Source organism: Zingiber officinale, chromosome 11B, assembly GCF_018446385.1.
Source record: "Zingiber officinale cultivar Zhangliang chromosome 11B, Zo_v1.1, whole genome shotgun sequence".
Classification (NCBI taxonomy): domain Eukaryota; kingdom Viridiplantae; phylum Streptophyta; class Magnoliopsida; order Zingiberales; family Zingiberaceae; genus Zingiber; species Zingiber officinale.
The window spans coordinates 69,493,900-69,565,988 of NC_056007.1; the positions used below are offsets into that span (position 1 = coordinate 69,493,900).

The following is a 72,089-nucleotide window of genomic DNA, read 5'->3' on the forward strand; positions in this document are numbered from 1 at the left end:
GATACAAAACGTATAATGTCTTGTTTCATACCCGACCGCCAATATAGTAACTGTAGGTCTTTGTAGATCTTCGTACTCCCCGGATGAATAGAGTAAGGAGTATTATGAGCTTCAGTCATGATTTCAACTCTAAGCGAATTCCCACCAGGAACCCACAGTCAACCACTGTATTTGACAATATCGTCCTCAACTAAATATAACATCTGACCCTTAGATTCATCCCTCTACCTCCACTTCTGTAACTACTCATTAGTAGTTTGTCCTACTCGAATTCGATCTCTCAAGGTAGATTGCACTATCAGAGAAGATATATTAGGAGCCTTGCCACTAGAATACATCTCAAGATTGGACTTTTGAATTTCTGTCTGTAGAGGTTTCTGCACTGACAGTTGGGCAATGATTGATGTCTTCCTGCTCAAGGCATCTACAACTACAAATTCCCGGGATGATAGTTAATATCACAGTCATAATCTTTCACAAGCTCTAACCATCTCCGCTGTCTCATATTCAACTCTTTCTGCGTGAAGAAATATTGAGGCTCTTATGATCAGTAAAAATTTTGAACTTTTTGTCGTATAAGTAATGTCTCCAAATCTTCAGGGCAAAGACCACTGCTGCTAGCTCAAGGTCATGAGTTGAATAATTCTTCTCATGCACCTTTAACTGTCTCGACGCATATGTGATAACTCGCCCATATTGCATCAGTACTACACCCAAACCTAGCTTCGAGGCAACCATATACAACACATACTCTCCTTGCCCTTATGGCATAGCTAGTACTGGCGATGTAGTAAGAGCTTGCTTCAACTTCTCAAAACTTTCCTAACAATCTGATCCCCAAATAAATTTGGCATTCTTCTTCGTCAGGGATGTCAAGGGTACTGCAATGGAAGAGAAACCCTGGATATTGATAGTAGCTAGCCAGCTAAGCCTAAGAAACTACGTATCTCGGTTGCACTCTTAGGCACTAACCATTCTCTGACAGCTTCGACTTTAGAGGGATCGACCTCTACCCTATTCCTCGAAATAACATGGCCTAAGGACGCCACCTTCTCTAGCCAGAACTCGCACTTGTTGAATTTTGCAAACAACTTCCGGTCCTGTAATATCTGTAAAGCAATTCTCAAGTGTTGACTATGCTCCTCTTTGTTCTTCGAATAGACCAGGATATCATCTATGAATATGATAATGAACTGGTCAAGATATGGCTGAAATATGCGATTCATGAGATTCATAAAGATTGTTGGGGCATTTGTCAACCCGAATGACATCACCATAAACTCATAATGCCCATATTGAGTCCTGAAGGCCGTCTTATGAACGTCTGCCTCCTTTACTTTCAACTGATGGTATCCGGATCGAAGATCTATCTTTGAGAAAATTGACGCTCCTTGCAACTGATCGAATAAATCTTCAATCCTCGGCAACGGATACTTATTCTTCACTCTGACTCTGTTCAGCTCTCGATAATCAATGCAGAGTCCCATACTCCCATCCTTTTTCTTCACAAACAATACTGATACGCCCCATGGAGAGAAACTAGGGTGAATGAATCCTTTATCTAGCAATTCTTGAATTTGATCCTTTAGCTCTTTCATTTCTGCAGGTGCCAGTCGATATGGTGCCTTAGAAATCGGCACTGTACCAGGCATTAGTTCAATAGAAAACTCCACCTCTCTCTCGGGTGAAATGCCAACAACATCATCAGGGAATACGTCAGAAAACTCCCTAACAATCTCAACATCCTCAATCTTTTGATTGATTGAAACAGCGCCGAGACAATACTAGCTAGATATCCTTGGCAGCCGCATTTCAAAAGCTTCCTTGCACCAACACTAGAGATAATGGGCGGTATCTGTTTGTTCGGAGCTGCCTCAAAGATAAAAGGCTTCTCGTTGGGTGGTCGAATAGATATTGACCTTTGTCGGAAATCTATCGAAACTCCATTCTGAGTTAACCAATCCATGCCAAGAATGATGTCAAATTCGAGTATCGGAAGCACGATGAGGTCTGCCTGAACCACATTCTTCTGCAAATGAAGCTCCAGATTCTTCACTATCTTGGTAGAGATCATCTGATCACCCGAAGGAATCATAACTTTAAAACCCGAATCCATAACCTTCGATAAAATCTTTAGTCGCTTCAAGAAAGTCTCAGATACGAAAGAGTGTGTAGCTCCTGAATCTAGTAATGCGTAGGTAGCTACACCTACAATAAATATCCTTCCTGTGATAAGCGTAGTGTCTGGCTCTGCCTCCTCGGCATGCATCACGTAAGCTCGGCCTATCTTAGGTTGTCGCTTCTTTGGGCACTCCTTAGCTTTATGCCCATCTTCTCCACAGATAAAGAACTTGTAAGTACCCCCACATGCATTCACCATAGTGTTGGCGGTTACAGTTTTGCCATAATGGCTTCCCCTCGATATTTGGGGCAGCTGCTTTATGTTGTGGCCTCGGTTGCCCCTGAGGCCTCTGTTGTCCTTTCTATGGCCCTGAGTACGACTTCTTATTCTGTTGTTATTGCTGTTGTGGTGGTGGCCTCTTCCTCTGCATCTCCCATGCTATATCTTTTAGAGACTGCTCTGCTCGATAGGCTCTAGTAACTGCATCATTATAATCAGTAGGATCAGCCAGTAGAACGTCTCGTCGAATGGCAGGCCTGAGTCCATCTAGAAAATGTATCATCTTCTCAACAACATTATTGGCAATTAGGGGCACGGAGTGGCACCCCCTATCGTACTTCTTGATGAACTCAGCAACTGACATGTCTCCCTGTCGGAGACTCATGAACTCTCTCTTCAGTCTTGACCTCACATCAATTGTGAAATACTTCTCATAGAAGATCCTCTTGAAGTCTTCCCAAGTCAAGGTATTCAGGTTAACCCCTCTTTCAGCTCCCTCCCACCATAAGGAGACATCATCCTTTAGCAGAAAAATGGCACAACTAATCCTGTCAGCATTCGCCATGTTCATATACCAAAAGATCGCTTCCAACGATCGGATCCATCCTTCAGCGACGAATGGATCGGTAGTACCAGGGAAGTCTTTTGGGCCCATCCTCCTAAACTGTACGTAGACATCCTGTGGTTGCCCCCTGTTAGCATTATTCGCATGTTGCTGCAAAAACTAAGCCATTCCCTCAAGAACTCGAGTAGCAGCATCCGGAGGCAGCGGAAAATCTCGCATGTCTCTCTCACCTTTATTTCTATCCTGATCGTCCTCTTGATGGCCTTCTGGCTCACACCTCTGCATAATACGTTTTGGTGGCATATCTGCATATGACGTCTCAATCCAGTATGTAACTAACATGCAATTATATTCCTACAGGTCATGTCATAAAGCATTTAAATCTAGCATTTATCCATCTATCATCTGAATTGTTATAAACATACGTGTTTTAACATAAATATCATTTACCTTCTAAAATCATATAGATACACAATTAAAGCATACAGTGTGTATAAGCATGCAGCGATATCATGAAATCGATTAAAGCATCCCACTTACAGACCTGAGGCATGATGACTTGAGCTTTCTATAACTGACAGTAGGCACAACCCTTTACAAGAAACTTGGCTCTGATACCAACTAAAACATCCTAGTATTTTTTTTTGCTTATTTATATATATATATATATACTTAAAAAAAAACTCATGCATGCATACTCATAATTAACAAAACGTTTAACATCCTTGATTAGAATCCACTAGTCAAAGGTCGTGAATAATTATAAATTCCAATTTAAACCTAGCATCCTAAAACAAGTAGCATACTAAAAAAAAACTCTTAACCCCTCGGAAACAACTCAGAGTATAAATATCTTAAAATCTTTTAACTTTAGTCATAAATGTTTATCATTATATTGCAGAAAGCTCGCAAGGTCCTTGGGTGTGTACTGCCTGCTCAGTCCAATCAAGTACCAAGTCCTTCAGATTCATCATTATTCTCACCTGCATCATTCAAATCCAATGAGTCTAATGACTCAGCATGCTCTAACCATTATGTCAAATATTATATAAGCATACACATGCAACAGTAGGAATACCTGTAATGAATACCTTTAACAAGAAAAAGTGCAGCTTCCTTAAGTCATGAGCATCGAATAGCTTAACCATAAGTCTTTTAAAATCATGAGCATATGCCTATACCCTTAATAATTAGAAATTGTGAATATCATAATCTTTGCTGTAAATCATTATCATATCGTAATCATCATCATAGCTTAATCATCATCTTTGCATCATCATCATCATGAATCATCTATCATAAAATCATTGCAATTTAGGTGAAGTTTGATCCTTGTTTGTGACCAGCTTATATCATTAGTCGATTAATCAATCTAGCATTAAGAAACCGTAGTACTCGGCGGCGGAGACATCAGCAACCCTTTTGTCACTGAGCCCTGACCTATCATAAATCTAGTATTGAGGTCTCTTTGGGGCCTTGTCCCGTAAACGGGGTCCCTCTGGGGCCTTGACCCTCACAGTATCATTATTTGTCACAAACAATTCACATTCCTCAAAATAAATTTTAGCTTATCATCACTACGAAATTATCATACTCCATAATATTTTTTTTTTCCTTAAGACCATGCATGTAATTTACATCATTAAATTTTCATAAATTAACATATTATTCATGCATGCATAATATTACGTAAATTCCATGCAACATGTATTCTATAAAATTACATGCATGAAATAATTAGATTCCCTAAATTATCATTAAATAACCATTTTTATTTTTATCATATATTAATGTTATTAGGACGCTGCTGGGACTTCTAAAATACTAAGGTACAAAATGACTATTTCTTCTTTGAAACCCTAACCTTCCCACTTAATCCTTTGACCATAAAACTTTGATGCAAACGTAATCAAACTGATCATAAGACCCTAAAATAGATCTCTAATCATTCCTTAAACATGAACCCGAGCCCCTCGACTATGTTTCGTAATTCTTTTAAAATTTGAACTGGAGTCCCGATTTTAATCTGAATCGACCCGAAACTTAACTGAATTTTTTTTCCCAAACCCAACCATAATTTATCATAACATATTTAAACCATTTATCACCTAATTACAATAACTCCCAAAATTTCAGAATACTCCAAAAAAATCCCTTGCAATACTCCATAGTTAAGACTCAAACCTTAGATTCTTGGTTACTCCTTAGAGAATCTAAACCCATTTTCACAAATTGACTTAAAACTCAAACCAAGATCCTGTATTAAATCTAACTGGACTCGGAACTTAACAAAACTTCTCCCAAATTTAAAACATGACTTACCAAGGCCTATCTAACCCATTTAAATCAGGACCCATGCCCATATGAACTCCTTAAAACATCCTGAATACTTGCGGCTCTCTAAACTAATCTCTCACCTAACATGGGTCTCACAGCCATGGACCATATTTGGTTCACTCCATGCCTAGCCCTAGCGAGCCTCGACCCCAACAGTCCTAGCCTACTTAGGGATCCCTTTAGGACCCTTAAATGTCAACCCATGAATCTAGACGAAGCCATGCTCAGTCTCCCTTAGAACTAGCCCCTATGCACCCTAGAACCTTCAAGAACCCCGAAACCAGTCGACCCTCACCCATACTTGTTCCAGATCTGTTTCAAGCACTTGTAGAACTCCCAAACATCATGTAGATCATGTCCATGAAATCCTTAACCCAGCAACCCCCTTATAACCATAGAGAATGTGAGGTTTTATGACCAAACAACAAAAAAAAAATAATCAAGTTTTCCATGCTATAAGCCATAAAAACGTGAATAAAATCCTATTATCATATTTTTCATGCATAAACATACAATCACACGTAATATGGCTTGAATGATGAGAAAAAGATGGTTTAGAGCATGCCTTTGTGTATTACACGCACAAAACTTGATTCTAGACGCGAGGGGGTAACACCAGAGGGACAAGGAACAATTTTAACTTGAAAAACTCCTTAAAGACCTTGATAAACTTTCTATAGCTGTTGGGGAAGGGGTGCCGCTGGAGAGGGTAGGATTTAGAGACTTTAGGCGTGAGATTTTGTTAAGATCGAATTAGGGATAAAGCCTCTAAGTTTAATATATATAGATGTTATAAGTTAGGTCAAGCCCTAACAGGCCTATTAGGCCCTTTAGCATGTGAGCAAAATAGCTCATTTAGATAAGTTCTCAAAATAGTAACCAGGCCCTCAAAAAGGTCTTCATCTTTGACCAAAACTTGAATGCCGGTTTAAAATAGACCTCGACATGTATAATAACCATAAAATATCATATACATATATATCATTTCATTTTATTTTATTTTTATCGAACTTTCATTTAAATTTATCACATATTAAATAATTAAGGACAATTATTTAATAAAAAAAATACTTTCCCATTAAATCTTGTTGATAGTATACCACTAATGCTTTTAAAATCAATTAATTATCATGTTTTATTATTTCTTAAATTTACATACATGTGGTTTACGCTAGTGTATTTTATTTTATTTATTTATTTATTTTTTTTAGATGTTACATCACCGGTATAACCTCTTTTCATTTGGTATATGGCGGAGAAGCAGTTGTATCAGTGGAGGTTGCCATAGAGTCTGATCAAAGGCAGTTCTACGATAAGAATAATTCTGATCGGTGCCTTATAGAGCTTGATCTCATAGATGAAATTAGAGATAAAGCAATCGCTCGACTGATGGCGTATCAGCAACGAATGAAGCAAAACTATAATAAAAGAGTCATCCCCATATTTTTTAGGTTAGTGATTTTGTCTGGAAGCAGATCAAGCCAGTCGGTGATATCAGCAAATTGGAGCCACTGTGGGGCGGGTCATTCAAGGTGGTACGAAAGATCACCTCAAGTTATTATTATCTCCAAGGCTCGGAAGGAAAGAACTTGGATCGACCATGTAACGTGCATCATCTACCATCGTATCTGGCTTGAGAATACGCATGTAATAAATTGATGTAAATTTTGAGAATTTATACTTAATGAATGCAGATAAATTCAACTAAGAAAGTTTAAGTCCCAGACTCTCAAGTTGTTAGACTGAGATATAAGTGAGCTTACATTCACGACCAAGTCTCAGACTCTCGAGCCTCTCGGTCGAGTTATAAGTGAGATATTCTCATGACCAAGTCTCATACTCTTGAATCGTTCGACCAAGTTATAAGTAAGCTTGCTCTCACGACCAAGTCCTAGACTTCATGCCGAGTGGTCAATTTATAAGTGAGTTTGCCCTCACGACCAATTCCCAGACTCTTGAGACGTTTGGCCAAGTTATAAGTGAGCTTGCTCTCACGACCAAGTCCCAAACTTTCGAGCCGTTCGGTCGAGTTATAAGTGAGCTTGCTCTCATGACTAAGTCTCAAAACTCTCAAGTCATTTAGCAGAGTTATAAGTGAGTTTGCTCTCACGATCAAGTCTTAAACTCTCATGTCCAGCAGCCGAGTTATAAATGAGCTTGCTCCTCTTATGCCTAAGTCTCAAACACCATTTCCCCCACATCAAGTTGTAGATTCAAACTAGTAAAATGATCCTTACCTGAGTGGGCACTTGTTCAAATACCACTTGCGCAAGTTCAAACAAGTAATGCTAATCTAAAGAAAAGAAAAGGCATAGCTAAATGTTAAGAGACATAAAATGTCCAAGGCATGAAAGCTATTACTTTAAAGAGAAGTGAGGCGTAAGTTTTTCAAAAAGATTTATAAAACCTAGCGAAGGAAATTTCTGAGGAAATTTTTTAGGAAAAATCAGGGAAGGCATCCTCTAGAATATTCTCCAAGATTTTCTGGCGCCGAATGAAGTTTCTAGGAAGGTCCACCGTCAGATGACCGACCTCCCTCAAGGTACATCTCATTCATCTCCCTGCCATTGAAGTCAGAGGCGGTAGAGGTGTACCAAAGCCCATGGATATCGATAGGGGGAGCAGAAGCTATAGGAAAAAGGAGAAAGATGAACAGAGGAAGGAAAGAAACGAAACTTACAAAGAGAACAAAGGGTTCGAACAATCGCCAACCATAGCAAGCAAAAATTGGAGTGGGAGAAGATGGAGAGAAGAACACGAGAAGGATGAAGTGGTATCAACATGTGAATTTTAAAAACCTTACTTAGGGTCCTTAAAAGTGGTCTGATCAAGGGTACGAAAGAGAGAGATTTAATCTGGATCATTGAATTTGAACCACCAGCGATCATATTAAATCTTAATAGACGCCTATCACATCAAATATTCTTTTCACTGGCATTCGACATGTGGTAGCAAATTATAGGAAGCATTTATGAGGGATGAGAGTCAATACGCAGACGTATGATAAAAAAGTGTGCTCATCATGTTCAACATTATTAATGATAAACGGCATGCCTTGTTTTCAAGGCGCCAGAGTGATGTCAGCTCGTGATGAGTGACAGTTCAGAGAATGAACGTCTGGTCAGAAAACAAGGAACTCCAAAAGCGTCAGTAGCAAGTTACTACATTCAAATGAGCTGAAAGGAGGAACGAAAATTGAACGTCCGATCGGAAGAAGTACAAACGACACAGATGTCCAGTCAATCGGACTTATAACCTCCTTTGACTGAACTTGAAGGGGAGGCTTATCATAAGGTGAATAAGCTTGGCCCTCGAGTCGGGTCAAAGTCTAGGAGGTCGGCTAACATAGTGGTAAAAGTTATCGAAGGGTCAACACTCAGGGACAACTTAGACAATCATATCGATCGAGAGGTTGGTCCGGTCGAATGTCGAACCCCTCAATATTGATAAAACTCTAAGTCGAGTTAGTGCCATCCAGAGTAAGGTCCACTTCATCACTTGGGGCTAGCACGGTTAACTATTTAGGCTAAGTGATCTAGCCGATCAGACCTATGATCTGATCGAACAAACTGGACACTTGGTTCGACCAAATTCCGGTACCAAACAGAGAGGTCGAGCGAAGGACGGGCCCCTGGCAATATTCTTCAAATCTGATCAGGTCGCTCTCATAATTGACAACCAATTGGACAACAAGAGATGCTCGGTCGGTTGGCCAGTTACGCATATTAAGGGTCCCTCAACTCAACGACCTCACATTCTTTTTTGATGTTTTGTGCTACATATGACAGAGAATATTCTATATGCTAGCTGTACATTAGAAGCTTCCACCCTATCAAACACAGGGATTGCGAGTCTATTTTGAGAAAGGTGACAGAGTATCTTTATAGTCTGTCCTTTTTTGGAAGCGCTTTAAGATTCATGCATAGACAAATGATAACACTATTAAAAGGGGTCTCCATCTACATATATAGATACATGCTATAACATTACACAACTTTACATATTCATAATCACTGTTTATCCTATTATTTATTTACTATTTATCATCTTCAATTAGATCATTGATTTAAACATATCTATGTCTGAACGCAGGACCATTTAAAATCATATTTTCTAATTTAAAGTATTCGCATGATCAGTACGTCACCTCCACCTAAGACGTATTTTGTAATACAAACTATATCCCAATTCACTATATTGAATTGGACTTGGATTTGATTGACTATCCAGGCGAAGTCCATTGACCAAATCAACTAGACAAAATTGAAAAGCGTGGTTGGACCCACAGGGAAGGTGCGTGACAGTAGGCATCATCTGGCCACTGCCCTCGCGCGCTTGGCCCCCTTCAAACCAAAGAGACAATTTCGTAATCAAATGCATGCGTGCACCCACAAACTCATGCATACATAATCACCAACCTTTTATATTATTATTATTATTATTATTATTATTATTATTATTATTATTATTATTATTATTATTATTGATGATTGATGAATGTTACATTATTGAATCACATGTACCTTACAGTAGCCTAGCTCGTTTGCTTCTTTGAATTCTCTTTTGCAATTTGCATGCCCTGGTTTGTTCCAGAGTTTAATTTCCTTCGTTTTGCCCATTATTATTATTATTTATACTGATTCTTCCGTTGATGACGGTGATGGCGACGACATCATGACCAGTGGATAGATATATTACACATGTGGTTAACTAATGTATATGCGGATAGTCGTAGTTTATTTTGTAGTCCCAGATATGATTGTTGGCTAAAGTATATGTTTCAGTTTTGTACCCATGCGTGCTAGAGCCGTAAATGTACCGTTGCTGTCCCGGGCAATGAGAGGCAGAGAAGGGTATTTTTAGTTTTCCATACATTTAATTAGGATCGAGTTTCAGTATTAAAGAATTAATTGAAAATTTTTTTTAATGGATGATTGATGTAATAATTGGATCGATAGATCACCTGTTATAAATATTGTTTGATTTATTTTGATAAATAGAAAAAAAATTTCATAGGACCTAATGATCATCTCAAAATTAATCAACATATATTAGATAGTTGGTATCAATAAAATAAAATAATAAATAAATAAACAGATGCTAAGGCAAGTAGGGATCTGTTCTTATTTATTTAATTTTATTTTAATTAAAAATAATTATATGCAATAATATGATAAACATTCCTCTTAATATATTTTTTTACATCCATCTTTTAATCCTTCAGTGGAATCACTTGAGTTAGTTCGAGCTTGCGTTTCAATATTTGATAATATATAAAAGAGAAGTTAAGTCCTAACGGAAGGTTACTAATAGAAAGTCCTAATTATATCAAGGGAGAACCAGACACTTGACTGAGAATACCCTAACTATAGATTAAACAATGGAAAGTTCTAATGGAAGGTTAGTAACAGAAAGTTTTAACAAGGCTAGGAAGTGAAGTTCTAATTAGGAACTAGGCAGTAGAAGTCCTAACGGGGCTAAATAGTAAAGAGCTAGCTGAGAACTAGACAATGAAAGTCTTAGCAAGGCTAAGCAGTGGAAGTCCTAGTTGGAAACTAGATAGCAGAAGTCTTAGCAGGGTTAGGTAGTGGATGACCTAGTTGGAAACTAGGCAACGAAAGTTCAACGAAAAGTTGACAAAGGAAAATTCAAGTTGGTCAAAGGAGGATTGAACACTTGGGATGAGATGGAAAGTCTAAGTTGATCAAATGTTGACCATGCACTCGGTAAAGAAGTCTTGATAAGTTAAGATTGACTTGATGCTAGGTAACATGAAGTCTCAACAGGTCATAGATGATTAGATGTTGAGTAGAGGAAGTCCTAGTAGATTGAAGTCAACTGGATACTAGGTAAGAAGCGAATTCAGCCTTGAAAAGATTAAAGTTAGGGTTACTAATCGATTGTGGTGATGTGTCAATCGATTGACAAACTCTAAACCTGAAGTTTTAGGTTTTGTTGCTTAGATCGATTGATCTAATTGATTGAAGCAACACCAATCAATTGGTGGTAATCACCAATCAATTGGGAGGTTGATTTGCGAAAAATAAAAGAGCTGGAATCGATTAAGGCAATCAATCCCAACAATGTCAATTGATTAAGGCAATCGATTGGACACTGTTGTCTCCACAAACAGAAAGGGTGGAATTGATTGGGTAATCAATTCGGCATAGTTAATCAATTAGGGCAATTGATTGAAGGTGTTTTCTCGAGCGAACATATAGATGAGGAATCGATTGATTCACTTATTGTAATTGATTAGGGTAATTGATTAACCATGTTTTCTCGAGAGAATAGAAAGTTTCAGAATCGATTGGGCAATTGATTAGAAGCAGCTGAGTTGAATTGTGATATGGCAATCAATTGGTAAATAAGGATAATCTATTACTAGGCTGAAATCTCTTCGAACAACAACCATATAAAGGGGGATTCGTGAAGATTTTCATACACCAGTTCTTGAGGGTTTGGAAAAAAGTACTGTTGTATTTTCAACCACCAAGAGATAATCCAAAGTGACAAACAAACATCCAAAGCAAAGAGTTAATTGTAAAGTATTGTGCTTTTATTTTCCATTTGTTGTTGATGATACTTGTATTTTATTCTTGTGAGAAAAGTTTATACAAGGCTTCTCCGCGTTTGAAAAGTTTCTAAAAAGGAGAGATATCATAGTGGATGAGATTGTGAGAGTCGACCCCATAGATTAGTCATCTCAAGGAGGTGGAGACCAAGTAAATAAAAGATGTTACCTTTGTGAAGTCTTCATTTCAAGTTTCCACTGCAAATCATTTTAAAAGAAGTGAATGAAGCTATTCAACCCCCTCTAGCTCCCTACATGTTCTAACAAGTGGTATCAGAGTGAGGTCATTTTTTATTAAACTAATCATCGGAAGAAGCAAAGTGCTGGAGGAAGAAGAAAAAGGTGAAGTCATGGAGCCCTAAATTTCAACAAGTCAAAGGACAAATAATTGAAGGAGCTTAACTTCACAATAGAACCCCAAGATGGATTCAGATATGACATTCGAGCACTTCTGTTGTTTAGATTGGGAAGCTTCATCTTTAGAAATCAAGGGTTGAGAACTTATTTATGCTGAACATAGAGCAATGATTTGGTCTAATAAAGGGATTTCAAGCTCCTATGGATAGCAAAGGGAAGCTTCTCAAGGAGAAGAAATGGACCAAGGAGCAAGTAAAGAGATTCGAGGTCAATAATAAGGTAATCAAAATTTTGGTTAATTTATTTCCTAACAACATCTTGTGTAAGATAGGTAATTTCAAGGATACAAGTGAATTATGGAGTAAATTGGCTAAGCTCCATGAAGATCCATCCTCTATGGAAAGTAACAAAAAAGGCAAAAAGGAAAAAATCTTTGTTTCAAGTACCTGATGAGTCAGAAGTTGAGAGATGCTCAACATCCGAGGGTAAAATCAAAGAAGCATCCATCTCAATGATTGAAGGGGAGCATAGTTCATTAACATCGAAACAAAAAGAAGTTTCTACATCAAGAATAAATAAAGAAGCATGTGTCATCTCTACAAGCAAAGGTATAACTATTTCCATTTGTAAAAAAAAAAAATCACATAATATGCTTTGAATGTAAGAAGAATGAGCACTACAAGAGTAAATATCCTAAATTGGAGAAGAAAATGGTCCAAGTGGCACCTAAGATGATGGAGAAATCAAAAGAGGTTGATCTCGTGATATGAAAGGGCAAGGAGTACATTAAGTGATTCTCTTGCAATCAAAAGGGACACTATCAAAATCAATATCCAAGAGGAGGAATCTGATCAATAACAAAAGAAGAAACTCAAGTCAAGGGGAGCTTCTAAGAACAAAATTAAGGTACTATTAGTTAATGATATTTTTTAAAAAATCATGATAAAAAGAATGTTAGAAATAAGTTTCATGATTTTGGTGTTATTTATCATGAAAATAGGAAGCATGGTAATTCTAAGAAAAATTATAAATCATATCATGCAAGAACTACCTTACCTAAGGATAAGAAGGTAGAAAATAATCTAAGTAAGAACCACAAGGAAGTTAGACCCATGCCTAGAAAAAAAAATGTCCAAAAGAAAAATGAAAATCAAAATTTGAGGACTTAAGGTTTGAAAATCAACTCTTGAAGTCAAGATTTGAAAAATTAGAAAAGACTCTTGAGAAATTGACAAATAATGTTAAATGGTCTAAAAAGCAAAACCTAGGTTTAGGAAGACAAGAGACATTCAATGCCAAGAAAGGTTTGGGATAAAAAACCTAAAGGCAAGGAGAATGTGGTGTCACATCATAGAGTTCCATATAACTATGGAATTTAACCTTAGATCTAGAAGTTAAGTCAAGGTTATAAGGAAAGTTATCCCTAGTGTTGACCTTGAGGAGACTAGCATGACTAAGGCTTCTAAGAAGCCTAGGAAGGTCTATAGGAAGATATCTAGGGAAGTTATCCCTAATGAGTATCTACTACATCCAAAGAGCACTAATAGGTATTGGATTTCTAAGAGTGTGATTTCTTCATATTAAATTTATTTAAAGTGTATTAACTCTAATTGGAAGGGTAGTTAATCCAACCATGATAAAGTTGACACATTAGCGCATTTTAAGGTATTGTAACCCCTTGAAAATTAGTAGTTGATGTTTACTCTTGAAGAGTAAAAATATGCCAATAAAATTTTAGGTATTGAAACTAATCAAATTGGCACAAATATAATAGAATTCAAAGGAATGTCAAGTTGAGATTTTTGGTATTTTCTAGGGAGATGTGGCAACTTATGCTTATTTTGGCATAATAGGTTAAGGATGACACTTAGATAGAAAATCTAGATTTTTTTTTTTGTACTTCAACTACCATGATTGTATGTTCTATCACATGTCATGATATCATATCATATATTCATATCATGAATAATGTTACATGTTATGTCATACATGCATCATTAAGCTATGGTAGTTTTCTTTTAAAAAATATACATTATAATGTATGTTATATTCATTGTCATGTATTATTTTTTAATTCCTTACAATTAAGGACAATGACATTAATTGACATTCTAGGTAGAATGATCAAAATTAAAATACTTAGTTAGAGATGCATGATCCCTTAGCTTAAGAAAAACCTATTTTACATCTCACAAAGACCATAGAGTTGACTTGTATATGTATTGAGATACATTAAATATAAGTGAGATGTTAGGATGATGAACAAAACTTAAGATGTTGATTTAATATATCTATTTGAGTTTTAATTTCATCAAAATACATGAATTTTGTAAAGTCCAATCATGGAGAAAGTTAATGTGTATGTCATGTGCATTTAGCTTAAAGATCATGGTTGAAATTTGTTTTAAAAATGATTTCATAAATGATTTGAAAAATATTAGTAAAGTTTATTTGTTGATAGACATTACCATTGATTAGTTAGATATAAAGTTAGAGTAAAACATTAAAATTTTCAATAATTTCTAACTTTGTATCATTCTTTGAAAATGAGATATATTTTCATAGAAAATTATTTTTCCATGATAGTATATGACATAAATAATATCTACATGAAATTTTATGATTTTTTTAAAAATTATAGAATTGTTTATGGGTTTCTAAAATTGAGTATGAAATTGATTTCGAAAATTAGAAACCCCAATCGATTAGGCACTATTGCCAATCGATTATCACATGTGGTAATAAATTGGTAGTAGGTGCCAATCTATTCACACGAGCTATAATCAATTGGTAGATGAAATAAATTGATTAGTATGATTGTGTTTTAGTTAAAATGGTTTGATTTCATTCTATTAAGACACATTTAGTCAATTTAACTATCCCTAACTCTACGAAGTGCTTGAGTAAGTATTTAAGGGTAATTTTCTTGATGAAAATGAGAAACGAATGGTTAAAGAGGACTAATGTGAAGTTAAGGAGGAATTTTATATTCAAGGGTGAATTTTTAACCTTATAACTTCAAATTTTGAAACTTTATAAAGGTTTAGAAACTCGAAATTATTGTTGGTGCAATGATAGAAGCTCGAGTTTTGCTTTGAAGGGAGGTTCTCCTTAAAGACATGGTGATGGATGGATGCTCAAGGTTGAGCATTAGAGATAATAGAAGGGTATGAGACATGCATTGTGAAGTTTAAATGGCAAAAGGATGAATCTTGAAGAGAAGATTTTTTTATGTGTTAAAGGAGCAAAAAAATATAGGATTCAAGTTAGGAAACTCTGATTTATGCTTTAGCATGAGATGAAAAAGGGAGTTGGGCTAATATGAGTTAATCTAACTTAAACATATTATCAAACATAAAAGGAAGAGATTATTCGTGCAATCATCCTCGGATCAAGATTGACCAATTTGATTAAGTTTGAGTTGGCTCGAGCTTGAGTTTCAATATTTAACAATATATGAAAGAGAAGTCAAGTAGGTTAAGGGAGGACCATATACTTGACTGGGAAATCCCTAACTGGAGATTAGACAATGAAAAATCCTAACTGGAGGTTAGATGATGGGAAGTCCTAGCAGGGCTAGACAACGAAGACCTAGTTGAGAACTAAGCAGTCAAAGTCCTAGTAGAGCACTAGATAGTGGAAGTCCTAGTAGAGCACTAGATAGTGGAAGTCCTAGCGAGGCTAGAAAGTGAAGACCTAGTTGGGAATTAGGCAATTAAAGTCCTAGCAGGCATAGACAATAGAAAACCTATTTGAAAACTAGGCAACAGAAGTCCTAGTGCCGCTAGACAGAGAAAGACTTAGTTGAGAACTAGGCAACGGAAGTCCAACAAAAAGTTGGCATGGGAAAGTCCAAGTGGATCAAAGGAGTGTTAGGGTCGAAATATGCTAGAGGAGGAGGAAGGGGGTGAATAGCTCTTCGGCTTGTTGATGTGCTTCTTTGATGATGTGCAGCGGAATAAACAACAAGAAACACACTCACAACGCTAACACTAAGGATTTACTTGGTATTCACCTCAAGAAGAGGTGACTAATCCAAGGATCCGACCCTCACTCACTCATCCACTATGAAAACACTCCTTTACGGTAACTACCGAAGGCAGAGAAGTCTTGTACAAGCTCACGTACAAAGATATACAAGAAGAACAAAATACAGTTAATACAATATCAAATCTTACAACATTTGCACTGTAGAAACCCTAGCTTGCTTTTCTTCTTGCTTGAATACACCTCTTAACTTGCTTGGAAGTGCAACAACACTTCTCGCTAAGCCTCCAAGATCTGGTGTGTGTCGGTGAGCTTAGTGGAGAACAGATCGTGAAGATCTGGGAAGAAGTGCTCGAAGTCGCGTCGAAGAAATTGCTTGCAACAACTTTAAATCTGCGCAACGGTCGGATCCCAATCGATTGAATAGCTCTCAATCGATCGGAGAGGCTTTGAATCGATCAGCTGATTGATTTAGAGTGCCTCTGTGCTCCCAATCGATCCATCCTTTCTCACGTCTGCGCGCGAGAAATCCAGTCTCCAATCGATTGGTCGATAGATTGGAGATGCCCAATCAATCGACCAATCGATTGGAGATGCTCAATCGATCGACTAATCGATTGGGAAAGGTTCTGTGCTCGCGACAATTGCTCCCAATCGATTGACCGATTGATTGGGCCAAACCTTCTTTGTGGCACACATCCAATCGGTCCAATCGATCAGTTGATCGATTGACCCACCTTTTACTTGCCTAAATCAAGTCCAAGGTTCCCAAACCCAACATCCGGTCAATCGTGATCTGTTGGAATCTCATGCCTAGTATCTGATCAACCTTGATCTACTAGGACTCTTTCACCAAGTGTCTGGTCAATCCTTTTGACCCACATGGATTTTTCTCCTCGTGCTAAGTATTCGGTCAACCTTCACCCACTTGGACTTACCGTCTCGTGCCAAGTGTCCTGCCCTCCATGACCCACTTGGACTTACATGAGATGTTCGGTCACCCTTGACTCATCTGGATTTCTTCGTGCCAAGTATCCAGTCAATCCTTTGACCTACTTAGACTTTCCAACACCAGGTGTTCGGTCAACCTTGACTCACCTGGATTTTCACGTGTTTGGCTTCACTCACCAGGACATTCCATCTGCCTAGTTTCACTCACTAGGACTTTCCATCTGCCTAGCTTCACTCACCAGGACTTTTACCTAGTTTCACTCACTAGGGTTTTCACATCTGCCTGACTTCACTCACCAAGACTTTCACACTGCCCATCTTCACTCATCAGGACTTTCACCTGCCTGGTTTTACTCACCAGGACTTTCACCTAACTTCATTCACTAGGATTTTCCAACTGCCTAGCTTCACTCACTAGGTCTTTCACCGGGTTTCACTCACCAGGATTTCCAAACTGTCTGGCTTCACTCACCAGGACTTTCAACTGCCTAACCTCCAGTTAGGACTTTCACCTACCTAACTTCACTCACCAAGACTTTTATAGTCAAGTATCCGGTCAATCCTTTGATCTACTTAACTCTTCTTCACATCTAATTGGTCAACCTTGACCAGAGGATAATTGTATCAATAATCTCCCCAATCGGACGATTGCATCTGCAATCTCCATGTATTGTCTAACATCGAAACCTAAAATATCAAGACTCAGGCTTGAGCCAACTGAAGCCTAGTCAACTTGGTCAACCTTGACCCGGGGGATATTGCACCAACAATCTCTCCGTTTTTGATGTTTGACAATACCTTTAAGTTAGGCTAATCTCATAGCCTCAACTTTCTTTCATGCCAAAGTATGAATGAGGGTTTCCTTCATTCTCCCCCTTTCCTAGAGGGCACACTCTCTCTCTCAAGATAATGAAGGTCTAACTTAAACCCTACATTCTCTCCCTATTGGCACACATCAAAAGAACTCTTCTCCTGAAGAGTTACTCACCGTTGTTTACAGCTTCACTCGTTGTTCACAACACCACAATGAAGGTCCCATACGCTTCATTATCTCCAATACTCACCCTTGAGCATTACACAACGAAACAATGGATATATCCACTCGCCATTATGTTTAAATGCTCAACCTTGAGCATTTACGCTAAGGAAAGTTAACCCCCTTCCAAGGTGTATGAAAAATTAGTTTTCATGTCCCTAAAGAGTAACTCCCCCTAAAGACATGCTAGTAACTTCTGTCATTGCATCAACAATGACTTGGAATCCCTAAACCTTTAGGAAATCCAAAATTTGAAGTTTTGAGGTTCAAAAATCAATATAAAAACCAAACCTCAACCTAAACTTCAACTTAGTCGTCCCAAACCAATCCATCATTGTTTTCATCATAAAAACTCCCCCTAAATGTATAAAAATATGTCAAGGGGTTAGGAATGATTACCTAGACTAAAAATGATTTAAAATGCTGAAATCAACCTTTTCCAGTCAAAATCAGCATTCCCAATCGATTGAAGTTGGGTCTCAATCGATTGAGACCATTTCAATCGATTGCCTGATCGATTTCGCGAGCTTCTATTCATGAAAATTACCTTTGAATTGATCCACTGATCGATCTAGGCAGGTTGAATCGATCGGCTGATCGATCCAGTGAGGCTCTACTCGCGAAGAAACATAGTTCAATCGATTGGCTGATCGATTGAGGCTCCCCAATCGATCGGCTGATCGATTAGGTTTCTGAAATTCTGAAATTCAATTTCAATCGAATTTCAGAAATGCCCCAAAAATTCTATAAAATTCTAAAAATCATGAAAACTCTTGTAGACACTATTTAGGAGATATACTATCATGAAAAAAATAGTTTTCTAAGAAAATACATCTTATTTTCAAAGATTGACACAAAATTAGAAACTTGTAAAAACTTCAATGTTTCTTCTAAGTTTGTGTCTAACTCTTCAATGATGATTACTATCAACAGATAGTCTTCACCAAGGTTTTCCAAAGTATATTTAGAATATTTTTCTAAACCAATTTCCAACTATGTTCCTTGGGCTCAATGCACATGACTTGTATATTAGCTTTCCCAATGATTGGAGTACACATAACTATGTGTTTTGATGAACTCAAGACTAAAAAAAATGCATTAAATCAACATCTTGAGTCTTGCTCATCATCCCAACATCTCACTTGTATTTAATGTGTACTAAAACATAAACAAGTTACCTTATAGTTTTTGTGAGATGTAGATTTTCGTTTTGCCCTAAACTAGGGATCATGTATATCTGTCTAGGCATTTTAAGAGTTATGATCATCCACCTAGGATGTCACTTGTTAGGATCCTACTTGTTAGGGGATTCACCACTCGTTAGTAGATGTCATTTGTCCTTAATTACAAGGAAATTAAAATAATGTATGATGATTTATGACATACATCAAAATAAAAATAATTTTCAAAGGAAAATATACTATAGCTACCTGATGTATGATATGACATGGTATTTTTGTTATTTTTTATGATAAAAATGAATGAAAAATATGATGTCATGATATATAATAGGCAAATAATCATGACAAATTTTAGTATAAATAAAATATACCTAGATTATCTATCTAAGTATCCTTAATCCTTAGCTAAACCTAAAATTAAGCCTAAATTACCCCTATTTCCTTCAAGAAAATGTCAAACCCTAACTTGACATTTCTTTTAGTATTGATTGATTGTGTCAATTTAAACTAAGTTCTGTTAGGATCCTTCGTACGGAGGCTAGAGAGGGCGGTGTGAATAGCCGACCCCAAATCGTCGTTTCTTTCTACAAAACGTGTTAGCGCAGCGGAAAATAAACACAGAAACGAAAGGGAAAGAAGACAAACCTCAAACAAACCGATGTAACGAGGTTCGGAGATAAACTCCTACTCCTCGGCGTGTCCGTAAGGTGGACGAAGCCTATCAATCCGTCGGTGGATGAGTCCCCGGAGAACCGGCTAATAAATGCTCCTTGTGGGTGGAGAAACCTCGCCACAATACTTGTAACAACAAGAAAGGAGTACAAGGAAAGCAAGAAGCAAATACAAACAACAATATGAATGCAACACTCGCTTGCCTTCTCTGTCGACCGGAGGCGATGAAGCAGCAACTTCACAACCCAACTGCAGCAGCTGATCGACGACTGGAAGCTCACGCGAAGCTTCAGAAGCGAGCTCAACAAAGCTCAAAACCTCAGAGCACAGAAGCAGAAGCTTCAATCCAAAAAAGAAGAAGAAGGAAAAAGTGTAGAAGCTCTCAGCCTCCTTTTATACCTGCGGAGAAAGAAGCACAGAAGAAATCTAGCCGTTGCGTCGCAACGGCTAGTGCCCTGATCGGTCTGTGGACCGATCAGGGAACCTACTGATCGGTCCACAGACCGATCAGGGAACTTCCTGATCGGTCTGGGGACCGATCAGGCTTTGTGCTGATTGGTCCCCAGACCGATCAGCCCCTCTTGCGCTCCCGATCGGTCACCAGACCGATCAGTTATCACACAGTATGCTACTGATGTGTTACTGATCGGTCACCAGACCGATCAGAATATTCGCGGTATCACTGGATCGATCACCAGATCGATCCAGCTCATGGTTTTCGCCCAAACCAAGTCCAAACCAACATCCGGTCAATCTTGACCTGTTGGTACATTGCGCCTAGCATCCAGTCACTCCCTTGACCTGCTAGGACTCCTCGCTAAGTGTCCGGTCAATCCCTTTGACCCACTTAGACTTTTCTCTCCGTACCAAGTATCCGGTCACTCCTATGACCTACTTGGACTTCCCATCACCAGATGTCCGATCACCCTTGATCCATCTGGATTTTCCCTTGCCCGGCTTCACTCACCTACTTCACCTTCTCTCACTAGGGTTTCACCCTTCACCCACTGGATTTCCTTGCCGGCTTCACTCACCAGGACTTCCCAACTGCCTGGCTTCACTCACCAGGACTTTTCCAACTGCCTGGCTTCACTCACCAGGACTTTCTAACTGTCTGGCTTCACTCACCAGGACTTTCACCTAGCTTCACGCACTAGGGTTTTCACTTGGCTTCACTCACCAGGATTTCCAATCTGCCTGGCTTCACTCACCAGGACTTCCCAACTGCCTGGCTTCACTCACCAGGACTTTTCCAACTGCTTGGCTTCACTCACCAGGACTTTCTAACTGTCTGGCTTCACTCACCAGGACTTTCACTTTCACCTAGCTTCACTCGCTAGGATTTTCACATGACTTCACTCACCAGGACTTTCCACATCCGGTCCAGAGAACGAGCTACCGAGCCCTCTCTGACCACAGTCCGGAGAACGAGCTACCGAGCTCTCTCCGTCTTTCCATGTGCCAAGCTTCCATACTTGGACTTCTCCGTGCAAAGTCTCCATACTTGGACTTTCTCCCGTGCCAAGCTCCCTGCTTGGACTTTTCCGAGTCAGGTCAACTCACCTCGGGTCAACTAGGTCAAACCTTGACCACGAGTTGCACCCACAATCTCCCAAGCTTGTATCCTTGTTAAACATCAAGATACAACTTTTCTGTTCACGTCAAACATCGTCAAACATAACTCGTCAAACATCAAAACATAACTCGAGTCAAGTCAACTCGAGTCTGGTCAACCAGGTCAACTTTGACCTAAGGTTGCACCAACAAGTTCAATTTATCAAATTTTAGCACATTATACTCTTCCAAAGAGTAAACAATTAATCCTTTACATTTTCAAAGGTTAACAACAACCTTTAAAATACCTCCAAGTGTCAACTTTATTAAAGTTGGGTTAACCACCATTCTAAATAGAGTTGACACTCTCTAACCCATCTAGGGGGTAGAGAAAATGCTCCTAGGAACCCAAAAACCTATTTGTGCTCCTTGGATATTCAATGTATTTACTAGGGATAACTTCCCTAGATACCTTCCTAATGACCTTTCTAGGATTCTTAGAAGCTTTGGTCACTTCTTCTAGGTCAACTCTAGGGATAACTTCCCTTGTGACATTCTTAGTGACTTTTTTAGACTTCTTAGAAGTCTTAGACATTTGTTGTTGCAAAGATACTCCTAGGGATAACTTTCCTTGTATCCTTGACTTGACCTTTAGACCTAGGGTTGGTCCCATAACTATATGGAACCCTATGATAAGAAGGGACATCCTTCTTGGCTTTGGATTTGTATTTCAAACCTCTATGGCCATAGGATGACTTTTGTGTTCCTATCCTTAGGTTATTCTCATTTTGCCCCTTAAGAATATTTTCCATTCTTTTTAGGGTCTTTTTAATTTTATCAAGTCTTGACCTCAAGGATTGGTTTTCCAACCTTATGTCCTTAGATTTGGATTTTTCTTTAAATCCTGGAGCATTTATATTCTTGAGCTTGTATCTACTATCCTTAGTATTTTTGCCCAAGTAGTTATCTATCTTTCTAACCTTAGGTGAGGTAGTTTTAGCATGAAGAGCTACATATTTTTCCTTAATGCTATCATGCTTTCTATTTTTATGGTAAATGACATTAAAATGATATAAACTAGAATTAGCATGCTCTTTACCATTTTTAAGAGGAATTGCATCAACAAATGTTACCTTGGGTTTGCTCTTGAGAGCTCCCCCTTGACTTGTGCTTTCTCTTTTGGGCTTGACTGACTTCTTCCCCTTTGGACATTAGCTCCGGTAATGTGCTTTTTTATTACACAAGAAATACACAATATGTTCCTTGCTCTTCTTTATTGTGGGGGCGGTCTCCTTGAGCTTCTCCTTGCCCTTTAGTGCCGGTTGACCTTTTTTCTTGGTCAACTTAGGGTATTTGCTCTTGTAATGCCCATGTTCCCTACACTCAAAGCATATAATATGATTTTTATTTTTAATTGAACTAGTTATCCCTTCACACGTAGAGATGATACTTGATCCTCCATTTGATTTTGCTTGTGTTGTGGAGGTTGCCCCATCTTCTTCACTTGACCCGGAAGTAGAAGCTTCTCCTTCTTCTTGGTCCGGTGTCAACGAATGTCTCTCCCTCTCAATCCTAGAGGTGGAGGCTTCTTCATCTTCATCTTATACATGGAACAAAGAGTATGCTCCCTCTTTGCCCTTTTTGTTTCATTCCTTTGAAGATGAAGCTTCTTGAACTTCTTTTTCGGATGTTAAGCATCTCTCAACCTCCGCATCTCTTCTTCTTCCTCTTGTTCCAATGAGTCACCCTCTTTGGATTTCTCTCGTATTTGTACAGTGGAGGAGATCTCATGAACCTTGGCCAATTTGTTCCATAGCTCTTTGGCATCTTTAAATTCTCCAATTTGAGTCAAAATATTACTTGACAATAAATTAACCAATTGCTTGGTCATCTTGTCATTTGTCTCGCTCCTTTGAATTTGCTCTTGGCTCCATTTGCACTTCTTGAGAATTTTACCCTTTGAATTTGTTGGTGCTTCAAAGCCTTCCATTAAAGCAGACCATTGCTCTATCTCCATCATAAAGAAATTTTTGATTCTTGATTTTCAAGAATCAAAGATCGTCATTGTGAATGGTGGAGGCACTCTTGTGTTGAATCCGAGTCCATCTCGGAATTCCATCATGAAGTTGAGCTTTTTGAATTCCTTGACTTTGATGAACTTGCTTCAACTTCTTCACCCTCTAGCCTTGTTGCCCCTTCTGACGATGATTCCGGTGAAGAGTGACCTCGCTCTGATACCACTTGTTAGGGTCGAAATTTGCTAGAGGGGGGGGGGGGGAAGTGAATAGCCTTCGCGCTTGTTGATGTGCTTCTTCAATGATGTGCAGCGGAATAAACAACAAGAAACACACTCACAACGCTAACACTAAGGATTTACTTGGTATCCATCTCAAGAAGAGGTGACTAAACCAAGGATCTGACCCTCACTCACTGATCTACTATGAAAACACTCCTTTACGATAACTACCGAAGGCGGAGAATCCTTGTACAAGCTAGCTCACACACAAAGATATACAAGAAGAACAAAATATAAGCAAATACAATATCAAATCGTACAAGATTTACACGGCAGAAACCCTAGCTTGCTTTTCTTCTTGCCTGAATACACCTCTTGACTTGCTTGGAAGTGCAACAACACTCCTCTGTAAGCCACCAAGATCTGGTGTGTGTCGGTGAGCTCAGTGGAGAACAGATCATGAAGATTGGGGAAGAAGCGCTCAAAGCTGTTTCGAAGAAATTGCTCGCAACAACTTTAAATCTACGCAACAGTCGGATCCCAATAGATTGAATATCTCTCAATCGATTGGAGAAGCTTTGAATCGATCGGCTAATTGATTTAGAGCGCTTCTGTGCTCTGTTGGAAATGACTAAATTGATCGACCAATCGATCCAGCCTTTCTCACGTCTGCGACCGAGAAATCTAGTCTCCAATCGATCGGCCGATCGATTGGAGATGCCCAATCGATCGGCTGATCGATTGGGAAAGGTTCTGTGCTCACAACAATTGCTCTCAATCGATCGAACGATCGATTGGGCCAAACCTTCTTCGCGACACATATCCAATTGATTAACTGATCGATTGGACTACAGTTCAATTGATCGTTGATCGATTGACCCACCTTTGACTTGCCTAAATTAAGTCCAAGGTTCCCAAACCCAATATCCGGTCAACCATGATCTGTTGGAACCTCATGCCTAGCATCCGGTCAACCTTGACCTGCTAGGACTCCTTTACCAAGTGTCCGGTCAATCATTTTGACCCACTTGGACTTTTCTCCTTGTGCCAAGTGTCCGGTCAACCTTGACCCACTTGGACTTACCGTCTCGTGCAAAGTGTCCGACCCTCCATTCCCCACTTGGACTTACACCAGATGTCTGGTCACCCTTGACCCATCTGGATTTCCTCGTGTCAAGTATCCGGTCAATCCTTTGACTTACTTGAACTTTCCAACACCAGGTGTCCGGTCAACCTTGACCCACTGGATTTCCACGTTTCTGGCTTCACTCACCAGGACTTTCCATCTGCTTAGCTTCATTCACTAGGACTTCCCATCTACCTGACTTCCTCACCAGGACTTTCACCTAGATTCACTCACTAGGGTTTTCACATCTGTCTGTCTTCAATTACCAGGACTTTCACACTATCCAACTTCACTCACAAGGACTTTCATCTATCTGGCTTCACTCACCAGGATTTTCACCTAGCTTCACTCACTAGGATTTTTCAACTTCTTAGCTTCACTCACTAGGTCTTTCACCTGGCTTCACTCACCGAGATTTCCAAACTGTCTGTCTTCACTCACCAGGACTTTCAACTACCTAACCTCCAATTAGGGCTTTCACCTACTTGGCTTCACTCACCAGGATTTCCAAACTGGTTGGCTTCACTCATAGGACTTTCAACTGCCTAATCTCTAGTTAGGACTTTCACCTGCCTAGCTCCACTCACCAAGACTTTCACCTGGATTCACTCACCAGGACTTTCAACTACCTAACCTCCAGTTAGGACTTTCACTTGTCTGGCTTTACTCACCAGGACTTTCACATTCAAGTATCCGGTCAACCCTTTGACCTACTTGACTCTTCTTCACATCTAACTGACCAACCTTGACCAGAGGAAAATTGTATTAACAATCTCCCAAATCAGACAATTACATCCACAATCTCCATGTATTGTCAAACATCGAAACCCAAAATATCATGACTCAGGCTTGAGCCAACTTAAGCCTAGTCAACCTAGTCAACCTTGACCCAGGGGATATTACATCAACAAGGAGGACCAGATACTTGGCACGAGATGAAAAGTTCGAATTAGTTAAAGGTTGACCAGATATTTAGTGAACAAGCCATAATAGGTCAAGGTTGACTTAATGCTAGGCAACAAGAAGTCTCAACAAGTCACATATGATTAGATGTTGAGCAGAGAAAGTCTTGATAGATTGATGCCAATTGGATATCATCCAAGAATCGAATTTATCCTTGGAAAGGTTGAATTTAGGATTACCAATTGATTGGGGTGATGTGGCAATCGATTGGCAAACTCTAAACTTGAAGTTTCGGGTTTTGTTGCTAATATTGATTTATCTAATCGATTGAAGCAATGCTAATCAATTAGTGGTAAGGAGGTTGATTCGCGAAAAATAGAAGGGCTAGAATCGATTGAGGCAATCGATCCCAACAATGCCAATCGATTAAGGCGATCAATTGAGCACTATTTTCTCCGTGAACAGAAAAAGTTGGAATCGATTGAGTAATCGGTTCAGCATTGTTAATTAATTAGGACTATTGATTGAAGGTGTTTTCTCAAGCAAACAGAAAGGCGAGGAATTGATTGACTCATTATAATTGATTAGGGTAATCAATTAGCCATGTTTTTTTTGAGAGAATAGAAAGTTTCAGAATCGATTGGGCAATCGATTAGAAGTTGTTGAATCAATTGGTATTATAAGTACCCGAGGTAGTTTGGTGTGGTCAACCGAGTTATTTTAGGTCCTGTGTGTATTTGATCCTTGTGTTTAAGTGTGCAAGAACTTAGGAACATAAGAAGTCAAGCGAAAGACACAACTACTGAGAAGGATGACATGTGAAGGGAGTCAACGGGCTCGGTGCATTCGAAGGACGAGATGCTATGGAAGAGTATACAGAAGGATGAGAAGGACACTCTCGGAGGTTCGAGGGATGAGAAGCTGGGGAGGAAGATTGCTCAAGGAGAAAGCTGGAGTTGAATTCGGGTGAGCTCAATTCTGGACGGCCCAAGCAAGTGGAGCGAAAAATGATTAACAAGGGAAGTTAACTATTTTTATACGAACAATATCTTTGAAGGCGCCTTCCAGGGCTTGGAAGGAGCCTTCCGTGAATAGTACCGAATGCACCTTTAAAAGCTTGGAAGGTGTCTTCCATGAACAGTACCAAGGCCTCAAATGACCGTTTGTTATCGTTGAGTTGTGGATAAAATTTTATCCACTTGAAGGTACCTTGAACCTTTTTGAGGGCACCTTCCACCTACAGATAAGATCTTCCAAAGGCTAAAAAAAGAACCTTGAAGTTAGAGAATATTTAACAACTGAACTACAACTTATGTATTCACTTCTTAGTCTTTTTCTAAACCTTCAAAGAGTGTAAGAGGCTTCTCTGCCTTCAACGAAGGAGAATTTTAGTGCGCTTCTATTGGTCTTGGATTAACAATCATCTAGATTGTAACCAAGTAATTCCTGAGCTTCTTTTTCATTAATTGTTCAGTTTTATTATTCTAGTAATTTTAATTGTGCTAGTATAATCAAATCAAAAGAAGGAGAAGGGGTTATTTTTTTTAAGCAATTCATCCCCCTCTTGTTGGCCCCCGCTGCACCAACAGGTATAACTTACCAATCGATTCACTAGGCAAAAAGAGTCATTTGCAAGTTTGAATAGTTGAATTATGATGTGGCAATCGATTGGTAAATAAGGCTAGTTGAGTACTATGCAAAAATCACTTCAAACAGCAGCCATATAAAAGGAAGTTCGTGAAAATTTTCAGACATCAATTTTTGAGGGGTTGGAGGAAAATTGTTGCTGCATTTCCAATCACCAAAAGGCAATCCAAAGCGACAAGCAAGCATTCAGAGCAAAGAGTTCATTGTAACGTGTTGTGCTTTCATTTTCCATTCGTTTTTGGTGTTCCTTGTATTTTGTTCTTATGAGAACAGTTTGTATAAGGCTTCTCAAGAAGAAGGAATTTCATAGTGGATGAGATTGTAAGAGTCGGATCCTTGGATTAGTCACCTCAAGGAGATGGAGAATAAGTAAATCGAAGGCGTTAGCTTTATGGAATCTTTGCTTCAAGTTTCTGTTGCAAATCATCTTTAAATAAGTGAACGAAGTTATTCACCCCCTCTAACTTTCTATATGTCCTAACACTCTTGTCATCCGACATTCTATAAGTAGCACTAAATTAGAATACAATTTTGTGATTAATTTCATTTACATCTTTATAATTTTTAGGGGATTAAATTAAATTAACAACTAGATGTCCTTAAATCTTTATAATTACATTTTATTTGGGAGGATTAACATAAAAATTAGGGAAAGATTTCTATAGTTGAAAACTTTTCCTATATTTTGTTTACCTTATGAGTAGGCGAATTCATAGATTCATCCGCGGATCAATTTTGATTTTTATTTTATCTAAATTAGACAGAAAGTAATTTAGACCCGTCTAGTCTTTAAATTTAAAAGTCAGTCTCTAAATTTAGACCAGTTATATTTTAAATTTATGGAATAGATGAATCAAAAGAAAAGATTATCTACCTTTAAAATTAATAGATAAAACCTAAATACTTAGATTATAAAACATATATATAAATTATATATAATTTATGTGTGCCTAGTCTTTTTCTTCTTCTTCTCATTATCATCATCATCATCATCATACTATCTTACTATTTTATTAAGAATCTGTCCCCTTTATTAAATAATTTTAGTGAAACCCAAAATAAAATTACGTTAATATTCTTTTTTTTTTTCTTTTCACACCGAAAAATATTTTAAGGTTTATTAGTAATTTCTACAAACGCATCAGGGATTTAGAGTTTAAGAATCAGCTGCGCTGTATTATTGGAAAAGTTTCTCATTAGTCAATTAATGATCTAGAGTTTGAGACTTAGCTACGATGTATTATTGAAATTTTTTCTCATTAATCAATCAAAGTTCTAAAGTTCGAGACTCAACTGCGGTTGATTAATTAATTACAAATTTAGAGTTCTCTTTTGTCCTATATCTTAAAATTGACAACATTACGAGCAAAGAATTTTTTATAAATATCTTATGTCAACGATGTTAGAAAATATAATTTTCTTGACTTTTTGACTAAGATCAAAAATTAAATATATTATTTGTTCTTAGTTGTGTATATTATATTATACACATAATTAGAGGCAAGAGCCACATATAATTTTGATGGGACAATTACTTCACTTTAATTTTTGTAAATACCCTGAGAGGTGAATACGTATCTACGTATAATTGCTAGCTAGTTATTATTATTAGTTCTTTGACTTCAAAAGTGGGATGAATGTTACATTTTGTAATGAAATTGAATTGGTCAAGATATAGAATTTATGGACAATGCGATGGATCATGGGTTGATAATTACTCATAAACAGGTGTCTTGGTACAACCATGCGTTATGAATCATTCCAAATACTTTTTTCTTAAATAAAAAAAATAGTTTTTCATAATTTATATAAAAAAGTAGAAAAAAATTGGGAAGGTAAGCGGGAGTCTCTTTTTTCCACCGTCAAATCATCGGCAAGGATTAAGCGGATCCCACATTTCATCTCTATCATCGACCGTCCATTATGTCGAGAAGAGGGAGGGATCGTCGGCTGGCAATTGGTGGTGCCACAGCATGAGAAGGCGGCATGGGGCTCCCTCGTGTCACACTATTTACCCCCTTCGGGTAATCATTTCAAAAGGGGTATTGCTTACCGGGCCCACCGCTCCATCTCCCCACACGTAAATATTCCATTTTTGCAATCAGATCCCTGTATCCATGCAAATTCAACAAACACGACCCTTAGTTTCACACACAACCGAACCAAACCTACCTCACTAATGGAGCAACTATAAGCATTAGTTTAATACTCAACCAGGAAAAATTTTTATTTACCATATATATAAACTAAGTTCAAGTTTAAATAAATTTAACTAAAAGCAAGCTAAAAATAAAATTGGATAACCGTTTTAACAGGTTTGTAAAAAGTTTGGCTCTTTTATCATCCTATTCAATAAATATGTTTTTTTTTTCAAACTTTGTAATGGTTAATTGTCCTGAATTTAAAATTTTAAATTCGTCCAGATAAATTTATAAAATATATGAATAGCTAAATTAATTTTATGCGGAAATACACTCGGTTGCATTATTTTTACACGTGTCCAATGGGATAATATTTTGTATAGAAACCCCCTGAAAAAAAGGCATATTACATATGAATAATTCCGAGGGTATAAATGTGCCTATAAAAATCTTACTTGCACTCATCGCCCTCTTCCTCCCCTCTCTCTCTCTCTCATCAATTCTCAAACAAGCTTGCCAAAGAGGAATTCCACGGAAAGCGAGAGATCTCCAAGCGCAGTACTTCTCCAGCATACTGAGCTGCCTCTTCCTCTCTTTGGTCCTCGGCTAGCTTCCACGATGTCCGGTTGCTTTGCCAGAGCGACGACGCACAGCGGAGAGACGATTGCGATCATGGTATGTACAACGTTCCGATGATCACCGATTATGACCTCCGCCGCCAGAGACACTGCGTATCTTGTGGGCTCATATCGCGCTGCGGCCGCACCTATTTCCATGATCTCCGAGGCCCCTTGAAACCGAACCCCCACTCTATGGCCTACGACGACGAGCTCTCCCCGGCTCCGCAGGACGACCGAAGAGGCGATGACGAAGTTTGCCCCGCCACATCCACCGATTGGCTCCGATTATCCCTCGGGCCGCCCCCTAACCCTCTTTCCTCCACCGTCGGTGCCGCCTCGAGCGGTGGCTCCGAGCGGATGAAGACATCCTCTGCCTCCTCTTCCGTAGCTCTGTTCTCGCCGTTGCCATTTCTAGCAGTTTGGCCAAGCAGTAGCGCGAGCGGCTTCCCCAACCCTTCGGCGGAAGATATGGCGGGGCCGATGGTGCCCTGGACCGGTCCCCACAGTAGGGAACCGCCGCCGCAATATTGGGGGCGATTTTGGAATGTTGGCAACACGAATCTCGCCCTTGGCGGTGGTCCCGCGCTGATTCTTCCTCCGGCAATGCCGGAGTTCGTCGCGCGGCAGCTCGCGCACCCGATGATGAGCTCGGCGGGGGCTCCGCGCATGGCGGTGAGGGTTGTTAGCCCTCCCAGAAGACCTCAATCGGGCGTTTGGGTCACGCTTCAGGCCAAGCGAAACCGGTACGCGCGTACGGCAAACTAAAAATGCATTAAACAATTTTGTGTTTTTTTTTCCATTCTGATTTAGTTTGTTAGGCGACCGAAAAAGGGACAGTAAAAAACGACTCTTCTTCGTTTGTTTTTTCCTCCATTTTTTGTCTGTTTGTTATGGTACGGTGGATGCATTTAGCTAATTAGTAAAATTAATGAGTTTTTTTTTTCTAAAAAAAAATTGTAATTTATGCAGCGGGAGGGAGCCTTTTTTGCCTCAGATACCAAAGAGCTACCTGAGGATCAAGTACTAAAACTTCTCTCGATATGATTCTACCCTAGTTGAGCTACTATTTTGTGCAGTTTTAGTTTCTATATTTGGAGATCCCAAAAGAACATATGATGCTTCTTGTGACTTTTAGCTTCTCATTCTTCACAGCTGAATTATTGCAGGGATGGAAGGATGACAGTTAGGTTGCTGATCAAGTACTTGATGAACAAGCTGGTTTTGGAGGATGAATCTGAGGTATATATACTTCACTCTCTCTCGATGCTATTAATTATATGTTAAAATGAATACCTCTTTCATCAGTAATACATAGAATTTTCATTCTTCTAATCATATAATTCAGATCCTAGTTAGAAATAGAAATATGACAAACATTTTCTGAATTTATGCATGACCTCCTATTGTTGGTACTAGAAAGTTTGGGAGCTAAATAGACTATACCTGAATTAAAATGATGTGGGATGGTTCACCAGTTAGCATGTTTTAGGTAGAAAGTGAGTTTCTCAGTGGCATTAGAATGGAGTTTTCAGGATAGGCTGACACCAGTAGTAAAACCATTATGGCGAAGAGAAGTTTTTTCTATGTATAGCTAGGCACGGCATACCAAAGGCATCAGTTTAATAGTTGTAAAAGAGAACTCATAGATGAAACATTATATTGCATGCCACGCTTCTATTTAGCATAAAAGGAATGACAGGATTGGACTTGGAAGCCAGATATATATGACTTCTAAATAGCCCATTTCGCAAAAACAATAAATGATATTCTTTTAAAGATATTGCTTGTGACCTCCCTAATGCCCATGTTTTACCTACCTTTGATGGAAGCTATGCGATTACAACATGAAACCTACTAATTAAACAGTAGTTGGAGTTGTATGGTAGGTACCCTTTTTGATTTATTAGATTTTGTTTTCAAACTTAGCTGGCTATATATATATATCTAGTGATAAAATATAGTATGAAAGAGTTTTCTTTTATATATATTTATCAGATTCCATCAATTTAATTTGGCATCACAATTAATTTGGCTTCTGGTGTAAACTCTAATTATGGCTTGTATATAGGATTTAATGATGGATTAAAAAATATATAGGTTTCTACCTTTATATTACATGAATATACTATTACAAACGGCGGTCTTTATTCAGTTTTGGGGAACTCACTATTTGCTAAAAGCAGCAGCAAAATTTTACATTGAAAGAGAAACTATAAAGAGAGCTCTTAATTAAATTCAGCATATATACAATAAGGAGCTGTGATTCATGCAACGTTTTTCATTTTAAATTCAATACAAAATATATTTGTGTTTAAAAGACAATCAAAAGGAGTTCAATAGATTTAGATTGAAGGAATTTTTTTTCTTTACTTTTAAAGGATATACTAAGTTCCTTCATTTCAACTTAATTACATACTGAACAAGATGTTTTTATATGGCTTCCTACTACAATGCGAATGTTGGATCTTTAAATGATATATTTTTTTTATTTCATCTATAATTCTTTATATTACTAGTTTGCTATTGCATAACTAACAACTGATGTTCCAACTTTTAATATAAATGTTGTAAACTTCTTTAATTCGGTTGATTATTTACTTTTGTTAACTATCTCATACATGCATTCTCGCTTATGAAATCAACTTCTGTAATTCCTTATTCTCCCTTGTTGTCTGCCATGTAGCTAGCTATAAATTAAATATATATAAACTCTTATATAGGAGTATTGAACATTGTTCTCTCAGTATAGCATGTATATTAATTATCTTCAAGTTCAGTTTTTTTAATGAGAAAAGTTCACACTAAACTTACAATTCACCAGTGTGTGAATAGATGCTTTCACCAGTACAAACCTATATTTATTTGGTTATCGCATTTTAATTTTTGACCCAGTAGTTACTGCCTCTTTTGTTCGCATTATGGTGAGCAATTCTCATGCATGGTGTTGTACGTAATAAGATTCGAATAGTGATTATGGTCCTATATATATCCTCCGGATATGGTTATAACCATATGCTGATTAATCAATTAAGTTTAGATGAAACCTATTGTGTGCACTCTCGGTGACATTTGGAAGCTTTGAAGCTATATACTATGCTTTAGCATGGGTCGTCATGCTTTCGCCTGGCTGTTCTCACTCATCCATAATATATGACAAGCTAATTTGGTCCTACATTGTGCTTAGGAATTTTGTTAAGAGGAGCTATCAAGGGACTTAAGTGCTGCACTAGTGAGAATATATGGGAGAAGGGGTCCATGCATGGTGCCATCAAAACAGAAGATACACATTGGGTATAGACTTTGGAGTGAAGTGAAATGCATGGAGTGGGGACTCCCAAAAAGAATCATTAATAACAAAGTGGCGAAGGAGACACATGAACAGAACTAGGAAAAGAAAGCATAAAGTCTTGGACCACTCCCCCCTTCGTCTCATCCACCAATCATGGTTTCCTTGTCTCACTAGCTAGTGCCCATTATAATACATTATATCATTTAGTATATATGCCATATGTACTATGGCATGCATGGGAGCTTTTCTAAGACCACATGAAAGCTGTGGACTCCTTAACAACAAGAGTGGGTGGTGGGGGGATCCCACCATTTGCTAGAGTTAATTAGCTTTAAGGATTCCATAGAAAGAGAATAGTGGCTTGTTTTGTATTGGCTTCAAAGGAAAGGGGATGTGTGGCGTGGGCCGTGGGGCAGTGCCTTATTCACTATACTACTCATATAAAGGGCACACCACAACGTGAGGAGACGTGCATGCGATTTTATTATGTTGTCCACGTCGTGAGGGAGAGAGAAAGAGAAGATAGGAATTATGATATTCTCATTGATTCCTCGGCGTGCTTTTTGGATCACCCTAATCACATATTCTCTTCAAAACTTTTTTAACACCTTGTTAATTTATGCGAAAAACATGAAAGGGGGCACTTTCAATTTAATTAATGGTATTTATTCATCAATATTAACATTATGTTTACATGTTCCTATAGTGAGCTTTTGTATGATGAATGCATGTTTTGCATTGGGTTAATTATTGGTGGAAAAGTTCATGAAGCTGTGGGCTTAATTTATTGAACTCTGGTCCTTAATCTATAGGATCGAATCATTAAACAAGGCTGGCATCCTACATACCCTTTATATTGTAATTAATTTATCTACCATGATGACTGAGATTTAAACTTTTTAATTATTCGGTCTATTTAAATCTGCTGGACGTTACTAATTAATTTAAGCAGGTGGAAATTACATGCAGAGGCCAAGGGCTTCTTCCCTCCTTGTCGTTGCTGCATGTTCGAGACCAGCTCTGGTGCTCGAGGGAGTCATCTTCGTCGGCGGCGATGCCGCTGCAAGACTCGCTTAATCCTGACCACATCATGATGTTGCACTACGGTAGAAGAAGCCCGTCCTCGTGTATTCTTTAATTTAACTCTTGACCGCGCCGTGCCCATCCACAATTTTTGTAACACTCTTCGGAATGACCAACTTTTGCTTCGAGTCATCTTGATTCATTGGTGCTTGAGAGAAGTAGCTCGGAAGTGTCATTTCCTTTTTTTTTCCGAGCGAAACATCAAACGATGCATTGTACTTCAAGCTGTGTCTGATCCTTTTGCTTCACTTTCCTTGTACTTCATTTACTAACTCAAATTCTACAACTACTGATTCTATTCTATTTGTTTTCTCCTGTCTTCGAGGAGTGATTGTTCAGAATTCAGATCATGCACGCTGTCTGTGCTTTATGCAGTTTCAAGTATTTACAGATTGAGATGGAAAATTGCAATATGGTCAGACTCACCCATTTGGTTAATCAAATTTGGTCGGTGAGCTAATGATTCTAATCAAGCCAGACAAGTCAGTTGATCAGGTCATAAATGTTTGATGAATTGGTTGATCGGAATTAAGACTATTCAAGCAATCAAGTTAGTTGGATCAGATACCAATTAAGGTGGCCCCCATGCCACTATTGGGTTAAACAAACCTATTGAGCCAATCAAGATAGTCAAGTTGATTGGGTTGGATTGGTCAAATTGGGCAATAAGATTACGTTGGTGGAGTTAGGTGCGCCAGGCAGTCTAATCATGCTGAGTAGGTTAATTGATCTAGTCATTCTAATCTGATTAGGCTGACCTAAGGCCGATTTTAAGGGAGCCTGTCTAGGCAGCTGCCTAGAGCCTCCCGGGCCTCCATATTATTAAGACTTTTTATTCAATTTGATAATGGGTGAATCTTTTTTTTAACATATAATAATAAAATTTGCACTAAAATCAATTGACAATAAAAAAATTGTGCCACTTAAATATATATTCTGAAGTTTCTTTAATCTTCTCAATTCTCATTCAATTGTTTTCTTCACTATCCTAACTTTTAAATGGAAGAAAACGGAAAATCTAGAGGTAAAATCTCTTTTTCTATTTTGATTCTTATTTTTTCCCAATATTTTTAAGTTTATTTTTTGCTTATGACTTGCGTGCGACACTTGCCTAACTCTTCTCAGTTTCTGCTAAAATCATTTGTATTTTTTTTAGACTTAGTTTTGAAATTTAATGAAGAGATGACCTTGGAAATATTCAAAAATTATTAGAAAATGGTAGAAAGAAGAGGGTTTAAGTGTGCGGCAGTAACACTTTAGGTTAGAGATGGGACAAGAAGAATGCACACTTAAAATAAGAGGTTACTGTCTTTTATGGCCTCACAGTAAACAAAAATAATATTTAAATATTTGACACAAAAATGTGTGGATTGGTAATTTGAATTAATTTAATTACTGATGTACATCTGTATATAATTGTAGTTAATCATTTTTTGAATATGCTTAATTGTGGACTTGCGGTTAATTATTATTTGAATATGCTTAATGGATACATCGATATATCAATAATTAGTGTTCTAAAAGTAATCTGTTTATTGCAATTATTAAAGTTATAATTTAGAATGTTTCATGCATCAAAACTGTTTAATACAATTAATCCTATCATCGATTAATTTGAAAATCCTAGATATATATTTGTTAATATTTAAATTATAATTTGATTTTGTTTTGTTAGATTTGCATTGTGAATTATGATGGGAAAAAGAAAATTTGAATCGGGAAGTTCAAAGAGGAAAAAAAAAAGAGAGACAAGAGATTCTTACGAAATCTCTCACTGGGTCCATGGAAAGGTACATAAAACTTGTAGTTTTCTTAGTTGAAGATTTGACTATTATTACAAATTTGGATCAAAATTTGAATTTTGAGAATGTAGTTGGTGATCAAATTTTGACTGAGAATATAATTTTGAATGATGAGATTCAAGTAAATAATAATCATCAAGAGATTAAAATTAAAGAAAATAATAATAATGGAATAGAGGATGCAAATGATATTGAAAATTTGAATGAAAATATAGAGATGAGTTGTGAAGAATTAGATGATTTGATTAATTCGGAAAATTGGGAGAATAATATGCCTCAAAGAAATATTGATTTGTTAATAGAGAGAGGTCCAAAAAGAGTTATGGATATTGTGCATTCAGTTAATGATCACAATAGAAGCTTCAATGATAGACATTGTTGGTGCAATTTGTACTAATAGTTAAACTCAGATTTTGATGTATGACAAAGGTTAAAGTTAGACTTGTGTTTTCTAACCTATTTACCAAGTATGCACGACTGAAAGACTTGATGAGACCTGATGCTAGGCTGAAGTCCAGTTAGGTTTGGAGGACCTAATAACAGGCATAAGAAGACTAGATAGGTTGATATCTAGCAAGAAGTCTAGTTGGGTCCATGAGACCTGATAATTGGATGAAGTCCAGATGGGACATCTGGTAAGAAGACTTGGTAGGTCAAGAGTTGAGTAAGTTTGCAAATGGTAAGTAAGGTAAGCATTGGAGGAGAGTGATCCAGTGAAGACACGTTCCCGGTTGAGGGAACAGTAGGCGTCAGCCAATTTAGAAATTCAATGAAATTCAAAGTCAGAACTGGACAGTCCTATGTCTGCCAAAATCTTTATTTTTATATATTATGCTTGTTGTGCTAACTCTGTGGTGCAGAAAATTGAAAGCTAAAAAAAGACTTCCAGGCACCCCGAGTGGGTCCAGGTGCCCGAAGATCTAGGCCCCCAAGCGAGATCCAGGTGCCTAGATGGTCCCAAAACTAGCCACTTGTGTAGATGAGTTGAGGCACTTCGATTGGTCGGCACATGTCAACATTCAGGCGCCCGGGGTTGGTCCAAGAGCTCAAGAGTGGATAGAGGCTATTGGATAGAATTTTACCGAGGTGTAGCCATGTCAACATTCCAAGCGCTCGGGGGAGGTCCAGGGGCTCGAAGTTGGATAACTCAGCGTCAAAGCAGGATCAGATAGACTCTAGTGGAGGCGCCTGGGGTGGTCTAGGCGTCTAGAAAAGCTTATAAAAGCAACTTCGACTAGTAGCTTCAAAACACCATTTTTAAATGACTTTCATACTCGCCTGCTGCTCCAAAACTCACTCTACAACATTGTAACGCTGCTCCGACAACCGATGTTCAAGTAACTACATTCTTCAAATTGTTGGTATCTTTTCTTTACATTTACTTTGTATTAGAAATATCTTTTGTAATCCTGTGAGTTTATAGTGAATTGCTTAATGAAAGCACTCAACGAGTGTAGGCCTTAGACTAGGAGTGATCAAAGACTCCGAACCAAGTAAAAGAAAAGTGTTAACCTTGTTTTACTTTTTTCTTTTTTGTTGTGTATACTTTGTTTTTATGAAAAAGTGAAAAAGCAACCTTTGTCGAATAGAAAAGGATAAAGAGTTTTGCTTTTGTTGTGTGTTATTCAAAAGAGATAAAGTTATAACTTTCTGCTATTGCTTTTGTAAGATTTCAAGTCCCTCAAATAAGAGATGCACTATTGTATCTAGTAGAGCATAGTGGTGATGCAACAACAGTGAGTGATGCAGGATCTTTGGCAAATTATAAACTTCGAAGTTTTGAATTTTTTATGGGCATGGTAATATGGTTTGGAGTATTGCAGAAAGTAAATAAGTTCAGCAAGATTCTCTAAAGAAAAGATATGGCTATTAATGTGGGTATTAGTCTCTTAAAAGGTTTGATTATCTTTTTGGAAGAATACATAAATACTAATTTGAGGCGAAGAGTGAAATTGAAAAGATTGCTTTAGGAATGGAGGTTGAACCCATATTTCATGAAACTCATATTCGCCAGACAAGGATTCTTTAATAAAAATTCTCGAGATGAACCAATACAAAGAGTTGAAAAATATTTTCAAGTAAATTATTTTTTATAGATAGTTGATAATGCTCTTTCTTCACTCAAGACTGTAAGTACCCCAGATGAATTTTAATGTAATCAACTAAGTTAAGTTAGGCTCTATGATTTTGATTCCTTGTGTCTAAGTGTGCAGGGACTTAGGAATACAAGAAGTCAAGCAGAAGAAGCAGCTAGCTAGAAGGATAACATGGGAAGGGAGTTGATGGGCTCCGTACATCGAGAGATAAGGAGCTGCAAAAGAGTACAACGACTGATGAAAGGACACGCGCAATGCTTCCGAGGGATGAGAAACTGAGGAGAAAGATTGCTCGAGAAGAAGGTCGGAGTTGAATTCAGGTGAGCTCAACTCTAGACGGTCAGAATATTACCCAAGCGACTAGATAAGTCAACTACCAAGTTGACTTTGTCTAGGTGCCTAGGGTAAGTCCAGGCATCCAGGAAGTCCTAGCCAAGTTAGCAAGACATTGCAGTGAGGATCAGTATTGGAGTACACGTCAGCTGACTCCAAGCACCCAAACTGAGTCCAGGTGCTCGGGAACTGATTAATGTTTGACAAGAACTAATTGCAGTGTGGATCAAGGCTACTGAGTTTAGGTGTTAGGACCGAGTCTAGGCACCTGGGAAGCTCCACATCAACAAATGGCTAGTTGCGACCAGTGTGCTATAAATAGAGCCCTAGTGCGCTCGAAGATTATTACAACACGCTCTGTACTTAATTTTTGTTTCTTGCTCTAAGTGCCCATGTTTTAATCTCTGTAAGAGGCTACTTTGCCTACACCGAAAGAGATTTTTTTTGGTGGAGCTTTAACTGCCTTGGAATACTAACCTCTCTGGTTGCAAACAAAGTAAAACTTTTTGCCTCTTCTATTTTATGTTTATCTTAATTAACTAATGTGTGTTTGTCCTTGCTAAGTTAAGAACAATAAGAAAAATTCTTATTTTTATTGCAGGCTATTCATCCCCCTCTATCTGATCTACCGGGACCTACAATTGGTATCAGAGCTAATTTCACTTTAGAAGCACTAATCGCCTACTGAAGTAACAAGGAGATGATCAAAGCGAGCATTCACCCATCAAAGTTTGAGAGAGATTTCATGACATGGAAAAAGAGAATGTAGGTATTCTTTAAATCAAATTTTGAAATTTTACTAACCATTAAATATGAATTTGTAGCACCCAAAGATCAACACGGCGAGGAAAAAGAAGAACATCTCTGGAGAAAAAAGGAGCAGAAGGACTTCATAGCAAATAACAAATTAAAGTAGAGTTCCATCTGTTGAGCATTCTTCCGTCCCAAGAAGTCAATTGGATTGGCAGCTACGACTCAGCTAAAGACCTTTGGAAGAACTTCCTAGAGCTGCACGAAGGGACCCCAGAGGCTAAACTCACAAGACGGGGCCTGCTTTAGAACTAACTCAACAACCTCCAGATGGAAAAGGAAGAGACAATAGCCCATCTTCATGCAAAAATCAAAAAGTTGATTACCAAATTCACAAATCTCAAAGAAATGGTAACAAATCAAGATTTGCTAAGGTATGTGATAAATTCTTTTCTAAGAACTCCCAAGTGAGCATCTATAATGGACTCATTTTACATATCAAAGGATTTCGTGGTAAGTATATTAGAAATTTTATTTTTCACTTTTGAATTACACGAGTTGAGATATGTAGGTTTAAAAATAAAGAAGAAAAGTCAACTTAAAACCTAGCACTCAAAGTCAAGAAAAATGAATCAAAACCAGATTTAGACTTATCGACTGACGAAGATGAAAGAGCTTACATGGTAAGAAAATTAAATAAAATTTTAAAACTAACAAATTTAATAAGACGTAGGCCAAGTAGTTCATTTCAGAAAAAAAGAAAGTATGATGCTACAACTGTAATGAAGAAGGACACATAAAAAATAACTGCTTCAGATTGAGGGACAAAGGATCAAGAAAATCTAAACAAAAGAACCTCAAAGAAATATGGGATGAGTCATCCTCAGAAGAGTCCGAGCGTGAGGAGTATGCTATAATAGCACTAATGGCAAGCCATCAAGAAGAGAACATTGATGAAGGAGGAGCGACTTCTGAAGAAAGCTGCAACGAAAGAGGAGAATCATATTACGAATCGGACACCACGGTAAGTGAGGTACGTCTTCTATCTCCTGAATAGTTATATCATGGTATTAAACCGATGTATGTTAAATTTAAAAAGGATAACCATGATCTAAAAATTAAATTAGCTATAGCTTATCCGTTAGAACATTTTGATAAAGTTTAAATAGAAAATAGAAAACTGAAAGAGAAAATAGAATTATTAAAAATTAATGATGCATGCCTTAATTCAAATTTCTCATAAATTTCATATTCTAGAAATAATGGAGGACTTAACTAATATTTAAAAAACTATAGGGGTTAAATTGTAAAAGTAATTAGAAATTACATTCCTAGAAAATACTTAATAAATTCAATAGGTAGAAACTTATTTTGAGTTCCTAAATCATGCTTAGTCTGTTAAATTAATTTTATATGTATACTCAAATTTAATTTAGTTTAATTTTAATATTATTGGTAATATTAATTATTTTATAAATCTTTTATTCATTTGTTCTATTGAATTTTTTTTTATTTAATGCTCAAATGCATTAGCGGTTAGTATAATTTTTTTTTGAATTTTTCAACCAATAATTAATTTTTTATGATTTTTTTTTATCAAAAATGAATTTTTAAAATTAAAATTCTTCAGAGATTAATTTTTAAAAAAACTATTTTTTAGCTAAATACTATTATATTTTGAATATTTATAAAAATAAGTAAGATTTTTAGATGGAAAATTCTATTTTTAATCATTTAATTTCTAAATTAATTATTACTATTCAAAATATTTAATTTCGGTTAAAAAGAAATATTCTATTTTTGAATATTTTTCTATTGGTTTGAATATTCATACTTCATATTAACAAAATTTTTTACGATTTTTAAAAATTTGTAACAAATTTTTTTTTTTTTATTAAAAATAGAGAGTTAATTGATACAAATTATTCCTTTTGAAAAATAATTTCAATAAAGAGACATATAACTGAAAATTCTGTTTAAACCCATAGGAAAAGTTTAAATTTGTTTATATCTTTTTTAGTATTTTTCTGAACATGTTTTTGATGTAATCAAAGGAGGAGAAATTAGGGATTAAGTTAAGGGGATGTATAAAATTTAATATTCATTTCCTAAATTGATTGCAAATTTATTTAATAAAATTGTTTTATTGTTTTTTTTAATCTTAACTTAACTTAAGTTGATGCACATCAAAAAGGGAGAGATTGTAATACCTAGGTGAATTTTGATGTGATCAACCAAGTTAGGCTCTGCAGTTTTGATCCCTTGTGTCTAAGTGTGCAGGAACTTAGGAACACAAGAAGTCGAGCAATAGACACAGTTAACAAGAAGGATAGCATGAGAAGCAAGTCAATGAGCTTGGTGCATCTAAGGGATTAGGAGCGACGGAAGAGTACATCGACGTGCGAATGAGAAGGAAGCGCATGATGTTTCCGAGAGATGAGAAGCCGGGGAGGAAGACTGATTGAGGAAAAGGTTAAAGTTGGGTTCTGGTGAGCTCAACTTTGGATTGTTGAAAGATCATCCAAGCGACCGGATAAGTCAACTACTAAGTTGACTTTGTCCAGGCGCTTGGACCAGGTCCAAGCGCTCGAACTCTAGGCGCCCAAACTAGTTCATGGCACCCGAGAAGTCCCGGCTAAGTTAGCGAGACGTTGTGGCCAGGATCAGTATTGGAATACATGTCAGCTAACTCTAGGCGCTCGGACCGAGTCCAGACGGCCAGGAATTGATAAGAATTTGATAGGAAGCCATTGTAGAGTGGATCAAGATGATCGAGTTGAGGCGCCCGAACCAAGTCTAGGTACTCTGGAAACGCCACATCAGTAAAAAACTAGTTGCGACTAGTGAGCTATAAACAGAGCCTTGGTGCTCGAAGATTATTACAACACACTTTGTACTTGATTTTTGTTTCTCGTTTTAAGTGTTCATGCTTTAATCTCTGTAAGAGGTTACTCCTCCTACACCAAAGGAGACTTTTTTTTAGTGGAGCTTTAACTGCCTTGGATTAGTAACATCCCCGATTGTAAACCAAGTAAAACTCTTTGCCTCTTCTATTTTATGTTTGTTCTTGCTGTAACGACCCGGCCCTTTGGCCTCTTGGGCGGCCCTTGTGGCGGCCCAACTGGTGGCGCTTATGTCGTCGACCCATTTGGCGACCTCTCATGTCGTCGACCGACGACCCTTTGGCCGTGCCGTTACTCACTAGGACTTTCCACCCCTGGTCAGTGGATTTTTGCCTCCCCTAGGATTTGAACTCTAGACCTCCAAGCTTAAGTACTAGAGTTTATGAATCTTGGTAGCCAAGTGAGCGCGGTTCACTTGGCTACCAGGATTCATAAACTCTAGTACTTAAGCCTGGAGGTCTAGAGTTTGAGTCCTGGGAAAGGCAAAAATCCACTGCCAGGGGTGGAAAGTCCTAGTGAGTAACGACCCGGCCCTTTGGCCTCTTGGGCGGCCCTTGCGGTGGCCCACTGGCAGCCCTTATGTCATCGGCCCATTTGGCGACATCTGATGTCGTCGACCGACGACCCTTTGGCCGTGCCGTTACTCACTAGGACTTTCCACCCCTGGCAGTGAATTTTTGCCTTTCCCAGGATTCGAACTCTAGACCTCCAGGCTTAAGTACTAGAGTTTATGAATCCTGGTAGCCAAGTGAGCGCCACCGACGACCCTTGGCCGTGCCGTTACTCACTAGGACTTTCCACCCCTGGCAGTGGATTTTTGTCTTCCCCAGGATTTGAACTCTAGACCTCCAGGCTTAAGTACTAGAGTTTATGAATCCTAGTAGCCAAGTGAGCGGTTGGCTACCAGGATTCATAAACTCTAATACTTAAGCCTGGAGGTTTAGAGTTCGAATCCTGGGAAGGCAAAAATCCACTGCCAGGGGTAGAAAGTCCTAGTGAGTAACAGCGCGGCCAAAGGGTCGTTGGTCGACGACATGAAAGGTCGCCAAATGGGCCGACGACATAAGGGCCGCCAGTTGGGCCGCCACAAGGGCCGCCCAAGAGGCCAAAGGGCCGGGTCATTACACTTTCTAAGTTAAGAAGCAAGAGAAAGTGCTTATTTTTATTGCAAGCTATTCAACCCCCTCTCCCAGTCAGCCTACTGAGACCTACACATACACAGATAAGATATGAGCAATTTCATAAATATGAAGACTTTTAGATTTTTATTTAACTTGGGCAAGTTGAAAGATGCAGATGATAAGTTGAATAATTCATGTGCTGCAGTTGAAGATTTTTTGAAACATGAGGATGATTATGATATTTGATCCTGTATAAATTATTTCATGTCTGGAGCATCCACTATCTATCATCCATTGATCCAATTCCTACATATAAAGTAGTTGATTTGGATTTAATGGATTAAAAGATAGTTTGATTGAAATAAGCTCTCTACTTGTACTAGGTTTTCAGTAGGTTAGTTAAATTGAAAAATATTTTAAGTTAATTAATTTGAAAAATAATTTAAGTTAATTAATTTGAAGAATAATTTAAGTTAATTAATTTAAAAAATAATTTAAGTTAATTAATTTGAAAAAATAACTTAAGTTAATTAATTTGAAGAATAATTTAAGTTAATTAATTTGAAAAAATAATTTAAGTTAATTAATTTGGAAAATAATTTAAGTTAATTAATTTGAAAAATAATTTAATTTAAGTTAAATAATTTGAAGAATAATTTTAAGTTAATTAATTTGAAGAATAATTTTAAGTTAATTAATTTGAGAATAATTTTAAGTTAATTAAGTTTTAAATTCTAATTTTGAATTGATTTAATTACGAACTTAATTTTAATTACGAATTTAATTTTGAATTAATTTTAATTATGAATTTAATTTTAATTATGAATTTAATTATTAATTTAATTTTGAATTTAATTTTAATTATGAATTAATTTTAATTATGAATTAAAATTTAATTACGAATTTAAATATTAATTTAATTTTAATTATGAATTTTATTATTAATTTAATTTTGAATTTAATTTTAATTATGAATTTAATTTTGAATTAATTTATATTAATTTTAATTATTAATTTAATTATTATTCCTTAGTAATCTCACATGATCTAAATTTTCAATCAGGGAATCCTATAATTGTTGTAAGATGAATTATTGTTCAATTTTAGGGTTTAGTTTAACTTTATGTTAGATTTAGGTTTAGCTTTGGGTTCAACAAGTAGGCATTTTTTGGATAAACTTCTGGGCTATGGTGAGTTACAAGGACATCATTAAAGTAACCATGCCTTCGAGGTTTTCCAAATAGTCCTACCCATTGAACTTAATACAAAACCTTGGTCTAACTGGTTAGGATTCATAAAGGGTAGCTTCGGTCGGTTCCACTTAGACAAATGCACCAGGTCGAAGCCATATCTTCCTAGACATGCGATGACTAAGTTTCCCCAACGTACTATCATCCAATATTTCACCAGTACCGTGGGTCAAGTTAAACCTAACCCATTTTAATCTAACCTTAATTACCCGGTCGGGTAATCTACTCTTGCTTACCCTTATCGAGTGGATTAATTTCGGAGGTGACAGCTATTCTGGAGCCTTCCTTAGTTTGAACTTAATTTTAATTTAATTTTAGTTTAATTTAATTTGAATTTAATTTAATTTGGATTTAATTTGGATTATTTTTCTTTTAGCTCCCCCTGGATCATAGCCTCGATACAGTTTATCGAGGTAATGTATTTGATCCTTAAGGACCCAATATTGTCCAAGTCCAACTTGATTGATCAGGTTGGACTTGGGAACCCATGCTTGGACCATTTTTCTATTTGTTCTTTGTATAAGTGATAAATATGATTTATGTTTCATTTTTGATTTGAATCCTAGTCCAGTTCTATTGTAAATTGCCCTTTGGGTTCCAAGAAGTAGGTCAAGGTTCTTGGAACCCATAGAGAATCGTTCTAATGCTTTCTCCAAATCCTTGACCTAAGTTTTTAGGCTGGAATTCTCTTCCTCAAGTTTTTGGACTTGAGTGTAGTTTCCAGTCTGAACTGGTTTAGTCAAAGATTCGGAGTTAGTCACTTCTTTAAGGAGAGCTACTTCCTTTAGAAGTGACTTAATTCTAAGATTAGACTTAGCTAATTTTCATAACAAATAATAACTAGGTTGTTAAGTCGAGGGATACTTACAGAGGGATCGGGCCCTTCGGAAATAGATACGGATCCGTGGCTTCTTTCTGATTATGCTTCTGACTCGCTCTCGCTCTCGGACACATCGATCTGGTCTCGGGCCATCAGGGCAAGAAGGCTTGTCTGTTCGAGCTCGTCGTCGGTATCCTCTTCTGAAGATTCTTCAAAGGTTGCTTTTAGTACCTTCTTCCTTCTTTGCTTCTTTGCGTCCTTCTGATTAGGGAAGTTGGCCTTGACATGCCCCTTCTGGTTACATCCGTAGCAGGTCACCTCAAACTTGACCTTCGAGCTCGGTTGACCTTCCTTTGATTGCACTGCCTTCTTTAGATCTTTCTTGTTGAAGCCCTTCTTTTTCTTGTAGAGCCTCTTTACAAAGTTCACGAGTTCAGCTGTTAGTTCGTCATCTTTATCGTTTGAGTCTGGTTCTGGTTCTGACTCTTGCTCGATTTTCCTTCGTGATCTTGGTTCGCGTGTTCTACTGGTACCTGCAAGCAAAGCTATACCTTTCTCGGGTGGCTGTGTATTAGTCTGCTCATGAAGTTCAAATTCAGAAAATAACTCGTCTAATCTAATTGAAGATAAATCCTTGGAGACTTTGTAGGCATCTACTATTGATGCCCACAATGTGCTCCTCGGAAAGGCATTAAGAGCGTACCTTATGATGTCCCTGTTCTCGACCTTTTACCCGATCGCATGGAGAGAGTTTAGTATGTCTTGTATACGAGCGTGAAGTTGGCTGGCCGTCTCGTCTTCTTGCATTTTCAAATTATATAATTTATTAAACAAGAGATCTCTCTTGCTTACCTTAGTGTCGGAGGTGCCCTCGTGGAGTTCGATCAGCTTCTCCCAAAGCTCTTTTGCGTTGGAGAATGGTCCAACTCTGTTGAGTTCCTCCTTGGTCAGTCCGCACTGGAGGGTGCAGGTTGCTCTGGCATCAGCTTCCACCTTTTTGATTAGGGTCGGTTCCCATTTTTCACGGGTGTTGGCTTGCCGTCTTCGTCGGATGGCAGTTGTAGTCCGGTCTTGATGATCATCCATGTGTCGAACTGGGTCTTAAGGAAGGGTTCCATTCGCCCCTTCCAATATTCGAAGTCTTCTCCGGAGAAAAGTGGGGGGCGAACAGTGCTGAAACCTTCTTGTTGGGCCATTTGTAATATGCAACAACAAAAAAATAAAAATGTTCCAAGACTAGGTCTTGGATTAGTAGTGCGGTAAATAGAGTTAAGGATTTGCGAACTCGAGTGGTGTTGCACCAGTCTCAAGCAAAATCCGATTCAAAAAATTAATTAAAATATAGCTATTAAGCTAATTCTAATTGACTCCGTAAAAACTGAAAATACCACGAAAAATTTGCGTGATTGGTGGTTGCACCAGATCAACGCGTCCCCGCTCTGATACCAATTGTTGGATCGAAAGCGCTAGAGGGGGGGGGGGTGAATAGCGCTCGTGGCTTTCACAGTCGATTTCGTAATCGTAAAACAATCGAGTTATAACGCAGCGGAAATAGTAAAATGCACAAACACACAGAAGACACGAGAAGTTACTTCGTTCGGAGCCTATCTCGGCTCCTACTCGAAGGCTCGCGGTCGCTGACCGCTTTTAGTGGGCAACAACTATAGTTCATAAAAACTATTACAAACTAAGTACAATTTAAAGCAGTAATAATAAAAATTATACCGACAACAAAAGACTAAATCTGAAGCTCCAGGTTGTCGGTGTCGAGTTGAAGCTTTGTCGGAATGTCTTGTTAGCAGCAGGTTGCAGAAAGATTGCTTGTGTGAAGTTATTGAGAGCTGCTGTTCGAGGTCCCCTTATAAACAGTGCTGGAGGCGCCTCCAAGACTGTCCGAGGTGCCTCCAAGCCGCTGAGTCGTACGGGTGGATCAGTGCAAACTTGGTCGCATCTCATCCCTCTGAAGGCGCCTCCAAGCTACTCCAATGCGCCTCCAATGCCTAGTCCAAGGCGCCTCTAGCTTCCTCCGAGGCGCCTCCAACTCTTCTGGACAGCTGGCTTCGGCTAGTACCCGAGGCGCCTCCAAGCCCCATGGAGGCGCCTCGGACACTGTTCATCCGAGGTTAAAGATGCTCCTTTGTTCATGCAAATTGTGTTAGTCCCAAACACAAACCCTGCAAAACAAAGTTAGCACATGGATAATATTATAAATAAACTTGACAGTTGTCAGACTGTCCGGGTCTGACTTTGGATTTCTAACCGGAAACTCTAGGTCGACCCGACACCTACTGTTCCCTCTACGGGGAACGCGTCCTCACCTACTCCACTTAGAAGATTTACCTGTTGCCAGTGCAATCCTCCAGACCGACTGGACTTTTGCTCAACATTCGGAGCTTCCGGACTTTCTGCTGGACTTCCGTTTCCCGGTTAATCCAGTCTTTCACTTGGTTCACGACACCAGGACTTTCCACCTAGGGTTACCCCCTAGGACTTTTTGCCTGAAACTCTCGACCCGCCAAGACTTTCCGTATAGGGTTACCGCCCCCTATGACCTAGGGTTACCACCCCCTAGGGTTTTCACCTGCCTAACCGCAGCTAGGACTTTCCTGAAACACTCAATCAAGTGCATTAGATCACAAGACAACTTAATTTTGAATTCCTTTGCCATTATCAAAACACCGGTCGATCATCGAATGCTTCCCGCACCAACACCCGGTGCTGTGGATCTGAAGAATGAAACCTCCAATGAAGTAGATTTGAAGAGGATGAATTTCGGCGAAGTAGATCCGGTGAAGAAGAACTCCGGCGAAGCAGATCTGCTAGAGAGGACCTCGCCTACTCACCATGACATCCGCCAACAAAGTGTTAGTGACTTAGGACCGGGGTGGGAATCCCTGGCTATGCTCTCCGACGCTCAAGTCAGTTCCCTCCTTTCAAGATGGAAGAAGAGGAGGAAGAAGAAGAATATTAAGAGAGTTTTCTCTAAAGTTTGCTTACTGATCCCTCTATGATCCCCCAAGATGCCTTGCCCTCAAAGAGAATTTTCCTTTTTATACGACCTCATATAACCTTCATAGCCATGAGGTGGACCCCGATTTGTTAGAGTTTGTTATGAGATGACGTCATCTGCAATAATAGTTCAAGGAATCTTTTTTGTATCCCAGATGTACCTTCTTTGTTGTTTAGTTCACCTGCAGAAGTCTCTAGAAAATATTTCCTACCAAATGAAACAGGTTGTCATATGATCACATATTGTTCATATATCATTAATATAATAGATGTATTTGTATATTGAGAATATTTTCTATTAAGCTAATTTTGGTCAGGTATATGTAAAGGATGTAACAAGGTTATTTATGCCCGTCCGGGTTTTGCCAGGTCGATCTTATACTAATAGCCTTAGAAAAGTGTGTGTCTATATGCCCGCCTAGAATTCTATTATCGAGCGTATTATGCCTATGCTCGGTCGGGATTCTACTACCGAGTGTGTTATATTTATATTATGTTTATGCTCGACCGGGATGTTTGAGCCTTGTTATGTTCAGTCGGCCTTCATTCGACCGATCATATGCTAGAGATTACTTAATCCTAAATGCCTTTTAAGCTCGGCCAAGCTTTGCCTGCCGAGCGCTCCTAGGTTCATTATCACTCTGTTACTTTAGTTTGACCGGTACTTTATGCTCGGTTGGACCTTGACTACCGAGCGCATCTAAACGTGCTAGTCCTTTGTCTGTTTTAGTTCAGTCGGGCTTATATTCTCGACCGAGCTTATATTCTTGGTCAGGATTGCATGCTCAACTGAGGCTTGCCTGCCGGGTATACCCTTAGTCGGTTTTAGCCCGGCCGATCCTACATTCTTGATCGAGATTTGCTTACTAAGCGTATCTATTTTACCCAAGCCTCCCTATTTCTTATTTCTTCTCCTTATATCCCTTTTCATATTATTGCATGGGATCCACTCCTTATAACCCATATCACTAATCTCTCCCTCAAGTCTAGTCGAAGGAGGTGTAGCCGACTGACTAGATCTAAGTCTACTTTTATCTTTTTGCTAAATATTAATTTTTTCTAAACCTTTCATATCTATGGCAGTGGTCTCGTGACATCTTTAGTACAGGTTTCATGACCAATTAAATAAGGATGAACTCCTGGTTTCGACAACATCAACCTTTGTTACTTCTGGTTTTGTTCCTTCTCTAGAGATATTGTGGAGGGTCATGGCTTCAAACTCTTCTCCTTGGGATCAGCTACTGTCCCAGAAGGAAAAAATCCTTAGCGGAAGCATTATAGGCTTTGAATCTTCATCATTCCCAGCAAAGGGAGTTAGAAGTTCATCTACTGGCAATTCAATCTCAAGCTCAATTTGAGATGACTCTAAGGGATAAAGCTTATTTAGATTTACAGCAGAAGACTGAGGAATTACAGGCTCTTAGAGCCCAACATGCTTCAGAGATAACCACGTTGACTAGAAAAATCCATGTAGATGACTTACTAATATCATAACAACAATGGGACCTAGACCATCAGAGAACTAAGGTAAGTTTCCTGTAAGATGAACTAGATTAGTTTAGATCAGAATCAACTTTCTCACCACCAACTCAAGAAGGTGAGTCACACAAATGTAAGAAGACTGAACAAACATCTTATCTTTATCCCAGTTATCATCCTACCACACATCCACACCTGGGATGGGAAGAACAATCTGGTGGTTCTAGGAAATAGGACTAATAGAAGTTTATTTATTTGTCGTGTCTATTTATGGAGGTTCCAAAGCTTATGATTGTAAAATTACTAAGAATAATATAAAGTCCCGTGTTTTGTTTATAAGAATTCGAGAGTTGTTCTTGTGAAATGACCAGTGACACTTTGGTTCTTAATCAATATAAGCTCGGTTGACCTTCCAATCTCGACCGACCTTATACTAAAAGACTGAATGCTTTTACGTCCAGCCTATCTTTGCCTGCCGAGCATATCTTTGTCCTTCAAATCTAATCAAAGGAGGCCTGATTGACCAAGCCATAGTTTTGATTTATTATTACTATATATCATTTCCCTATTCTTTTCTTTACTACCCCTAGGAAATCGAACATCTTTTTTCACCACTCCTTCGTCGGTGATTTTGTTCTTCAACGGAAAGAGGATGTTAAAGTTGTATGATTGATGTTGCGCCGGCTTAGGCATGATTTGATTTGTCATGTCCATCATAAATACCCATTTATGGGTGATAGATACATGTCCTTTCCTTTTACTTAATGATGGCATGGCCTGCACGCTTTGTAAATGACATTTTCTTATATGCTCTATCCTAGTAGATCAACGGTTACCCTAATGAGTTTGGTTTTCATCTAAAGGCGATCGTTATTAGTCTCCTTTTAGCGAAAAAACCCTAAACCCCTTCATATCCTCGCCTCCTTCATCTTTTTCCTCGCGCTGTCTAGCAATTCTTTAGTATTTTGTGCTCCTTTCCACCTCCTGATCCTCCTTTGTGATCCTCTTCTATCTAGATCCTCAGTAAGTAGTTTTCTCTTTGTTTTGGTATTTTAGTAATGGCCGAAGAATCTATTGCCCCTTGGCATGTTCAAGTTTCTTCTGTCTTCCGCAAGGATGATCGAGCTGCTATTCGTTCACAATATGAAATTCCTAAGGAATATCGTATTATAATTCCTTCTCCAAATTCTCATCCTCACCTTCCCCTCGAGAACTGCATTGCCTTCTTTAAAGATCAGCTGATAGCTGGTCTGCGTTTCCCCATTCCCCCTTTCTTAATTGAAATAAGCAGATATTTTGATATTCCTTTACAATAATTTGCTCCTAACGCTTTTCGTTACCTGTGTGGATTATATATGTTATTTCACCTTTTGGACATTTCTCCTACGTCTCAAAATTTCTTCATGTTTTCTTTCCCTAAAAAATCAGAGCCTAGCGTCTTCCTCTTTCAATCTCGTCCTAAGATGGTTCTTTTTGAAGAGATGCCTTCCTCGCTCAAGGGATGGAAATCTCGTTATTTCTTCATAAAATTTCCCGGGTCCATCCCTTGGTCTTATGCGTGGCAATCCTCTCTTCCTTCTCTCCCTGATAATAAAGAGCTTCACCTACACCCTTCTTTCCCCATTTAATCAGAGAAATTGTTGGGTCGCCGCTTCTTTATCCATAAATGAATACTTGGTGATCTTTTATATCTTTTTGGTCTGAGCCCCATCAAGCTTGAGCTACATGGTTCCTTGGGTAAGCCCTAATTCATTTTTTGTTACTTCTTTACTAACTAAAATGTTCTTCTATTTTGTGCAGTGGATGCCATTTTTGAAGCTTTAGTAGACGAGCGGCTAGGTCTGGAGGAGGAAAATATTTGTGCTAAGGAGCAGGAATTTCTTGCTGAGTTGAATCAACCCACTTCGACAGAGGTCCCTATTCCACCAATTGTGGCCTCTAGTTCTCAAGCAGCTCCTAAAATAATCTCCCCTGTTCCTTCTTTAATCATAGAGCTTACCTCTCCTGTAAACTCAGAGAAGTCTCCTATGGTCGCCCCTACCTTTGCTCCTACCAAAAAAATGCCTGGGGTGTAAACTGACCCTGGCTCCTTCTCCTAAAAGAAGAGCCATTTCTTCCTCTGACGACCTTGTGAATATTCCTCCTTCCTCTTCTGAGCCTACGTTATCCACTCTTTACCCTTTTTCTCCAACTTCACTTCCTTTGGACCAATCTACTCATGGTGACACCTCTGCTTCTACTTTTATTATGTCATTCCCTGAACAATTTTCTCTACCTTCCCAAGAAGCTCCTTGTTTGATTTTTGCTCCCCCTTCCATTCAAACTTCCTTGTACTCCGCCTCTTCTTCCTCTTCTGTCCTCCCTATATTATTGGGAGGATCTTTTACTATTGCTTGGGAGGAGACTCGTCCACTAATTGAAGGACTTATTCCCTCTGAATTAGCTGATAGATTTTCTCTTGATGAGACTAAGGTATAAATGTTTTTTGCTTGTTATAATTTCTTTTTTTTAATATTTCTCTAATTGTCATCATTTTTGTAGCACTGGGTTGCCAACATGAGCATTGCTCAATTGATATATGATCTAAGCCGGGAGAACGAGAGGTTGAAGAAATAAGTCTCTGAGACATCTGCTGCCCGGGTCACTGAGAAAATAAACAGTCTCTCCGCCCAGTTACAAGAGACTAAAGAGAAATTAAGCCAACGTAAGGCCAAAATTGAGATCCTCCAATCTCAAGTTCAATCAGCTACTAGCCTTAGTGATGAAGTATCCTTTAAGCTAGAAAAGCAGATTGCGGAGACTAACCAGCTATCTTCCCAGTTAACATCACTAAAAGTTAGCCATGAGGCTGAATTAGCTGATAAATTTTCTGCATTGAGCCTCAAAGATAAAGAAATAGCCTCTTTGAACACATCCCTGACTATAGCCAAGACAGATGCTTCTACTAAAGAGGCTGAGCTAAAGGCCTCTCAAGAGGAACTAGTTACTTATCAGGCTGGTGAGGGTGATCGTTTCAAAGAGAAAACTAAGGCACTCATCGAATCTCTTGACTTCAACAAGCCCATTGTAGATTCCATCCTCAGGGCTTTCAATTATGGGGCTGATGGGGTTATAGAACAGCTCAAGGAAAAGAGCCTTCTCTCTGCTGATCCTCCTCCCCATTTTCTAGATAGGAGGAGGTTAATCAAGAATCGACCTGCTGACTTGTTTCCTAAACTGTTAGCAAATTAGTGACTTATTTTTGATGTGTTAATCATTGTAATCTGACTTTGTGGGTGGCAATCCTACTTGTGAAATTTTATGTGACTCATTTTGTTACTTTCAATCTATTTTGTCTTACTTTATATGTTAGTTTGTGATATCTGCCTAAGCTCATATTATGCCCTTTATGTTTGGCTATTTCCCCTTCATCTTGACTCTGTTTCTGATATTAGAATTTATCCTATTTTTATTTTTGAACTAGTATTGATCAATTACATTTATTTATATTCTTTCATGTTTTAATTTAATTATCTGATTAACCCTTAATAACTACCTGATTTTACTTACATTTCTATTTATTTCAAATATTCGAGTTTATTATGTACTTAAGTGTCCATTCTACTTATAATGACTGATTGAGTTTGTTTATATCCATATTCTTACTTGTAGGTACTCCCGGTGTGAAAGGACCTAGTGAACTCATTATAGGTATTTGTATAGTTTAGGCACTCGCTCGGTCCATAAGGGCCAATCAAATTTATATCCACATATATCTTATTTTTAGGAGCTTACCCGACTTGTATAGACCGAGTGACTCTCTTATATCCCTTGTTATAGTGTTAGCACTCGCCCGAACCACAAGGGTCGACCGAGTTTATTTGTACTCATGTGTTTTATTTTTAGGCACTCGATCGATTCATAAGAACCGAGTAGCCTCATTATACTTCTTGGTGTAATTTAAAGTGCTCGCTCGGTTTATGTTGGTTGACCGAATTGACTTATGTTCTTGTCCGACCTAGATATTCGTTTGGTCTATGTTGACCAGCCGAGTGTCTTGACCCTATCCTTTTTTGCCATGTTGTACATGTAAGGGTTGAGTGAGTTATTTGAAGAAAGAAGTATGTGGTGCTTTAAGAGAATGATCGTCAAACTTACCTACCCCTCCTCGGGATCCTGATATTTTTCGAATTTGGTTTTGTTCCTCGGGGACATCACCTTTTACTCTGATTGGCTGTGTCAATTATGGTTACATGTGCACTTTCTTGCTGTTAAAATACTTATTTCACCAAACTCAAATTCCTACCCTCACATCTGACGACCTATTATTAACCCCGCTTTTTCTTTTATCCTTAAGATTTTGTATTTTCCTCCCTTACGTTATTTTTTTAGTATTCGTTTAAGGGTTTTTCTTAAAAGGGTGGAAGAAGAGAAGGGTTTAATCCATCGTCTTCCGTTTTTAGGTTTTTCCTTCTTCTTCTTGTTCCATTAGCAGCTATTCCTCTCTCTGCAACCATCTCTTAGCCATGACAACTTCCTCCAGCGAGTCATTTACTCGTTGCACTTCCAACTTTGGCGACACAGAGGCTTACGAACTTCAAGTGAACTATGGTTTTCCTTCCTATTTAGCTTGTCCTTCTCCTACCGATGGCCCTCACCTTCCTTCCCCAGGGAGTGTAGCCATCTTTTGGGACCAATCTTTACTAGGTTTCCAATTCCCTATATGCCCCTTCTTTGTTGATGTCAGTATTTATTTCAATATACCTCTCAATCAACTTATCCCTCAATCATTCTCCATTCTTGTTGATTTTGTTGTCGTATCTCGCCTACTCGATTTTCCCTTATCTCCTCACCTATTCCATCATTTTTTTGTTCCTCGTCAAGTAGAGGATAGTCTTTTCAAGTTCCAGTCTCGCCCTAAAGCCATTTTATTTAATAGAATTCCCGCACAAGAAGAATGACAATATAACTTTTTCTATCTATGACTTCCTTCTCCTCCTCCATACCCTATAGCCTGGATACACAATCTTTCTCCTCCGCCCAATTCAAAAGATATTCTTGCAGACCCTACCATTCACTCTTCCTTATTAAAACTAAAGGGTGCTAAATTCTACCTACCAACGTTAATTGCAGAGAGTCTGTTGTTTCCCTTTGGATTAAGCCCAGTTGACACTGTATTAGAGGTTCCATTTGGTAAGTTGGATACCTTTTAAGTGTGCTTGTTTATTATTTCCTAATAATTTTCTTTACTGATGTATGGTTTCCATTTTTCTCAGCCGATGCCCTTCTCCCAACTCTTATGTATAAAAATGCAACACTAAACAAACCATCATTGAATAAGTTGGGAGAGGAATTATTACAGGCTCGTCGCTTCAACCCTACCATTTCAACTCTTGGCCTACTTCCTCCTGATGAACCAATTGAAGAGCTTTCTGCTTCTTCAGAGGAAGAAAGCCCGTTCGTCGTCAAGAGTAAGAGGCCGACGATCACTAAGGACACTCCCTTTCGGGATACTTTTGCTACTCTTGAGCAGGTCCCCATTGTTCCTTGTGAGATTTCTTATGAGAGAGGTAAGGAACTAATGCCTTATATGCATATCTGTTCCAATTTAGCTCTTAACATGATGAGGCCGAGTCTACTTATTCCTATGTCTCATTCTATTCTTCCAGTTACCTCTGCTCCTGAAACGGTTCCTGATGTGCCTACATCTCTTCCGCTTCTTCCTCTAGTTTTTGCTTCTTCTTCATCTAGAGCAAGAGCCAAGAGGACACCCTACAGGAGATGCTCTGTCTCTTCTGCTTTAAGTTCTCCCACTGGATCAAGGCCGAACCCTAAGACTTCTGTCTTATCCACTTCAATTCCCTCTCCTTCACTAGCTGCTCTCCCTAGTTCCACTCCTCTTCCTTCCTCCTCTATAGGGCCTTTAGCTTCTACTCTTCCTTCCTCTCTATTTAAGCTCAAGGATCCCAATTAGGACAAGCCTCTATCCCTGCTACCTATGACCTCCTTCAATTACAAGGCCTCCTAGCTGATTCTTGGCTATAAAGCCAGACATTCATAAAGGGGACGAGTATTTCTGATTGCGTTGACCATCACAATTACCAAGTTACTACTGTAAGTGTTTTATTCATGTTTTATTAATTTGTAATCACCCCCATATAATTGAGTTATTATTTGTTAAGTTTTTTTCGGATCAAATAGATTTTAGATATCTCCACAATGACATGATATTATCCACTTTGGGCATAAACCCTCATAGTTTTGTTCTTGGGCTCTACCTAAAAGGCCTCATACCAATGGAAATATCTTTCTCTTATAAACACATGATCTTTCCCATGTGTTTTCAATGTGGGATTATGTTTGTAACCTTGTAACCCCAATAATCCCTCCTCAAACAAAGGACCACAGGTTCTCTAACATCCGATCCTCGACCCACTAGGACTTCCTGCCCCTCAGTCCATCCGACCTACTAGGACTTCCTTGCCTAGCGGCAACTAGAACTTTCTGCCCCTCGGTCCACCCGACCTACTAGGACTTCCTTGCCTAGTCGCAACTATGACTTCCTGCCCCTCGGTCATCTGACCTACTAGAACTTTCTTGTCTAGCCGTAACTAGGACTTCCTGCCTAGTGTCTGGTTCTCTTGATCCGGACATGGGAGACCCACTTCTTCGTTCGAGGTCAATATTCCACCCACATGGTTCAATTGGACCATGACTCTTGTGCACAGTCGACGATTAGTCCTTCTGGCAGTCCGGGCTCTGATACCAATTGTAGGATCGAAAAGATTTTAGATATCTTCACAATGACATGATATGTCCACTTTGGGCCTAATCCCTCATGGTTTTGTTCATGGGCTCTACCCAAAAGGCATCATACCAATGAAGACATCTTTCTCTTATAAACCCATGATTTTTCCCATTTGTTTTCAATGTGGGACTATGTTTGCAACCTTGCAACCCTAACATTTTTTGCTTCGATCTACATATGGGCCACCTATCTACGACCTTAGAAAGAGAAAATAATACTTTGAAGAACTAAATAAGGGAGTTGAGAACCACTCCTCCTCCTCCTAGCAAAGAGCTCACTCAGTTGCAGGAGAAAGTAAATTACCAAGCTCAACAGCCGTCTATTCTAAAAAAAGATTTGCAACATCACCGCCAATTATTGCAGACCAAAAAAGACGAGAAAAAGACCTTGGAGCTACAAATGGATGGATTAAATTCTCAATTTTGGATAGAAACTGCTTTAAAAGAAAAGCCCTCTCGGATGTTTCCCATAAAGCCACTGTTCTAGAAAAGGTGGAAAAACTTCACAATGTCTTTTCTTCTGAACAAGCACAAGACTTCACCTCAAGGGACTTTTCCTTGCTACAAGGACAGGAACAAATGAAGGCCCAGGATGTAGAGATAGCTTCTCTTTCAAAGGAGCTAGAACAGGTTAAAAAAAGAAAGGGACTCTTTCAAAGACAAGACGTCTAGTCTACAGGTTGAGCTATAAAGTTATAAGGAAGGTGAAGAAGAGCGTTGGGAGAATAAGTGCTTATCCTACTTGGATTCTCTAGGGTTTAAGGGTGAATATGTGCGACGCGTCATAGGGACCCTAAACCATTCTACAGATGGTGTTATTCAGTAGCTAAGGGAGGGAGGTTATTTATCTCAGTAATCTCCTCCCCATTTTATAAACCATCATAGACTTAATAAAGAGCTACCTAAAGATCTTGTTAGCAACTTCAAATGAGGATGTAATAAAGAGCATGTAATAAACTGGTAATTGAGTATTTGTATTTTGCATAATTTGAATTGAAAAGACACTTATGAAACTTGGTACTTACTTGCTTCTTACTTCTGTTGTTAATTATGAAACTTCAAGATTCTTCCTTGCTTGCTTGTGATTTACGAGAGCGAAGTTTCACAAATTCCATCTTCTTGAAAAAACAGAAGGGTAAGATATAAATGCTTCCATATTCTTGAATCTTCAGATATCCTCATGTACTAGTTAAGTTTTATATCCCAAGTTGGGATGAATAACCATAGATACATTCCGAGTTACTAAGGTATCATGCTGTTGTAATTCTGAGTGAGTGGATATGTTGAAGTCCATTGTGCCATAATATTTCAGACAGGCATTTAATCTCAAGAAAACTGATATGATGAATTTCCATGCGTTATGATATTTCGGTCGGGCGTGTAATCCTGAGCGAACTGATACGATGAATTCTCGTGCACTATGATATTTCGGTCGGACATGTAATCCCGAGCGAACAGATATGATGAATTCCTGCGCGCCATGATATTTCGGTCGGGTGTGTAATATCAAGAGAGCTGATATGATGAATTCCTGCGCGCTATGATATTTCGATCAGGCATGTAATCTTGAGCGAACTGATATGATGAATTCTTGTGCGCCATGGTATTTTGGTCAGGCGTGTAATCCTGAGTGAACTGATATGTTAAAGTTCCGCGTGCCATGATATTTCAATCGAGCGTGTAACCCTAAGCGAGTTAAGCCAATAGAGTCCTGTGCTCTATCATACCTCAATCGGGTATTCAATCTCGAATGAGTTAGGCTACTTAACTTGTTCAAAGTTTAAAGTCCTCGGTTCCTCTTAAGAAAGCCTGAGCGGATCACTCCTTAAGATCCCCGATCGACTGTGTATGATGGTTTAAAGTCTTCGGTTCCTCCTAAGGAAGCCTAAACGGGTTACTCCCTAAGATCCCCGATCGACTGTGTATGATGGTTTAAAGTCTTTGGTTCTTCCTAAGGAAGCCCGAGTGGGTCACTCCTTAAGATCCCCGATCGACTGTGTATGATGGTTTAAAGTCTCCGATTCCTCCTAAGGAAGCCTGAGCAGGACACTCCTTAAGATCACCGATCAACTGTAGAGGTTTAAAGTCTCTGGTTCCCCCTAAGGAAGCCTGAGTGGGTCACTCCTTAAGGTCCCTGATCAACTATGGAGGTTTAAAGTCTCCGGTTCCTCCTAAGGAAGCCCGAGTGGGTTATTCCTCAAGATCCCTGATCGACTGTGGATGATGGTTTAAAGTCTCCAGTTTCTCCTAAGGAAGCCCGAGCGAGTCACTCCTTAAGATTCATGATCGACTGTAGAGTTTTAAAGTCTCTGGTTCCCCCTAAGGAATCCTGAGCGGGTCACTCCTTAAGGTCCCCGATTGACTATGGAAGTTTAAAATCTCTGATTCCTCCTAAGAAAGCTTGAGCGGGTCACTCCTTAAGATCCCCGATCGACTGTGTATGATGGTTTAAAGTCTCCGGTTCCTCCTAAGGAAGCCCGACCGGGTCACTCCTTAAGATCCCCAATCGACTATTTAAGGAGGGTCAGTTTGTTTGCCCGAGGAGAATTTATGTGTTTCTCAAGGGATGTTCACCTGCATTTCCTCATTATATTCAAAAAGTAAATGAAATACATGAATGTGTTACAGGCATACTTGTTTATGTTCTATAAGTCATTCGAGATTCCTTCCATCCGCGTCCTGGAGATAATAGGCACCCGAAGTGAGCTTCTGTATTACCTTATATGGTCCTCCCCACTGTGGTTCCAGCTTGCTAACATCTTCAACAGGTTTGATGCACTTCCATACTAGATCATCGACTTGGAAAAACCTTGGGATTACCCTCCTATTGTAGTTTTGTCTCATCCATTGCCGATATGATGTGAGGCGGGCTATTGCTCTGTCGTGAATTTCATCTATAAGATCCAGCTCCATAAGGCGCCAACCTGAATTACCATTATCATATAACTTCCTCTGGTCAGATTCCACCCCAACCTTTATGGGGACTACTGCTTCTCCACCATACACCAACTGAAAAGGAGTTATGCCTGTAGCTTCTCTAGGAGTAGTATGATATACCCACAATACACTAGGTAACTCATTTACCCAGCTACCACCAACATGATCTAATTTAGTTTTAAGACCTTTGATAATTTCCCTGTTGGTTATCTCTACTTATCCATTGCTCTATGGGTAAGCCACAGAGGTGAATGCTTGTGTAATACCATATCCCGCACACCATTCCTTAATCCTTTCTCCTAGGAACTGTCTTCCATTATCAGAAACTATCTTGTGTGGAATACCAAATCTACAAATGATATGTTGCCATAGGAATTTGATAACCGAGTGTTCAGTAATCCTGGCCAGTGGTTCAGCCTCCACCCATTTTAAGAAATAGTCTACAACCACCAATAGGAATTTCCTTTACGTTCTTACCAAAGGAAACAGACCAACTATGTCTATACCCCATTGATCAAAAGGACAGGATACTATAGAAGTTTTCAATAGACTAGTGGGGTGATGTGGAATGTTCTGATGCTTCTGACAAGACTTACATGTTCTCACTAGTCGAGATGCATCCTCTTTTAAAGTAGGCCAAAAATACCTAGTCAATAATATTTTACGAGTTGAGGATCTCCCTCCTATATGACTACCACAAGAACCTCGATGAACCTCTTGAAGAATATATTATATATCTTCTGACCCTATACACTTGAGTAGAGGACTAGAGAAAGTCCTTTTATAAAGCTGATCACCCACCATAGTATACCGGGCGCCCCTATTCTTGAATATCCGTGCTTGTTCTCCATCTTCTGGTAGAACACCCTGCTGAAGGAATAAAATGATAGATGTTCTCCAATTACCTTGTATTTCTGCATCAGTCTGTCGCTCAATACAGGATACCAACACAATTTTCTCTACAGGCCTATCCAAGTTCCAAGGTATTATAGCTGAGGCCAATTTAGCCAACTCATCTGCCACTTGATTTTTTAATCGAGGGATCTTCTATATACTTATTTCTTGGAACCCTGATTTCAACTTGTCAAATGCTTCTATATATAATTTAAGCCGCTCATTATTGATTTCAAAATTTCCTGTTAATTGTTGTGCTGCTAGTTGGGAATCAGAATACATCCAAACTCGAGCGTCCCCTACATGCCGAGCGGCCTGTAACCCTGCAATCAGTGCTTCCTATTTTACCTCATTATTAGTGGCTTTATAATTTAGATGGATAGAAAGTTACATTCAATCATCTCTTGGTGATATAAGAAGAATCCCAATACCACTGCCTTGTTGAGTAGAGGATCCATTTACATATATTTTCCAAGTTCCATCTTCCTCTGGGCCTTGTATCTCTGTTATAAAGTCAGCCAGAGCTTGTGCCTTAATTGCTGATCGAGTTTAATACTGTATATTATATTCACTCAGTTCCGTTGTCCATTTGATTAACCGCCCAGATGCCTCAGGATTGAGAAGAACTTGACCGAGAGTGCTGTTGGTTAATACTATAATTGCATGTGATAAGAAATAAGAGCATAATCTTCTAGCTGCTAACACCAATCCATAAGCCAACTTCTCAAGTGCAGTATAGTGACACTTGGCTCCTTTTAGTAAATGACTCAAAAAGTATACAGATTGTTGTTCCTTCCCCTCTTGCCTTACTAGAACTAAGCCTACAGCGTGCTCATTTGCTGACAAGTAAACCCATAATGTTTCTCCACTACAGGCTTGGCTAATACAGGTAAAGTTGACAAATAATTTTTTAATTCTTGGAATCCTGGATCACATTCCTCATCCCATTAGAATTTAGTAGCCTTCCTTAGTATCTTGAAGAAGGGGAAGCTTCGGTCGGTCGATATAGAAATGAAACGAGATAGCGTCGTGATCCGGCCAATCAACCTTTGTGCTTCTTTCATGTTACGTGGGGGAGCCATGTCTTGGAGCCCTCGAACCTTGCTGGGGTTAGCCTCTATTCCCTACTCAGTTACCATGTATCCCATGAACTTGCCACTTTTAGCTCCGAATAAACATTTGCAGAGATTAAGCTTGAGTCCATATTGCCACAAGGTTCTACAGGTTTCCTCCACATCCTTACATAAGTCAGAAGCTTGAAGAGATTTGATAAGTATATCATCCACATAAACCTCCATATTTCTCTCAATCTATTTCTTGAAAACCTTATTCATGAGCCTTTGATAAGTAGCTCCTGCATTCTTTAATCCAAAAGGCATAACATTATAGCAATAAGTATCTTCAGCCGTTATAAAACTAACCTTCTCTTGATCCTCCTTTACAAGTGGGACTTGATGATATCCCTGATAGGCGTCTAACATGCAGATGAATTCACACCCAGTTGTAGAATCTACTAATTGATCAATCCGAGGAAGAGGATAATATCCTTTCGGGTAAGCTTTGTTAAGATCCTGAAAATTAATGCACACTCGCCACTTGTTCCCTGGTTTAGAGACCAGGACAACATTGAGCAACCAGCTGGGGAATTAAACATCCTGAATATAGCCTACTTATAGTAATTTATCTACCTCCTCCTTGATGATTATATTCTGATCAGCTCTGAAATCCCTCTTACTTTGCTTAACTGGCCGAGCATTTGGATGCACATGAAGTGAATGTTCCTTTATAAGAGGAGATATGCCCGTCACCTCCTTGGGTGTCCATGTAAATACATCATTATTGCAAACCATGTTAGGATGTATACTAAAAGCCTAACTTTTGATATAAACATTTATCTAGAAATAAGAATCACATTGGTCAAATGTCTACATTTATGATAAATGTAGTTGTTCAATTAATTTATATTGTAGATAACATGGTGTGTGGTATCACACACAGAGGATCATGTTATCAGTACCTTATAAATTATAAACAGTAGCTCACGACCAAAATGGAAAGGAAAAAACCATTGGAAGGTCGTAGTGTAATTAGGTATTAGTTTATCTTAACTATATAATTACACTAGTACACTTAGAGTGTATTGAGTAGGACCATTAGAGTTCATTTCTTTTATACTGACTTTATAAAGGAACAAAGACCTCAGTTATTATGGAAGTGTGTGCTCTTAATCCTAATATAATAACAAGCACATATCTTTGATATTTATTTTTTTAATTTATCAATGGGTGAGATTTAGTTCGATAAATCAATAAGCCCGATAAGTTGGGAAATGATATCACTTATAGTGTGTGTTGTTGATTATAGAAAGAAACTGTGTCCTAGTAATCTAGGTTGAGAATGTCCTCAAGAGGAGCTCATAAGAATTGTCATGTTAAACCCTGCAGGTGGACTTAGTCCGACATGACGATAAGGTTGAGTGTTACTACTCTTGGACTAAGATATTAATTAAATAAGTTGTCAGTAACTCACTTAATTAGTGGACATTCGACATCTTAAACACAGGGAGACTAACACACTCACAATAAGAAGGAGCCTAAAATGAAATTTGAGATTGTTGCGGTAGTTCAATAATAGTTCTCTAGTGAAATGAATTATTATTGATAAAATTAAGTTGTGTGTTCGGGGCGAACACGGGATGCTTAATTTTATCGGGAGACCAAAACCAATTCCTCCTCTCGGTCCCTATCGTAGCTTCTTAATTATAGAGTACTATACCCACCTATACCCACCTTCTTACCCATCCCATAGGGGCCGACCAAACTAGCTTGGAGACCAAGCTAGGGCCGGCCAAAGTTTGGTTCATGGGTGCTTCAAGGTGGCCGGCCCTAGCTTGGGTTCAAGCTTGGTGTGGCCGACCCAAATTAAAATAAAAGGATTTTTTCTTATGTGGATAACATGATTTAAAAGAGAGTTTAAAAATTTAAATCTTTCCTTTTATAAGATTCTACAAAAGATTAAGAGAAGAGCTAAATCTCTTTCATTATTTGTAGATTAAAAAGGTTGATTTTAATTTTGGTAAAAACTTTCCTTTTAACCATGTTCATGATTTAAAAGTTTAAAAAATTAATAATTCTCTTTTATTAGTTTCTACAAAAGATTAAGAAAAGATTTAATATCTTTCCTTATTTGTAAATTGAAAGGAGATTTTAATTTTTAGAGATAACTTTTCGGAAATTATCCATATGTTTAAAGAAATATTTAATTTATAAAAATTCCTTTTAACCAATCATGAAGGGATAAAAATTATTGGAGAAATTTTTTATAAAATTTCTGGAAGCAAATAAGGAAGTTTTAATTTGTGTTTAAAATTTTTATTTGCTTGGAGATTTGGTTTGGACGACCATTATAATAATGAGAAGAAAAATTATTTTTAATTAAATAAATTTTTCCTTTTCATGGCAAAAAAATTAAGGAAGTTTTTATTAAAATTTCCTTATTTGCCAAGACCAAGGATTATAAAAGAGGAGGTGGAGGAGCCTTTATGGGTGAACAACCTTTATTCTTTTCCTCCCTCTCTTCCTTGGTTTTGGTGGCCGACCCTATTTCTCTTCTCTCCTCTTGTTGGCCGAAACCTATCTTCTTGGTGGAGCTCTTGTTTGTGGCAGGATCAAGGAAGGAGAAGAAGAAGAGAAAGCAAGCCTCGTCTCTAGCATCCCTTGGAGCATTGGCGGTGGCCGAAATTCTTCATCCTTGAAGAAATTTATTGTGGCCGAAATCTAGAAGAAAGAAGGAAGGTGGAAAGGTGGTTCTCATCTCGGAAGATCGTTGCCCACACAACGTCTGAGGTTAGAATAGGAATACGGTAGAAGATCAAGAGGTCTTTGTCTTCAAAAGAAAGGTATAACTAGTAATATTTTTCCGCATCATGCTAGTTTTATTTCTTTGTAAAAATACCAAATACAAGAGGCATGTGATTCTAGTATTTCGAATTAGTTTTCGATGTTGTGTTCTTTTGTTTTCTTTTCGAACTTGTGCTTCGATTGCTCTTTTTGGTTGACCTAGAGTTATTTAAGGAAATTAAATATTAGCTTTCATTAAAAGGCTTTGTCTAGTCGGTGGTGGTTGCTCCCATATCCAAGAAGGTCATGTGCCTCGCCACGTCAGTACTGGAAGCCAATTTTGGAAATTAATATTTAATAGAATTAATAACCTAGGTGATTTGGATCAAAAGTGTTAAGTTCCGCAGGAGATCCAAGTCTAAACCTAAAAGAACAAATAAATTAAACTTAGGATCAAATGTGTTAAGTTCCGTAGGCGATCCGAGTTTAATTTAAAAGAACACATGGTAGCTGGGAAAAGGTTCAGACCTTTGTACAAAATTTTTGTACAGTGGAACCATTAGGTTTTCCGAGTAGCAACCAACAATTGGTATCAGAGCTAAGGTTTTGTCTCTGTGTATTTGGTATTAGTTTAATTATGCACATGTCATACATAATTTAGGCAGGATAATAGTAGGATGTGCTAACTTTGTGGATGCAGGATCCAACTATTATGGCTTATAGATATTGTGTGTGTGATTGGACCCTTGGACATGTCAAGGGCATTTTATTTTGTGTGCTTGATTATATTATAAAATACAGCAGGAGCTGTATTTAGTTTTATTAGGATTTTATTTTTTGATCTAGATACATGTACATTCCTTCGAGGAATATAGGATCGAAAAATGTAAAATTCTATTAATGTTGCGGATCGAATCTTGCAAGGCGTGGAACCTTTTGAGGATCAGAGGCGCAGCGGAACAAGGAGCAAGATGAATGCGACAGCTAGACCCGGTGGCGGTGGCCAAAGATGGCAGCAGCTAGGGTTGGCGACACACGGAGGACAACAATAGATAAAAGCCATAATAGTTGAAAAGTAGTTTTTCTATTTATTGCTTTTTATGTTGTGTTGTGTGTCCTTGTTAGTATGCATGTTAAGTAGGCTAGCATAGTCAAAATTCCTCACTTTAAATAACTAAGTGGGAGAGGGATTTATTTTTAAATAAATTCCACGATCTCCATTACTGGTTTATAAGTGATGCAACAAGCTTGCGCGTTGGCTCTGAGTGCCTTCCTCCATATCGGATGAGCTTGTTTGCGGATCACTAGATTAAACTTCCATTTTGGATGACTATAGGAAGTTAATTAAGAGCGTGTGATCTTCCCCATCGGAAGGGGCACAATTTTATTAATGGACTTAGTGTCAAGTAATGGTATACACTTAGACATGTCTAATAGTATCCTCCCCATCGGAGTCACTGCTATTATTTGTGCGACTGAAGAAAACCAACTATTAATTTGTCAAATAAATAAGTTGACAAGATAATAAAATTAAAAACCCCTCTTACAAATGTTTGATTTTTTATACGTCCACACTATCGTGGCATACAAAATTCACGGTGTTTGAGGTAATTTTATTTGTCATAAATATTTATTGACAAGATAATTAATGGGTAAACCCCTCCTTTTACAAATGTTTAATTTTGTATACGTCCACACTATCGTGGCATGCAAAATTCACGGTGTTTGAGGTGTTGGTGAATTTAAATAATATTGTTTAAGGAATCAATGTTATTTTAAATTCAAAAAGTTTTGACCAAATATTTGATCAAAGACAGATCAACTATTAATTTTATTCGTCATAAAGTAAAGTTGACGAGATAATAAAATTAATGGATAAAATCTCCTCTTTGATTTTGTATACGTTCACACTATCGTGGCATACAAAATTCATGGGGATTTTAAGGAATTGATCTTGATCAAATATTTTTGTGATTCTTAGGATTTAAAATGTTTGTCAATTCCCTAGTTGTTATACTATAGAAAAGACTTAGTAGTCCCAATTGTAATGATTGGAAATAGGACTTGGACATTAAGGTAGTCTGTCTTCTTAGAACTAAGAACAATATAGGTGTATTTAATTCATTAGTTGAAACATGTTTAGTGGTATTATCTACCAGAACCTGGAGTGTAGATACAGATGCCATTAATCATGTCCGAAATTCATTGCAGGGTTCCAGGAAACCCGACAACTAAATGAAAATAAAAACACCGTCCACATGGGCACTGTTGTAAAAGTGGCAGCTGTTGCAGTGGGAGATGTTTATCCTTTGATAAAATATGGATTTTAAGTAATTGTCTTTACGTACCAAGTTTAGAAAGAACTAGTTTTCAGTTTCTAAACTATTCAAAGAACTTGATGTTTTGCTTCTTTTAATAACAAAGTTGTTATTAAGAAAAAGAGGGAAGCTATCTGTTCTGCTACGTTGGTTGACAATTTATAAATCCAATAACTCCCACGATGCGACAAATGGAAATTAGTAACACATCTTCTAACTTTAAGAGAAAGCAACCTTCGGAAATAAACCAATTATATCTTTGGCATCTAAGGGTAGGTTATATTAACTTGAGTAGGATTCATTGGTAGTTGATGAACTTTTGGGTTCATTGGTAGTGGAAATCTTTCCAACCTGCGAGTCTTACTTGGAAGGAAAAATAACCGAGAACCTTTTAAGTATAAGGGGTATGGAGCCAAAGATACATTGGAATTGGTTCATTCTGATTTGTGCGATCCTATGACTATCCAGACAAGAGGTAGTATCGAATATTTCGTCTATTTTATAGACAACTATTCAAGATACAAATATATTTATTTAAGTGCCGCAAGACTAAGTGTTTTGATTAGTTCAAAGAGTACAAGGTTGATGCGGAGAAACGTTAAAGTAAAAGTTTCAAGTCACTATGGTAAGATCGTAGTGGCAAGTACTGTAAAATATCGAAAATAGGCGAATAATAATAAGGGAATTTTTCAGAATTTTTAGAATTTTTTCGGGAATTTTTCGGAGCACGTATGAACGAGTTTACGGGGATAAAAATAGGACCTCGGGAAGGCCTATTTGGGCTACCGTATTTTAAAGAGGAAATGTTTATTTTCTTTAACTCATTCCCTTTTTCTTTTAATTTATTTTATTTTGATTTATTCCTCTTCTTCGCCCCGTGCCTCACCCGAGCTCCCTCACGCAACCTTCCCCTTGCGCCGACTGAGCCCTAACCGCACGGCAGTTTCCTCCTCTCCTCGGCCGCCACCACAGCGACACCGTGCTATAATTGGGTTGTGCCGCCGCCGAGAATTTCTTCACCGCCACCGACCTAGTGCTGCCGCCGGCCTTCCTCCGCCCTACAGCCGACTTCCACTGGTGTCCTGGCCACCCGCCGCGTGCCCTAGGCGACACCTTCTTCCCTTCACCGACGCCGATCCAGCCGAGCCCTAGGGTCGGCTGCCACCACTGTGCCGAGCCTTAGTTGGTTTTGGAGGTAAGTTGTGTGGTGTGGAATTTGGGTTATGGCTTGATCTGTGTTCATAATCTCAGTTCTTGACCTTGCTTGGACCAGTTGGTGGATTTCTTCTCTCTGTGTTGCTGCTGTGCCCTAGTTCACCACTGCCGGTGTCGCTCTGTTCTTTACAGCAGAGTGGTGATCTTAGAGGTAAGGGGAATAAGGAGGACTTGCTGTGGTTTTCTTGGTTACGACAGAAATTCCAACTAGTAGCACTCCTGTTCCATCAATCAACAGGGCTGTGACTTCAAGGTATGTTGTAGGAATTTAGCTACGTGTGGTAGTTATATAATGGATCATGTGTAGATGGGTTATGTGAATCTGGAATTCGTTAATGTTAACAAGAGGTGCTAATTTAGGTGAAGTCATTGATTTAAGATGAATTGGGAGTTTAGTGGATTAACTGTGTTTAGTTGTAGATCAAGGATTAAATTGAATATTGTGCTTAGTTGTTTATTTATGGTTGGGTTATCTGGTGGTAAGTTGAAGACTGAATTGCCACTAGAATTGATTTAAGTATAGACTTAGATTTAAATGGAATGGATACTCTAGCTTCCTAATCGGATTAGGATTTAGTTTAGCTATTTTATTTATAATGAAAATTAGCTAAATTGTACGATTTATCACAGGACTTTGACGCGAGACGAGTATCTCAGAGTTAGATTTGGATCATTTTATCGGAGGCGGGTACTTTTGACTTATGTCATTTGATATACATTGTAGTGAATATAACAAATTACATTAATTATGTTTCTCATTCTGCTTCGGTTAATCACTACCCAAAAATTTGATACCTGCTTGATTGATTGATTGGTTTGCATCTCATGTATACTTTACCTGTTTATACATTCTTATAGGGGTAGTGATATACCATGCTTCACCATGTTCAGGACCTAGATTTTTATACCTTCTGTGTACCTTTGATTTGAGTTGATTCGTTGACCTATGATACACCTTTATATATATTTGGATTAGGTCAGGATATTTTATGGTTAGTGCCATGTACCATTTGCATGATTGCATGCTATGCGATAGTCCGCTCCATTATTGTTGAGCACATCGTCAGTTATATGGATCTGCACACACCACCACTCATGGGTTAGTGGTCGATTCAGGCAGAGTGTGTTGCAGCAGGGACTCTGTTAGGTACCGTTGGTCCGCTCATGGGTAGCGTGATACAACGTGTTAGCCGACAGGGATTCCTCCCCGTCATCGTGTACCGGGAGTTGAGAGCATCGCGCTCCCCCATTTATGATTTGGGGTAGGAGGATAGGTGTACTCCGACAGCATCCCGTCCACTCGGTCACTCATCAGGAGTAGTGACGACAGAGTGCACGGTTGTCACAGCCCTACCCACTCGGCCTCTCTATTGTGTGAGATGATCGACTGGCGTCAGGGGTGACCAGGACGCAACATTGTCATCATATGCATGATGCATTTATTGCTTGTGTTTGTGTTTGTTGCATTTATATGCTGCATATTGTTTGGATACCTATGTTTGACATACATACAGAATTTCCATATCTCTCGGACTGCTTGTCTTTATACCCAGGTCCTGGTTAGTACAGTATTCTCCTGTTTACTTCAGTTTGTATTTACCTTTATTACATCAGGAGACTGTACGCATGATAAGTGCTAGGTGTTATTTCCTTACTTTGTATATCAGTTGTACCTGCTGAGTTTTGGACTCACCCCGCCTCCATTGTTGTTATTTTTCAGGTTGATGCTGTCGGGAGAGAGTTCCAGTTGCTAGTCCCCTGCAGACCACAAGCTGTTTTTATCTTTTGGTTTGTTATTTAGACTGTGTTAGACTTATTTTGTTTGAGTATTTGGATATTGTATGGACTCTTATGATCGATGGATTTTCGTATGGTTTAGATTTGTTCTACTACATGCCTGCCTGGACAGCAGAAGAGGTAAGTTTGTCGGATTTGTGTTTTACGAGTGTAGTTGAGTAGGGTGGTTTTCGAGTTAGAGTATTACTGCTTTGTTTGATTATATATAACTGCGTGGATGTTTGTGTGGTTGTGTTTTATTTACTGTTATTATTCTAGCCGCATGTGGCTGAGGTATATGGATATGTAGAAAGTTTCAGATTGTCCGCCGTACAGGGGAGATGCTGCCGAAATTTCTTCGGACGAGGACTCCTCTGGGGCGTGACAATTTATTTCGTATCAGAGCCAGGTTTGCGAGTCAAATTGGGCATTTATTTGGATTTATACGGATTTCTGTTGTGGTTATGTTTCGGATTTCCGTTGTGGATTTATATGGATTTTCGGCGATTTTCTCGTTCGGAATTTTGAGGTCAAATTGGGGACTGAACAGCGACGGAACATCTCCAGACAGCAAATAGGTATGATGTTATTTTATGTTCGTTATACTGGTAGTAATATCTGTAATATAACTTAACAGATATGAGGAGATCTACGCGTATTGCGGCGAAACGTGGTGCTGGACGACCACGTGCGAGGACCACGGGATCCCTGGATATGCCAGAGATGCCTACTGTTGATGAGCCTGTCAGTCAGGGACAGACTCAGCATATTGCGGGCGCGTCGGGCTCTCAGACCCCGATGGCTCCTATAGAGGTACCTACCTCGGTTGTTCCGAGTGTACCTATCCCTACCGTAGTTCCGGTACCATCAGGGGTACCATTGGCGTACCCGACATCTGCTCTAGAGTAGCCTACGGCGTATTCAGTACCACCGCCACCTGGACCTACAGTGTACCGGACACCAGTGGCACCTGTGCTTCCAGTGCCTACAGTAGCAGCAGTTGCTCCACATCCCGTACCACTACCTACTGTACCTCCAGCTGCAGCCACTTTTGTTCACCCTACAGTACCACCGACGGCTTATGCTCCAGTTTATTCAGCAGCACCGGGAGTACCTCCTCCGGTTTATTCCGCGGTACCACTTGTAGCACCAGTTCCAGTGGTTCCGCCAGTTCCTGCGGCCGTCCCGACACAGCTCACTGATATTGTCGTAGCACGAGCTAGGATTCTAGCATTGGCTGAGTCGATGAAGACTCGATTCACTCTTTTCTGAGGAGACCTTGATCCGGGTATGGCCCTGTCATGGATAGAGACTATGGAGCAGACCTTCTTCTACATGGCTTGCTCCGAGTGGGAGAAAGCAGAGCTGGCCGCTTTCCATTTACGGGATGAGGCTAACGCTTGGTGGATTACACAACGTTCTATTATCGACGAGCGGAACGTCACTTGGACCAGGTTCAGAGAGGCTTTTGAGAGCCGTTTCTTCCCACTATCATATCAGATGGCTCGCTGGCAGGATTTCATGAGTTTGCGTCAGAACAATCGCACGGTGACAGAGTATAATACTGAATTCAACCGGTTGGCTAAGTTTTGTCCAGAGTTAGTTGCGGAGGATAGATCTCGTATGATGCAGTTTATACAGGGACTGGATGGTTATATGCAAGTAAGGCTTGCCGGTTTAGGGATTGTATCTTATTCAGATGCACTGGATCGAGCTTTGATGATAGAGTTAGCTCAGCAGAGAGCATTTCCAGACAGGAAGAGGAAGCATACGGGTCAGGCATCCGGACAGATCCAGAATCTGGGTGCCAGCGAGTAGTCGCATCGGTCGGTCGAGTACAGGGTATCTCGTAAGCCTCGAGTGAGGCGCTCTTCTTGGCGTTCCGGTTTCTCAGCCGAAGGCAACCACCTTCCAGCGATACTTCAAGCTCGATATGGATCCGAGAGATCACCTTACCTCGCTTGCTCTGGGACAGCCGGTTTGCTTTTATTGCAAGCGGGCACTAGAGCGATATTGTCGGTGAAGGCTCGACCTACGACTTCGGAGGTCGGTCGAGGGACAGTCTAGTCGATCGGGGCATATCGAGGAGGCGGCCCGGTCT

General features: G+C 38.7%; 1 protein-coding gene across 1 annotated transcript; it reads left to right on the top strand.

The window, feature by feature from the left end:
- Window positions 1-30,145: 30,145 nt before the first annotated feature.
- Window positions 30,146-34,963, top strand: LOC122033439 (protein LAX PANICLE 2-like). The gene is made up of 4 exons (XM_042592454.1): window positions 30,146-31,031; window positions 31,258-31,308; window positions 31,455-31,527; window positions 34,530-34,963. The coding sequence occupies exons 1-4, from the start codon at window positions 30,346-30,348 to the stop codon at window positions 34,713-34,715; spliced, it is 996 nt and encodes a 331-aa protein (XP_042448388.1). The 5' UTR covers window positions 30,146-30,345; the 3' UTR covers window positions 34,716-34,963.
- Window positions 34,964-72,089: the final 37,126 nt, after the last annotated feature.

Bases quoted from the DNA above. Each gene is read 5' to 3' on its own strand.
- LOC122033439 (XM_042592454.1), top strand. From the start codon at position 30,346: ATGTACAACGTTCCGATGATCACCGATTATGACCTCCGCCGCCAGAGA. The intron at 31,309-31,454 runs GTACTAAAACTT...GAATTATTGCAG, and splicing joins AAGAGCTACCTGAGGATCAA to GGATGGAAGGATGACAGTTA. The intron at 31,528-34,529 runs GTATATATACTT...TAATTTAAGCAG, and splicing joins TTTTGGAGGATGAATCTGAG to GTGGAAATTACATGCAGAGG.